The 71597-nt window shown below is 43.2% G+C and overlaps 3 protein-coding genes across 5 annotated transcripts; all 3 read left to right on the forward strand.

Moving 5' to 3' along the window:
• Positions 1 to 4705: 4705 nt before the first annotated feature.
• HMX3 (H6 family homeobox 3) lies at positions 4706 to 6187 on the forward strand (the record flags this gene model as incomplete). Its single annotated transcript, XM_080347421.1, has 2 exons — positions 4706 to 5021; positions 5206 to 6187. The coding sequence occupies 2 exons, from the start codon at positions 4706 to 4708 to the stop codon at positions 5811 to 5813; spliced, it is 924 nt and encodes a 307-aa protein (XP_080203547.1). The 3' UTR covers positions 5814 to 6187.
• An 8293-nt stretch (positions 6188 to 14480) lies between these two features.
• Positions 14481 to 16658, forward strand: HMX2 (H6 family homeobox 2; the record flags this gene model as incomplete). The annotated part of the gene is made up of 2 exons (XM_080347658.1): positions 14481 to 14757; positions 15474 to 16658. 2 exons carry the CDS (start codon positions 14481 to 14483, stop codon positions 16016 to 16018), a joined length of 822 nt encoding a protein of 273 aa, XP_080203784.1. The 3' UTR covers positions 16019 to 16658.
• Positions 16659 to 17447: 789 nt separating this feature from the next.
• Positions 17448 to 31736, forward strand: BUB3 (BUB3 mitotic checkpoint protein; the record flags this gene model as incomplete). 3 transcript variants are annotated; one of them, XR_013922376.1, is made up of 10 exons in its annotated part: positions 17448 to 17518; positions 17814 to 17939; positions 20158 to 20352; positions 21470 to 21539; positions 22825 to 22976; positions 26072 to 26230; positions 27637 to 27814; positions 28160 to 28376; positions 30369 to 30446; positions 31432 to 31736. XR_013922376.1 is itself a non-coding variant. In XM_080348059.1 (9 exons), exons 2-9 carry the CDS (start codon positions 17931 to 17933, stop codon positions 30376 to 30378), a joined length of 990 nt encoding a protein of 329 aa, XP_080204185.1. In that variant the 5' UTR covers positions 17448 to 17518; positions 17814 to 17930. The 3 variants fall into 3 exon arrangements, 2 of the variants coding, with proteins under 2 accessions (XP_080204185.1, XP_080204186.1); XM_080348059.1 differs by lacking the exon at positions 31432 to 31736 and having other exon boundaries at positions 30369 to 31407; XM_080348060.1 differs by lacking the exons at positions 30369 to 30446; positions 31432 to 31736 and having other exon boundaries at positions 28160 to 28380.
• Between the last annotated feature and the right edge of the window lie 39861 nt (positions 31737 to 71597).

Below are 71597 nucleotides of genomic sequence, written 5' to 3' on the forward strand. Positions count from 1 at the left end.
TGAAAGTGATAAATTGTGCCCGCTTGACTAATATCAACACAAAGATGATAAGACTTCCTAGAAACTAGACTAGTGGGCAAGTCACAATAACAAAAGCAAAGGACACATTGTGTGAGTTTGTGATCGCTTCAGAGCGTCACATCACGTTATATAGAGCACAGGTGTAGTGCTGTATGAGATGAAGACTGTACTTAGACCACATCATTTGCCCATCAGTTCTGTCCCCGTGGATTTATTTCAGATTACAGGGTATTTGCAACAGCACTTGTTTCACAAAAATGTCACAACCTAGAAATTTTTCCTCTTTCCTGTAAAAATGATATCTTTGTGAGTCAGACAGGGCTGTGATCAGCCTCAGAAATAAAAGTCTCATAAATTAAACAACCTGCTTTCTTGCAGTGCTACAAGGCTCTAATATTTGTCAGGGAAGACTCTCAGCTCACCAGGAAACTGCTGGAAAACAGAGACTTACAAAGCCTTCCATTTAAAGATACAAAAATGCCATTGTAAGGCATAATAAGGGAACAACTTTAACTGTTCCAAAATCCCTCCCCACCCACACACATCACATACACCCTGCTATACTCAACCAAGTGAAACCTGAGATAGGTTACAAAGCATAACCCGCTTGTAGTTTTTCTAGTCTTGAATAAAACATCCCTATCAAATACATCCTGCAACAGACATTCCTTTTGATGAAAAAAAATAGCATCCTTTTTCTGGATAACCTCTGTTGTTTCCTGTCATGTGTTTCAGAAGAAGCAATTGAAAGAATAACAGAGAAATGCGATGTTTCTGAATAACTCAGAATTTACAAAGGCCCTGATAGTATGTAATGGTTTGCAGTAGGAAGGGGAGAGCCATTGACAGTGGCTCAAACTCTACAGCAGTTAATCTTTGACATTCACAAAATTGTCTATAGCTGCCTGGACAGCGTAACAGCAGCTCTAAAATCTGATGGTGGAAGAACTAATTTCAATTTCCTGGGAAATAAGTGTTTCTGAGTGTTTTCTGTGTTCTCATCCCTTCTCTCTTCTCTCTCTGAACACCTAAATCCTTACGCACAGTGGTATTTCAGCACTTCCCTGTGGAAGAAAGTTTGAAGTTAGCCATGTAATTAAGCAGTGCCTTGATGAATTACTCTTTCCTTATAAGTGCTGCAAACATCTACAGGAGAGCACAGGGCTGGTCTAAAAGAGAGACATTTGGCTGGCCAGTGCCTTCTTTTGCAAAGGGATGGCTGGCTGAGCAAGAGGGGATCCTACCATGGCCAAAAACCTTCTGTCACAGCAGACACGGATACAAACTTCACCGCTTCTGCTCCGCAAGTCGTGGCTGCGGTCCTGCACAGCTGGAAAATCAAAGGAGCAGGGGAACAGAGCACTGTGCTTTCCTCAGCCCCATCAGGATGGAAAAGAGGAAACCGAACCCAGAGTGACAGGTGTTTGTCACCTGTGGTACAGTGGGAGACTCGGGGATGACAGCTATAAAGATGGTAGAAGAATCTGTGTGAAATATGGTTGCAGTGGGGAACTTCTGCCAGGCGAACAGGGCTGTCGGGGCAGGGTTCTGTGAGCGTGGAGCATCTGCAGGCTGTAAGATAGGGCTTTTGGGAGATAATATAAGCAGGACATCACAGAATCACACAGCACAGATTCGTGCTTCAGCTTAGCAAGAGCTCTTTAGAAAAATAATGAAAAAGAAGAGGCAGTGCTGAGACGGGATAAATAAGGAGATAAATCACTTTGCAATAGAATGCAAGCCAAAACCTGAAAATAAACAATTACTTTAAATCATATCAAGCACCTATCACAAACATCACATTTATACAATTGATCCACGTGTAAATTAGCCAATTAATTCTGAATTGGAACGCTAATGAAACAATAATTATCTGTTTACAATGGAATGGTATGAGTGCGGGTCTAGAAACAGAAATGAAAGCAAGATTGCAACAAAACCCACTCAGCTCCATCATCGCTGGTGGTCAGAGTGGTCAATACCAGTCTCTAATGTCCAGATATTGCTGAGGGGGGGCATAAATAAAATACATAAATATATGAGAAACCCATGGGCTGCAAATGACAGATGTAGAAAGGCTCTTTTAGAACATTGACTTATTATTTTTTTAATAAAGAATTGAAAAGTGGAAATTTAACATCTTCAGAAGCTGGCTTGGGTTTTGGTCCCTGCTTGGCTTTCTACCGTGAATAGTTGTTTATGCTGAGGGACTACAAGGGGATTAGGACTCCATTAGGATTGGTTATGAAAGCAGTGAAAGATGGATGGAAAAGGGTGTGGGTTTCAATACAGAATGATTTTGGTGACTCATATCTAAATAAAAATCTTTGGCGAGATGGAAAAATGCACTGGGGTCTTCTGTAAGAACTCTGCACCCTTGACTTTTCATGTAAGAGCTACAAACAGATAAAAAAGAGCTTTAGCCCAGATCCTCGTATGATAAGCAAGAGTCCTAGACTATCCTAGACTGTCAGCTCTTTTCTGCATAGAAACTGTTTTCCATCTCTCAATTTTTCTGTACATTTTGCCCCAGAGTTGAGGAGTATTTCCCCTGAAATAGCATTTGTTTGAAAAATTCCCGATGAGCTTTACTTTGCTAACAGTTGTTAACAAGAGCAGGATATTTCTGTAAACTCCTATAAATTGCTGAGACCCTATTCCTGAGATGCGCTTTGCTGATTTTTCATTTCTGCACTTCTCTGTTTATCTAAACTACTCTTTGCAATGACACCAACAGTCTAGACATGGTCACATAGGAGATGGTGCTCTGAAAAAACGTCATGTACACTGAAGGTACATAAATATCATGCCTGTTGCAGCCAAAAATATAACATGATTGGGTCTGTGTAAATTTTCCCTGGATTTATGACCCCAAATGTTTGGGGGGAAGCAGAACTACTGAGGATAGCATTGAGAAGTTTGATTCCGATAAAATATGTCTTATTTCATATTGCCAGGTGGGTGTCTTTAAAAGGGAATAGCGAGAGAAACCAGTTATATTTGATCAGGGAATCAAACTATTTAAATGTGGAGATTGTTGCCTCGCTATACACATGCGCACACCTCCGAGTCTACGGCTCTGTGTGTGCCAGGAGAGATTTTTGCAGTGCATGCTCACGTGTATTTCAGATGTTTAGAAGCACGCCAGAACCGAGAGGCTGGTATGCCCTCTTCTCCATCTTTCCTCCTTCCTTTCTTTCTTTCTTTTTCTTCTTTCCTTTTCTCTCTCTGATTTCCCCTTTCCCTTTTACCTTTCCTTTCCTTTCCTTTCCTTTCCTTTCCTTTCCTTTCCTTTCCTTTCCTTTCCTTTCCTTTCCTTTCCTTTCCTTTCCTTTCCTTTCCTTTCCCCATCACGATGCTGATCTCCGTTACCCATTCAGCGCCAAACCGGAGTCACACCTGCCCGTTCAAGTGCCGCCGGCCCAGCGGCTGTACCCGCGGGCAACACGCGGGATTACAGCTGTACCGGAGGTCATGTCCCGGCCCTACCGCCGCCTTCCCAGGGATTCGCTGTGCGGTGTGAAGGGATGACTCTCCGTTACCGTGCCCCGTGCCCGCCCGTCCCGGGCCGCGCTGCGCTCCCGAGGGGGCGGCGGGCCCAGCAGAGGGCGCCCTGTGCCCGGACCCCGGGAGCGGCGCGGGGGTGCGAGCTGGGCCGTGCCCCGGAGCCCCCGCCGAGGCCGGGAAGTGGCCGCCCCGCCCCGCCGCCCCTCTGCCGCCGGCTCGACGTGTCCCGCTGCCCCCGCTCCGGCGCGGCCCGGGAGGCAAAGGGGCTCCGTGGGGAGACCCGGGGCGGGGAGGACACGGGTGGACCCCGGGGTGAGCCCTCCTGCCGCCCCGCAGCCCGCCGAACCGGGGCCTTGCGCAAAGTCGTTGCTGCCCCAAAGCAGAGTCCGGCGAGGTCCGGGCTGGTGGAGAGCGGCGGACGGTGCCGCCGGTTCCGAGGCCTGGTAGCCCGGCTCAGCGCGGCTCGGCCCGCTGCCCGCCGGCACCCGCGGCTTTTGTTACCGCCGGTGCGGGGCGGGGGGTGGAGGGGGAGGCGGCGCGGCGGGGCGAGGGGAGGTTTTGTGGCAGGAGCGGCGTGGTCCGTGCCATTCGCCTCCCGCCGCTCGCGTGGTGCTTCAGCCGACCCGGGATCCCTTTGTGCTAATAGCCCCGTCCTCATTTGCTGCCTAATTGGACTATATAAAGCCAATAACGGGCGGGCTCTCGTAGCCTCCAGCCACAGCAGCACGTCGCAGGGGGGGCCGGGGCCGCTGCGGCTGCGGGCAGGGGCTGCGCGGAGCCTTCTCCTCCCGGCTGCCTCCCCGCCTAATCCCATTTGCCATTGTGCGTGCCCAATCGCCGTGTGCTCCCCGCGTTTAACTTGGATGACATTTTGATTTCATCATTAGCATTCGGCGCCGGGTTGACGCAGCAGCAGCGGCGGCGGGAGGCGGCGGCGGCAGCGACGACCCCGGCTCTCCGCCTGCCCGCAGCAGCCCCCTGGTGCCGCGGGCTGCGTGGGTCCCCTCGGCCTCCCGCCCTGCCGCCCCCTCATGCGAGGGGCCCCCGGCCGGCCCCGCCGCCGCGCTCCCACGCCGCCCCGCCGCGCCTCTCTCCCGCGCCGCCGGGAGCCGCCACCTGCGCGCCGGGCGCGGGCTGCGGGGCCAGCGGCGGACAGGAGCCGGGCGGGCACCGGAGGATGCCGGAGACCGGGCAGGAGCCGCCCAGCGCCCCGCCGCCGCCTCCCAAGGAGTCCTTCTACATCAAGAACCTTCTCAACGGCGACCCCCCCAAGGCGTCCCCCAAGCAGCCGCGGGCGCTGTTCGCCCCCTCGGGCAAGGCGGCGGTGGATGGCGCCGGCTTCGCCCTCTCGCAGGTGGGCGACCTCGCCTTTCCCCGCTTCGAGATCCCGGCGCCGCGCTTCGCCCTGAGCGCCCACTGCCTGGAGCGCGCCCAGACCTGGTGGTACCCCTACGCCCTGACCCCGGCCGGAGCCCACCTGCCCCGCACCGAAGGTACCGCTCCCCCCTCCCTCCTTCCCTCCTTCCCCGACGGGGTGACGGGGGGAGGCCGGCGGTGGGGCTATGCGGATGTCCGGCTGGTTCGCCCCGCTGCCCGCGACGGGACGCGGGAGACCGGGTGGTGAAGGTGTCTCTTTGTGTCCCTTATCCCCCCTCCTCCCTCGCCCTTCCCCTCCAGCCGCCGAGAAATCCCTGCTGAGGGATTCATCCCCCGCCTCGGGCACCGACCGGGACTCCCCGGAGCCGCTGCTGAAGGCGGAGGTGGAGCAGAAGGAGCTGGACTCCAAGAGCCCCGACGAGATCGTCCTGGAGGAAAGCGACTCGGAGGAGGCGAAGAAAGAAGGCGGCTCAGAGGACTGGAAGAAGCGGGAGGAGAGCCCGGAGAAGAAGCCCTGCCGCAAGAAGAAGACGCGCACGGTGTTCAGCCGCAGCCAGGTCTTCCAGCTGGAATCCACCTTCGACATGAAGCGCTACCTGAGCAGCTCGGAACGGGCCGGCCTGGCCGCTTCCCTCCACCTGACAGAAACCCAGGTGAAGATTTGGTTCCAAAATCGTCGCAACAAGTGGAAGAGGCAGCTGGCAGCCGAGCTGGAGGCGGCCAACCTCAGCCACGCCGCCGCGCAGCGCATCGTCCGCGTCCCCATCCTCTATCACGAGAACTCGGGCGGGGAGGGGGGCGCGGGCGGCGGCGGAGCCCCCGGTACCCAACCTCTGCTCACCTTCCCTCACCCCGTCTACTATTCCCACCCCGTGGTGACCTCCGTGCCGCTCCTGCGGCCCGTCTGAGCCCGTCCGCCGCTGAGCGGAGGGCCGCGGAGAGGCGCGCAAGTCACCGGCCCGCTTGTAAGTACTGCAGCCACTCGTGCGGTTTCACCCGGAGTGGGGTGGGCGAGGGGTGCGGGGTGGGGGGATCCTCTCAGCGGGTGGTGCTAGGAGGAAAGTCACGAAAAATTTAGGGGGAAAAATAAAAGACAGAACAAAATGGGGGGGAGGGAAAGAAAAATAAGGAAAATGAAAGCGGGAACTTGTAGAGAACCCTGGAGCTGTCACACCTTTTGTAAACGTGGACGAAAACCGCGGTGGTCTGTGTGGCTTTAGTTTTATTTTTGTAAAAAAAAAAAAAAAAAAAGAAAAAAAAAATTAAAAAAAAAAATATATAATAATTAAAAGGGAAAAAAAAAAGCTCCCAGGCCACTCCTCGAGATTTGCCAAATGCTAACGGGAAGCTGAATTTCTGTTGCTTTCGGACCTCTCCTGCCTCAAAATTGTTCAGGCTCCTGATCCTATCGTGACTCAAACTTCATCGACTGCGGCTTTTCATTTGAGCAGAGCTCGGTACCGATTTGCCTCTTTGCTTTCCCACATTTTCTACCTTTGGGTTTCTGTCATGGAACTTTATAACAAGCAAGAAATACAGCCTCAAAGTGAACGGTTAAACACACCCGCACGCTTTGAGTGACCTTATTTATTATCGTTTACTTAGCTATTTTAAATTCTTGTTTATAATTCTTGTTTTCCTAGTTGTCGGGTTGATTTTTTTTTTCCTTGTAAAGTTATTTCGGCATTTTTGGGAAAAAGAAATCTATACCCTTTTGCTTTCTTTTGTAATACTATTATTATTATTCTTGTACTTTTGAACTGTGCAATATTATACGATGATTCTTAAAGCACTGCTTTTATTTGAATGGTGAGGAAAGGGTTTTTTAGCATTGTATAATTACCTTCGTTCATGTTGTACAAATAACAAAATATTAAAAGTGAAGGAAAGTGAGAAGAGAGGAGCAGGGCACGGGAATAAGCATCAGCCTGGCTTATGTGAATAAATAAGGGAGATGCCGTGAGCTGGGCGCTTTAAGTGAAGGACAATCAACTTTAGGGTGATTTTAATTTATTTGGTATGATGTACAGTTTTCTTCTAAAGTCCATCGAGTATGTGGATTTTAATAGGCAGAAATCAAGTGAGGAGTGGACACCTCTAGTCTCTCTCTGTCTTAGTGTCTACTCACCTGTTGTCTGACAATTGTTTGCTGTCTTCCCAAGGGTTTGTGTTGGTTTCTTTTCTTCATTTTATTTTAGAATCTTTTTCCCCCTTTCGGTTGTAGTCTCTGCCCTCTCGTTTTCTTTAGGGATCGGTCCTATTTTTAAAACAGCCTATATTGTTATAAACTTAATGTTGTGGTGGATAAAAACAAACAAAAAAAAATCAATAAAACCCGTTCCTTATAATTTTTGAAGTGTGGCTTCATAGGGAAAAAGAAAAAAAATGAGGTACATAAAGCAAGCGTTGTCGTGGACGCTGCCGCTCTGCTCAGCCGGGGTGCGGGGCGGCGGGCACGGAGCGGCCCCCACGGGGGTCCCTGGGAGCGAGTCTCCGGACACCCCTTCAAATAGTGAGCGGATCGACGCGGGGGGGCCCTTTCCCTTCGCAACCGGGAGCACCGAATCTGGGTAACCCCGAGCGAGGGGTCCCAGGCCCCCAGGGGCCCCCTCTGGAGGGTGGGCTGGGAGGGGGTTCCCAATTCCCACCCTACGGCCGCCTCCCAGGGGGCTTCCCCTGAACTTCTGGCCGCCCCTTCCTGTACCCCAGCCGGCTGCCCTTTCCCTTCTCCCCCCTTCTCCGGGGGGTCTGCCACAGGGGGCTTATCCAAAGGCACCCCAGGGTGTCCCCCCCTCCACGGGCTGCGCCCTCTGCCCGCGGCCGGAGCCGCCACTCGTGTTAATACAGCCAGTCAGGTTATTTCGAGATAGAATCGCTCTCCGCTTCCTGAAGATTGGCCCAAATCGACGTGTTTATAGAGCCGAGGGCAGGATTTCGGGCCAAAGAAATCAAAATAAAACTCAGCGTTGCGAAAAAATAATCCAGCGTTTTCTTTTCGTTTGGGATAAAAACGCTGGCAATGGGTCGTAAATGAAAAATAAACAGAGTTTCGGAGTCAAAATACACTGCTCGTTGTGTTACCTACAAACAGAGTGATGCCTTTTGTGTTTGCAGTACTAACTTTGGGACAAGTCGCTTGCGGCTCATTAAAAATATTGTTGTAATAGCAAATACATCTTTCCATTTTACAGCGCGGTAGCACGATGTTATCAAACGGCAAGGAAAAAAAAAAAGCCCCAATATATTTATTTGTAGTGGGTGCCCAGAAAAAGATTCCGGACCGTCCCAGCCCTTCCCCAGCAGTCGCCCCCCGCCTGCCCGGCCCCGTCCCCCCAGGGCGGCCCTTACGCGGGTGCGGAAGCGCCGGGCCCGACGCGGGCACCGGCTCCTCCCGGCGTGTCAAGGGCATTTCCCAGGGGAGATTTGATTTTGGTGGGATGCGATGGGGTTCGGGTGGGCTCCTTTTTTAATTAAGAAAAAAAAATATAGGGAAAAAAAAAAAAGACAAAACAGAGTCCAGGTTTTCTGCTTCTTGCTGCCCGCGCAAACCGCGGAATCGACAGCAGACAACAGGCCGTGAAGTCGGACACGGGGGGTGGGCTGGGGGCGTGTCACCCCAATTCGTTGCCCCCTGACCCGCATCCCTCCTGGAGCGGTGCCTGGGCCGGGCTTTTCCTCCCTCCCCGACCGGGAAGGAGCCCTGGGAGCAGGATACTCGTTTCTTGGCCGCATCCACAGCGAGCCAGCTTTGGGGCTGAGGCTTTTCTCAAGCCCTCAAAAAGTGTCCCCAAACTCCATCCTCCCCGCAAATGTCCCGGAGACGCAGAAAGCGAGCGGTTTGATTTCTCCTTTCTCGGGAGGAGGTGACATTTGGCAGTGGGTGCCCAGTGAGTGAGGGCTCTGCAGCAGCCCCGGCTGAGCTCAGCTGCTCCCGGACGGGCTGCCAAGGTAAACACCCCCCACCCACCCCGCACCTCCAGTCCTGCCTAAAGTTTCTGGAGAACCCGCATCAATTGCGGATGGAGTGACAGCAATCGCTTTGAGTGATGGGAAAAAAACACCCTCTTTACAGAGGTTAAAACTGTTTGGCAAAGAGGTTGGTGCAATTAAAAAAAAAAAAGTTGCTTCATTCCTCCGAGCTGTTAGTAACTCCGCGGCCACTTGTGTTTACTGCTGCAGCCCCGCTCGGCAAATCTCTGCCTTTGTTTGCAATTCAGGAGATAACACAGTTCTTCTCGGCCACTGTTTTGAGCTTGACTGAACAGAACTAGCTCCCCTGTTTGTGGTCGAAACATATATGTATTTCTTTTATTTGGTGGTAAATAGAGGCTTGCTGTGTACAGCAAACAGCGCGGGGAAAGATATAAACTTCCCGGACACCAGATTTGGGGATTCAGAAGAGTTTTGTCTCCCGAAGGGCTGCGCGGTTCGGCCCCTCCAGCGGCCGCACACTCCCGGGGAAGGAGTTTGGGAGGTTAGTATTTATTACTACTACTACTACTACTACTACTACTACTACTATTATTATTATTATTATTATTATTATTATTATTATTATTATTATTATTATTATTATTATTATTAATTTTCTGCATCCGAAGATTTGCACATTTTCTGGTGCAGGTTGGTGAGAAATGTTTGATTCTGCTGGCAGGGGCTGCAACGTGCAGGACGGGCGGCAGAGATGGGGACACAATGTGGGGACACAAGATGGGGACACAATGTGGGGACACAAGATGGGGACATACGGAGCCGCTCCGCGCTCCAGGGGAATAATACCGCTTTAAAACAGTGGTGGAAATACGTGTTGATTTTTTTCCCCCCCAAATATGCTGCAAGTGTCTCTGTAATAATCACTTTACTCTATCGACTTGGTATAGTGTGCTAACGGAATGAGAAGACCATTAAGAGCATTAACAGATTGGTACAGCATAATGCTTCAGTTCATATTGATCGCGAAACGTCTGTAAAATATTGTTTCAAATGAATCTATTGTTCCTGAGCTCTTTCGGCGGTGTTGATGACCTTGGTTTGTTCTCGCACATCCAAATTATCCTCTCGCCGCTCCTATTTGATTTGGAACCAGGCAGTGGGACCCGCCGTCCTCGTCCCTCCAGGCCGCCCCCGTGGACCCGCGCCCACCCGAAAATGTAGTCTGAGGGATCAGAACCACCCCGAAAATGTGGGGGGAAACAAAAAAAAATAGGCAAAGGGAACTGGCCCAGTGTTTGTGCCCTTGCGTGCGGGGAGAGGCTCGACTAAGCATCCCTGCTCCCCGCACCAAGCGCGGATGCCGAGGTTGAGCGCTTGGAGCAGCTAAAACCGTCTCCCCGCGATCTCATCCACGGGTTACGCTTGTAAAGTTGCCCAACGGAAAGGTCTAAACTTGCTCACATCAATATCTAATCAAAGCGGGGGCAGATCCTACAGCCTTTCCCCAAGTACCCCCACCCCACCCCACGCACCCCGGGGCCGGTCGGGGAAAGGGGGTAGCGGGGAGGGGAGCCCAGCCCGGACCCGTCGTGACTCTCCCGAGCTGGTTGTACGTATTTTACAGTCCAAATCAGCCAATCCCTCTCCATCAGCGCGATGTCTCCGATCTAAAACCCCCTCGCCCCACTCCCTGCGCGCTGGAAGGGGCCGTGGGACCCCTTGGGGGACACGCGTGTCGCCCGAGCGGCGTGTGGGGTGGGAATCAAACGGGAATCAAACCTCTCCTTCCTTCAGGTTTGGTCACCTGGTCTGGGCTCTCCTGAGCTCCGATATTTTAAATAAATATAAAGAATCTCTTGCTCTCCTCAGCTCTATTCGCCTTCATGATGGAGTGGAACCATCAGATTTTCATCAAAGTTCTATTAAGTGAAACATAGGTTGCAGGGCACCCTCTGATTGAAACAGTTTAAATTTTAATTGTGTTTTTAATTTGACATATAGTTGCAGAAAGGAATGACACTACAACGCCAAGGGGCGGTCGATTTTCTTAATTTCTCCCAGAGGAATTGATGAGTCTATCAGGCCACTAGATTGGAAACACATTAAAGCTCTCTGGTTAGGTTGTTAATTGGAACTTGATGGATAGGGGGCCTTGGATAGGCTATGCTGATCCAATCTTCATGACTTTCTGTTTTCCAATAAATTACACGATTCATTTTCCAGCCACAGATTACATAAATTGTACACCTCTAGGGCTCTCTTTTTCAAATAGGGAGCCCTTTTCCCAAAAAGCCTATTGCGAGATGTCATTTGCACCAAAAAACGAGCAGCAGAGGCTCTTGAATGAAAATCGAAACATAATCAACGTTTATACTTAGAAAATTTATTGAGATCATTTTCTCTGGTATTTCCTTATTTTAAAGTTTGGACGCGCCATATATCATAATCCACACGTGTAAAGGGGACTGTGTTTAATATTTATCGAAGCTTGATTCCAAGATCAAACTTGTTTATGACTTCATCTGTCATTTCAGAGGGAACCTTCTCCCGATATTACGGCCGCTCAACAAGCCTATTTTCCGAGAGCTGCAAAAGCAGCGAAGATCAATTTTTATTAGGCTCCCTTTGAAAGCTTGCTCAGGGCCACTTTAATATCGAGCATTGTAATAATCTGGAGATCTAAACTTTAAGCGTTCGCTCTGTCTTTCAAAGTTTATCTTCGCCGCGGCGTTTGATCATCTGTGCCCCGACGGGACGGGCTGCGGGGACGGGAGGCGGGGGGAGCGGCCAGCGCCGCGTTTCCCCCACGCAAAACCCTGAACGTGGCCACCAGTCCCTGCCCTGATTAATATTTGATCAGATGGTAATGAGCTCATGGTGAGGCTGCTCCCCCCGCAAGCGGAAAAGGCGCCGCCGGTCCTCCCCCCCGATAGTCAACATCGCGCCTTGGCTTCCCCCTCTCCCGAGCGGAGCAGTTTTCTAAGTTTCACCTGAAATACTAATTTCAGGGAAATCTGGTGGCTTTCTCGCTGCAGCCCGGACAGAGTTCACGCCTTCCCGCGGCGCTTGTGCATCCCGGCCCGGCCAGCATCCATCTCCCCGGCCCGGGCCGGGAGCATAGCCCCCGATCCGGCCGCAGCTCCCACGTAGCTTCCGTCCTCCGTGGGAACGAAAGGACACCGTCAATGGTTCTGCTTGGTGGGCTTTGAAGGAAAGGAAAGGTGCGCGGCAGCTGGAGGCCAGTGGTGTCACTGCGGTGTCACGTCGGGGGTTGCTCCTCGGTCGCTCTCCCTCCCTGCTCTGGGCACGTCCCCGCGAAGGAAGGGCTGGCAGCCCCCAGGGGGTCTCCCCAGGCAGGGCTGGTCCCCTCGACGGCTTTTGCCCGGAGCCCCTTTGCCCCTCTCCCCGCCCGCGGGAGGAGCGCTGGGCTCTGGGTGCGGGGCCAACCGGGACGGGAGAGCGGGATGAAGGACGATTCCTTAAATTGTATTTCAGTGCGGGGTCTTTCCGGGTTAATGAGCTGACATCATGATTAAAGCTGACCATTTGTAATGTGTCGCGACCCTGTTGAAAAGCACTGAAAAGGTTAATGTGGTAAAACAGGACAGCACCTGCCCCTCACAGGGAGAGGAGGAGCTGGAACACTTTTCCTAATCAATTAGTCCATTAATGAGTCTATCAAGTAGTTAAGTAGTTAAAGATTATGCCGCTGGTCTGGGTAACAGTCGTCATCTCGCTATAGCTAATTATATTATAAGTACTTTATTCAATATACCAGACATAATATGGTGACTCGGAGTTAATGAAAATGTCATTTTAAAACGTCTTGACATTTGTCTCTATTGATTTGTATATTTCCATCTCATTCTTTGCTTTCCCCGATTTGATTTTTTGGGGAGGGGAGGAGGGACAATGATTTGGAGCGGGAGAACGACCGCACAGGGCTTGGGGGAGGAATCAACAGCCGGAGCCGACGGGAACCCCCGCCCCACGCCACTCGGGCAACCGGGGGTTAAAAACCCGCTGTCGGGTCCCTGCCAAGGCCAGGGGTTTTGCACCTGGACACGAATGCGATCAAAACCACTGTGATTTCCGAGCCGGGGTAGCGCTTGCCAGTCGCTCCTCTCCGCGGGATGCGTCCCCAGCCGTACTTAGGGCCTGCAGAACCCGCCACCCCGTGTTGTTGTCACGGAGCTGTTGTCCCCTGGCCCGCGGGATGGGGGGCACCTGCCCAAATAGACGCAAAACTAGTCTCGTCTTCATTAATCAACGATATTTCCAGGTGCGGGTGGCGGGGAAGGCTGCGGGCTCGGGTGCAGCCCCCACCCACGGACACGAGTGGCCCCAGCGAGAAGGAGGAGGGCCAAGGGAGGGGGTACATCCCTTTAAAGTGGCGGCAGAGGGGAGATGGAGGCGGAGCGGGCGGCTCTGCTGGGGGGCAGGGGAAGCGTGGGGCGAGTGTCATGCGGTACCCAGGGCAGCAGTGCCCAGGCTGACGGCAGCTCCACCGGCCCCTTATCGGGGATCATTTCGGCGGCTTGCCGGGGGAAGGGGGCGTAAGCAGGAGTAGCCCCAGGCAGCCCTCGGGGCTCGGCCTCCGATCTCGCATCCCCGGGGATGAGAGACCCAGACCCGAGCAAAATCGGGGCTGGGGGGGCCCTCGGGCCCAGCCGCGGCTCCGTGCGCTCCCAGGAAGTTGGGGACCCCGGTGGGGTCCCTGCCCTCAGCCTCTCGCTCCCCGTTCCCTTGCGGGGCAGGTGTTGCCAGCAGATTTTCCCTTCTAAAGGAAGGAGTGGAAGGCAAAGAGCTGTGATCGCTGCGATTTATTTTTCCCAAGAGGAAGAGCCCCAGACTCTTGGCAAAGTTTATTTGGAAATGCAGGAGGGCATCCCCTCCCTCTCTGCTTCCCCGGGATTGCAGACCTTGGGAGGAAACGCAGGAGGAATTTCGTGAGACATTTGTTACGGGCTGCGGCGCAGCGAAAACCCCGATTTCTCGAAGGAGGTTTTCCCGAGCAAGCAGCGCACCGTAACAGTTTGGGTTTTGTCGTTTTGTTTGTTTCCTTCTCTCTAATTACCAAGAAGGGTAAAGATTCCTGGATATGCACAAGATCCAAACACACACCCCCCGGCCGGCATAAGACATTCAGCCCACGTCCCTCTCACCCACTCGAGGCGGAGCGCGAGGCGGCATGGCGGGAGCTCAGCATCCCTCCCCCAGGGGCACAGGGTCAGATGAGCCCCTGGAGCCCCGGGAACCGCAGTGAAGACCCCGCGGGGGTCCCTCCCGGTCCCGGTACCTGCCGTCCGCGGCGGCCCTGCCCCCCTCCCAACTCTGGACCCCGTGGGTTTCCAAACTTTCCGTGGCCGCCGCCGCCGTGATTGGCGCGGTGGAGGCCACCTCCATGCAAATGAAGCCCCGCCGCCCGCCGCCCGCAGATCAATAGGGACGCGGGGGAAGGAGCATGCAGTCCGCCTGGGCAGGCGCGGGGAGAGCCGGCAGCGACACGCCGAAAGCACCCCCCGAAACAAAACCCCCGCCGGCTCACCGCAGGCTGCCGGCCCCCCTCCTCCCGCACACCTCAGCCCCCCGAGCCCTTCTAAAGCGAGAGCTTCCCTCCTCTGCTTTCTTATGAACCCAGGATGAGCAGCAAAGAAGACCCGAGCAAGTGCTGTCCGGCGGCTGCTCCCATCTCCAGTTTCACCATCCAGTCCATACTGGGCAGCGGCAGCTCCGAGCATTCCCGGGAGGCAGGGGGCAGGGCGGCCGCCTGGCCCCCCCGCGGCCGGACCCTCTCCCTCTCCTCGGAGGACGAGGAGCCGGAGGAAAGCTGGAAACACCGCGGCTGCTTCTGTACAGAAGCTCACGGCCCCATCGAGACGTGCCACAAACACCAGCCCCTCAGCTTCACCTGTCTCGGTGAGTACCGGGACGGGATGGGACGGGACGGACGGGGCCCGCCCGGGAAGGGCTGTGGAGGGCTCGGCCCCGGCCTGGCCCCCGCTTGGGGGGAGGGGTACACGTTCGCATCCTTCCTGCTTTCGGGGTAAAGCGATTTTGAGCCGTTCGTGGCTGAAGCGGAGAGAAAGAAACTCAGTAAAAAAAAATAGGGTGCCTTCCCCTCCTCCCCACCCTCCCCCGCGGGGTTGGTTTCCCCGAATTGGAGCGATGCGATGGATAACTTTCGTTTTCTTAGATTCTGCTTATTTACAGCGCTCTGGCAAGGGGAAGATACACACATATATATATATATTTATATTTATATATACTATTTTAGTATTAATCCCGACTAAACGGTCTGTGAAATGCAATGCTATAAAGTAAAATCTGCCGGCTCGTGTCGGGTAGGAAAGCATCCCTAGGCTGGTACTCGGCTGCCTTCACTGAGGCATGTACAGCCACCTGTCCGTCTGTCCGTCCATCCGTGTGGTGAAGGGACGGGGATAGCTGAGAAGGGTATGACTTCCCCGGGCGTCGGTGGTGTCTTCCACCGGGAGCGGAGGCGGTGGGTGTCTGCCTGGGGGTTCTCATCGGTGTTGCCCCCAGCCGGGACAGGACGGGGCGAGGGGGAGCTCAGCCGTCGGGGGTGCCGGTACCGGCCGCCGTGCGACCCCCACGCTGTCGCTCTGTTGCAGGCAGCGCCAAGGGGAGCGGAGCGGCGGCGGACAGCGGGGAGAGGGGACCCTTCCTCTCGCCCCCCCAGCAGGACTGTAAGGAGGAGAAGGAGAAGCCGCTGGGACCCTCTTCACCCTCCTGCGGGGACCGACAACGCGACGGCGGGGACCGGCAGGCCGGTGCCGCCAAGAAGAAGACGCGCACGGTGTTCAGCCGCAGCCAGGTCTACCAGCTGGAATCCACCTTCGATATGAAGCGCTACCTGAGCAGCTCGGAGCGGGCCTGCCTGGCCTCCAGCCTGCAGCTCACCGAGACCCAGGTGAAAACCTGGTTCCAGAACCGGAGGAACAAGTGGAAACGACAGCTCTCAGCCGAGCTGGAGGCGGCCAACATGGCCCACGCCTCGGCGCAGACTCTGGTGGGGATGCCGCTGGTGTTCAGAGACAATTCCCTCCTCCGGGTGCCGGTGCCCCGGTCCATCGCCTTCCCCGCCCCTCTCTACTACCCCGGCAGCAACCTCTCGGCCTTACCGCTCTACAACCTTTACAACAAGATCGACTACTGAGCCGCCGCATCCCCCTCCCCGCGGCCGCCCCGTCGGGACCGGGGCCGCCCCGGGGGCTCCGTGCGGGGTCTCGACCGCGGCGGGGACAGAGAAACGAAACTGATGGGAGGGACAGGCAAACGGAGAGAGACTGGGGCGCCGGGGGCACCCCCCGTTCCCCTCCCGCTATCCTGCCACTTGAAAAAAAAAAAAAAAGCGTTATTTCAGATCTGTAAATATTTTTAAAGAAAGACAGAGAAAAAAAAAAAATAAAACATTTTAAGCGTCGTTTGTAAATTTGCCAGCTCGGTCGCGTGTTCCCTACCCGAAGGGGTACCCCGGGGGATCGGGGGGTGCCCCGGGGACCGGGCCAGGCACGGCGCTGCGGGAAGGACCCGCGGAGCCGGGGACCGATGCACGGGAGAGCGAAAACGACATATAACGCCGAGGGTTTATATTTTTCCTGTCTCCTACTCGTTATCTCGTTTCCTGCAGGAATCCCGGGCGGCTCTATCCGTACCCCTGCCCGTGGGACCGGCGGGGGCTCGATTCCCTGTGCTTGGCTGGAAGATGAAGGGCCTTCCTCAAACGCTCAGAAGCGGTTTTGGAAACGGGGACCGTTTTTTATTTCTGGTTTGTGGAGTATTTTGCTAAGAGCCGAGGTGAGAGGCAGCGGGCTCGCAGCTCCCGCTGACCGACCCCGGCGATCGGCGTTCCCTGCCAGGGCACCGGCGGCTGCCCGCCCACGGGGGACAGAGCAAATCGTTCGCACTCAAAAATAAGTAAATACTGCAGCATTTAACCCGCGTTCACCGGTTCCGCGGGTACCGCCGGTACCGAGTGCGAGGGATATCCACAGCAGCAATAACGGGGCTGCCTTCACGGGGTAAGGAAGCAAAAAAAAAGGAGTGAAATAAAAGATCCGAAGGGATAAATAAGGCGATTTTCAATGGGAACGGGAACGGGAGGGCTCTCCCGGTGCTTCACAACCGGGATTTTAAGCCGCAGAGCCTGATTTGCCGCCCGGTGCCGGCAGTAGGGAAGGGGCGGGGTGAGCTCAGCCCCGCTACCGGGGCCGCCATCGGCAGCCGGGTGCCCGTGTCGTCCCTCCGCTTTTCGGTTTCTTTTTTTTAGGGGGAATAATCCGTATTTCGGGTTTCCGCCTTAACGTTATTACAGCCCAGGAGTGCCTGTTCCTACCCCCACAGCTGGGCTGTGGCGATGCTAACGGGAAAGCCCGCCCTGGAGCTCCGGTCAGCAGCCGGTGGTGGCACCGGGAGACACGTGGAGCGGCGGGTCCCGCTCCCGCGCCTCGCCGGGCCCGGCGGACTGCAGATCCCAGCATTCCCCGCGGCGGGCACGTCGAGGAGCGGCGTGCGCGCGGGGCACGCCGGGACGCACCATTCCGCCCTTTCGAACCGGCCAATCGCGGGGCGGCGTGGCTGGGTGGGGCGAGCGGGACTGTACGTACGTGCGTGTGACGGTTGCTGGAGGGCTCGAGGCCGCGGTCGGAGCGCTGAGGTGAGGCCAGGAGCGGACCCGCGACCCTGGGCTTGGAGTCGGGACCGCGGAGTCACACTTCGGGCTGGGGGGTGCGGAGACCGGGGGGTCGGGGGGTAGCTGTGTGGCGGAGAGGGCGGCTCGGCCTGGGAACGGCCTCCCCGCCTCCTGACTGGCGGCCGCTTCTCCTCAGCGGCCTCTCCCGCCGCCCCCCGCTCTGCGCGTCCGTTCCCCGGTGGGGCCGCGGGTGTCACAGATTCTCGGCCTCTTCTCGGTTCTCGGGCGTTTCTCTCACTCTGTTCCCTTCCCGCCGCAGCATCTCCCGCATCTCGACGTGCATCTCCGGTGCCTCAGCGCTCCCTGACCCGCCGCTGCTGCACCGAGAAGGGTTTTCATTGGCGCTGCGTGAAGCAGGGAGAGGAACTCGTCTAATATGAAAACGGTACTTTTAACACTTTCTTAATAAAAGTACAGAGTGGTTGATCTGAAGGGTTTTGTCCTGGGAAACGCTTATGGTCTAGCAAAATGATAGTGTGTTGAAAGGAGCTATAAAAGCACTGATTTCTTACCTGTTACGTGAAAATGAGCTTTTGGGAATGACGGAGGTGCAAAGGTACACCTCTTAGTTAAATCAATATTGCATTTTCAGCAGCACGCAGCTTCACTATAACGTCTTTTTTATGAATTATCTCTGATCATTTTTACCAGTACTTTGTTATTTGAGGTGGGTGTGACAATTACTGTTTTTGGCAGTCACGGTTGTAGAGTAGTTTATTTGTGAGAATGTGCAGAGCATTTTATGTGTTTTTTTGTTTGTTTGTTTGGTTGGTTTTGGTTTTTTTTTTGTAACATAGTGAAAGCCATCATATAGTTAAATTATGACATTTTATGTTTTTCTCTGGATTAAAAATACCTTTGGGAGATCCTTTCTGGTTTCTGATGTAAGTAACTCTGCTTCCTGGAGTGCTGCTCGTTGGTTGCTTTGGGTTTGTTTGTAACTGTTGTACCAGGTGCCTCAGATCCTCATGATGGAGCTTTCTGCCACAAGTAGGCAAGGAGATTAGCATGTCCAGTCTAATTCTTGTAGTCGTTCTGAATTCCTTTAGGTTTTGTGTCTTTGTACATCCATCTGAAATTGTCACTGACGTACATTTCACTATTTTAAAGCGCAGTGATGGTGCTGCTGCATTCTTTATAGTAGTCACGTAGAAATATGTGTGACAAGCATATTTGTCTCAAGTATTCCCAAAACAAAACTGAAAAAGGGGTTCAAGAAATTAGTTATTTCATTTTCATAAAACTTTTTTTTTTTCTCACTTCACAAAGTGCTATTTCTGCTATATAAACATGTTTACATCATGGTTGTGTGTATGTAGTGTGTTGTTTCTTTTTGTTTTGCCTTTTTTTAAGGATGTCTTGCAGAACACCTACCAAAGCTCCCACTTGGGAAATCTTACCAGTGTAAGAGTGTGTAGTGCTCACGGTATTATACAACCTGATGATTGTTCAGTTACTCATAAGTGCTGCACTAGAATAATTGTGCACTAGATTTGAACCTTGTTCTAGTTCATCTGCTTGTTCTCTCTTGATTTATTCTCAGAGATCTAATCTTAATCTCTGCAATTGTACATACAAATTCAGGAGTTATAGTGTTATATAAAATCTTAGCTAATTTACCTCTCTGTACTTTTAGCACAAGGGAAATGTGATATTAAGGCTCTCTGAAGCCTTAGAAGAAGTTTTGGGTGGTTTTCTTGGAATATGTATATAAAATTAAGAATTTCTTTTTTTCAGAGTGTAAGGTCTGTACTGTTTTTCCAGCTGAAATTTGCTGTTCATAACCTTTACTTTCTTTTGAATTTTTATATATACAGCTAACTAATCCTATGGAGCAAGTGCTGCAGTTACCTTCAGTCTCATTATTCTGTTGTTTAATTGTCTTTTTTTTCCCCATTACATGACATTTATATGTTTACTCTACATTTCAGTACTGCATAAAGTATAACTTCCCCATCTTATCTGACCCTCTTTAGAGTCTTAAGGGGGGGAATAAAAAATCTTAACGTGTTTCATTTGAAACACTTTGTAATGCTTATGGAAGTCTAAGGATTGGAAAGTTGCAGAGAGTGCAAAGCTATTTCAAAGATGATCCAGTTGCAGTACCAAGTCTGAAACAGATTTTATTGGAGTTTTCAAATCAGATTCTGTTCTGCCTGCTTGTGTTTTGTTTTGTTTTTTTCTTTTAAAGTAACTTCTTGATGCTCACAGTAGTTTATAAATATTTACTTTTGAAAATACAGCTGCATACACAGTAGAGTGGGGGAAAATGAATTTTTAAAGTAACAATATCTAAGCTTATATATGATAATAATAAAAATAAACTTTTATACTGTTCATTCCATGCTATATTTGATATTTAGATTTAAAAGCTCACTCTGTGGGGGTAGGAATTTATAGAGGTCTTGGACAGTGATCAACATCTTGGATTTTAGAGAGTCTGTCACAAATCTGGGTGTTCTGAACTTCCGTGTAAAAGCTGGTAAACTTTACAGGTCTACTTTAAGTTACCTTTAAGATGGATCAGTTGACTAATTAACTTGCTAGACTTAGGTTCTTGTTATTACTAAAATTGTATCTGTGTGTTATTGTCTCTTCTTCAGATGACGGGATCAAACGAATTCAAACTAAATCAAACTCCAGATGATGGTATTTCATCAGTGAAGTTTAGTCCAAATACATCTCAGTTCCTGCTTGTTTCATCGTGGGACACAACTGTCCGACTCTATGATGTTCCTGCCAACACCATGAGACTCAAATATCAACATTCAGGAGCTGTCCTTGACTGTGCTTTTTATGTAAGTGTGTGAAATGCTTTTTTTAAAAAAGTGTTATTTTACATATAGTGCCCAAGACACATGAGAAATTGTCAGTCCTTGAAACTAAAGGGATAATGAAATCCTACATGAGTTCTAGGTTTTAAAAAATAGCTTACTTCTACTGATTATTCTTCTTCTAATTATTGTTGTTGTAGTCCTAAGTGTAGGTATTTCCCATGACAGGTGCAGGCACACAAGTAATTCTGGTAGCAGTGGTAGGCAAAAGTAATTTGAGCTGGTTTGTGTTGTTTCTGCAATGGTATGGTGAATTGTATGTGTATTTATTACAGAGAGTCATACTGGTAGTATCCAGCCAGAAATCTTTATTCACAATAAATGTCTGTAGCCAATTCTTCTTTTCTTTTTAACCTTGTCATCCTGGGCTGTTTTGGAAGCACAGCATTGTTCCAAGTGAGCAATTTACAAGATACTTAATTTCTGTTTTTTTTGGTATACTGGATTTGAAATAGACGTGGTTTTAAGTTTATTTGTGCCACTTTTCTGTTTTGCCTATTTTTTAATAGTTTTCAGTTAGTATCTTTGTTGCATTGTATGCTGCTATGTCCTCTAGTAACTTGATCTCGATGTATTACTGAATGTTTTAAGGATCAGTTTAGATTTTTAGTTTTACTTGTACTTTTTCACAGAACATTTTGTCACATAGCTAATATTGTAGTGTAGATCAACACATAAGTTCTCAAATGGTTTCCAGTTTCTAAATTGGTTTTAGAAGAAATACGCTTAATTTTAGTAGAACTGCCTTAGGTTAGTGCACATTTAAAAAGAAAAGTTATGTGTTTTGCCGTTACAGAAGCAGAAATGATGTGATGTGACCTCTAAATGCTTTTGTTTCTTTTTAGTTTTACTTTTAAATTTAAAAAAATTATTGTATAGCTTGAAGTGCTTTGCTTAAACATTTTGCAAAGCTTCTGTCTCTGCCTGTTTAGATCTGGGCTGGATCTTCACCTTTGTGTCATAATTCCCCTCTTCCCAAAACTTTTGAAAGCAAGTCCTGTGTTATGAGCCTAGGATATTAAATGTGCAGCAGCCAGGGTAACTTAAGGCACGTCATAAGGTGAAATATTTTGCTTTATAGGATCCTACCCACGCCTGGAGTGGAGGATTAGATCAGCAATTGAAAATGCATGATCTGAACACGGACCAAGGTAGGCAGACTGAATTCTCTAAGCTGTCTCTATTGATTTAAGTTGTCAGTGTCAGTGCTCGGTGCTCTCCTTTGCCCTGCAGCCTTTTGTGATCACCGAGGCTTTGGACAAGACACTGCTCCTTACTGGGTAACAGGGGATTGAGCTATAACGCCTTTAACAAAAGGGCTGAATCTGTTGCTGCCAAACTGAGAGTTTAAACTTCTCCTGTGATGAATATTCATTGCTGTATTTTACATGTGCATTTCTTTTTCATTTACTTATTTTAAGGTTAAGATGGAAGGAAAGGAAATATCTATGTACTTGTCACACTGTTGGTTTGAGATTCAAATCTGGCAGAATAACAAGGGACCCTAATAAATTCCACCTAAAAGCATGGAAGTCTTTAGCAGTTTGCAGGAAGTTTGGTAGAAGCTTCTTGTAGGATGCCTTGAATAGGATATCTCATGATGATCCTGCTCTGCCATAGGTTACTGTGGCTTTATTAGGGACAGTTAGACAAGCTGAACTAAAACTGAGCATGCAAATTTTTTTTTTCCCCAAAGATTTGTGGTTTAGACATATTTAGAATGGTCTTTCCCATGTATGATGGAGTGTATATAAAACTTTTGCTTTGTCAATCATCATGGCCTTGTACTACATTTTTTCCTAGCAAAACACTTCTCCAAAGCAACACAGTTCCAGTGCCTCATTAGTGCAAAATATGCAACTAGTTTGACTGTTTCGTGTGTTTCTATGTGTGTTAAATTGAAAAGTGAATCTGAACCTGAGACACATGTCACCAGAACCAACCAAGAGCCAGGGCTCAACAAACTTGTGTGCACAGTAATGTTATGAAAAAGGTCAAATAATTCTGTTACAGGTGACTTTATAGAAGTGTTTATACTAATATTTATATTAGTATGTGATATTAATTATTTTTTGTCACCGTGTTAATATACACCAGCTTAAGTGACTTTCTGTATTAGTGTCTGCGTCACAGGTGCTAATACCATTTGATGCTGAACAGTTCTTTATACGTTAGATCATGTCTCTATGGCTGCCTAGAATTCGTAATTCCTTTCATAATCTCAGAAGACTTAAGTTTAAATTTAACATTCCAGATCTTTGCAAAAGTTGTGCTTGCGAAGACCAGGCAAGTCTTAGCGTATCAATAAACCTGTGAAAAGATCAAAAAAGAGCATTTGTACCTCAGTAGTGTGTCCTTTTTAAAAAATTCTTTATTCAACACATTCTGACTATTTGTAGAGCCAATAAAATTACAATAAGTTGTGTTTTCTTACAGAAAGCCTTGTTGGTGCCCATGATGCTCCTATCAGGTGTGTTGAGTATTGCCCAGAAGTGAATGTCATGGTGACTGGAAGCTGGGATCAAACAGTCAAGCTGTGGGATCCCAGAACTCCTTGTAATGCAGGCACCTTCTCTCAACCTGAAAAGGTATGTCCTGGATGCTGTATTCCAGTTGATACGTTAAATAATAATCCAGTGATGGATTAAACATCATACAGGACATTGTCTTAAACTGAATTGAATTTGAAAAGTTATGTTTAGTGGTTTTTAAGCTGTGAAAATGTTGCATTTTAAAATATTGATATTCAGAATCTATTGCGATTTTGGGTGGAGGCTTTGAGCTTTCATCAATAGGAGAGCATAACTTAATTCCCAGCTTTCCTGATGGACCGAATTCTTGTAATTTAAAACAAACTTGAAGAAGGAAAAACGCTAACAAAACCAGCATGTGAAATTGATTTAATCGTTGATAATCCTTGGCTTAATTGTAGTATGCACTATTTATTTCTTTAAATGGTAAGACTTCTAGATATATCAGATCCTGGCAGTCATAAGGTCTGTTGTTTTGAAATGTGCATAGAGAAATAGTAGGAGGCAAATAATGTTGCCTGAAGTATTTTTGTTTTTCAACTTGTATTAAAAGATTGAACAGAATTGCTTCTATTTTAACTTACCTGTTGTTGTACTAATGTCTAGTAAATTCAGACATTCTCATACTAAAATCCTCTGTGCTAATGAGACACCAAGAGAAATAAGGTAAAATGTGATGTCTTGGGCTTTTTCTAATGGTTATACGGTATGTTAATCTTTATACTGCTTACAGTAGTGTTACTGAAGGAATTATAACCAAAAAATCATGTTTTTTGGTAGAATGCTGAACCCAGGCTGCGTTGTTGGATAATTTTACATTTTTTTTTTTTTTTTGCCTATAGCTTTTTAAAATTTCATTTAGCTATTTTCAAGCCATAATTATGAGCCATCATTACATTCCCTATTGCATCTAAATAGCTATTACTATTGTTACAACATAGCTGAATCTACTTCTGGCAAGACCTTTGTTCGGAATAAAGTAATTGCATTATTTCTAGTTTTGATTTATAGTTGTATGTAGCATGTAAAGAACTGTGATAAATGGCTGACAGAATATCATATAATGGACAGCCACAGTGAATCAAGCTGCTTATTGGTTCAGCAAGGTTCATTATGTCATTTTTTTTAATACTGCCTCTGATAAATGTGTACACCTACTCAACTGCATGACAATGGTTTCAGTTGATTTATGATTGTGTGGTGTAGAAAGAATACTCACTATACAGGTGTGACATCAGTTTGTAAAGAAGATTTAAGCTATTTAATATTTTTTATGCCTTTGTTTCCATACATGTATACAAACACATTTTATATAATGTTTATTAATATTTTTATATCAATTTTTACATCAATAATGAAGGGAGGTTTGAAAAGCTATCTTGTTGAAGTGTGTAACTACTGTTGGCTCAAAGTTTTCTTGCTGTTTTATATATAAGTGGGATTTGGCTGTCGGGATAATTGGAAATTTTATGCAACTCTTATATGAACATTTAAGACGTTTCCCATCTGAAGACCTCAGTCTTAAGAGGAAAGATAAATAATCAGATTTTAGAGCAAGAAGGAATGATGAATGAATGTGGATTGGTTAAAGGAAGTTTTATATACATACAAGTTTTTGTGTGTGTGTATTTATATATGTACACATATCTTCCCACGCACATACGCACCTGTCTGCTTATTTTTTTAATAGAAATTAACTTCTTGAAACCACAGTTTCGCCACAAACGTTTTTAGCAGATGAAGAGAAAAGTTGTTCCGTCTGATTTTTCAGTGCAGTTTTACCAGAACCAAATAGTTTTATTGGGCTTTATCAGAGAAGCAGAAAGTGAAACTCGGTGCTTGAGTGAGATTGTACAAGCATGTGCCAAAAGTAAATTGAATCCTTCTGGCAGGATCCCAGATCTTGTACACTTCTGATTCTTGATCAGAGGTTTATACAAATCTATTTCCTGTTTATTTAGCTGCTTTATGTCACTTTTGAAAAAGGTTGCTCTTCTAGTTTGCTCTTGTTAGCAGCTCAATGGCAGCACAGCTATGGGTAACTGGATTCTGCCTTGTTTGTGTATCAACAACTTGTAATTCTTTTGGTAGCAGAGAGTTTTAGACTGAACCTTTTTTTCCTTTTCCTTTTTTTAACATATTTCTAGATTAACTGCATCCCAAGTAATAGTTGGAAACAGAACCATTTGTGTGCTGAATATTTTCATAAGGACTTTGATAAACAAAAGTTAGAACCTCTGAGCCAATTTTTGGAGTAGAGTTGAAATTCCAAGGCATAATCTATTTTAATGATGTCAAGCACATTGCTTCCTTCAATTTCACTTAGTTTTGTTTAAGTATACAAAGTACTGTGTTGTTTTTTTAATTTATTTATTGGCAATCTATTTTCCTTTATTAACATGAAGCTCAACTTGAAGTATTCTGTAAAACCACATGATTACAAGATGGAAAACGAGAAGAAAATGTGTGGTGTCATATTGTAGGACTGACCTGCAGGATCATGCATTGATATTGGGGAATACAAGCTGTGCACACCAAGCAAAGATAAATTCCAATATCCATGCCCTGTTACTTTTCCTCTTGACTTGAAATATCCAGTAATTTTAATGCTTGAAATAATTTTTGGAGGAAAACTTGCATAGTACTGATTTCCATTTGAGTTATGCATAAATACTTCTGCACAAGGGGAAGCATTTAAAACATGGATGATACCAGCAAAAGGGAGAAAATCTTCCACACAGGAGTTATTTAGATATCACTGAGATCTGGAGACTGGTAACTGAATAAACATGCTCAAAACTTAGAATTGCACAAGTGCCTATGTATATTCATTTAAAAAAGTCTTTTTCAGAATTTGTTACATATGTATTATGGTGCTGTGTTGGGCTCTTTTATTTTTAGCTATGTGGTAGGGTACAGAATTAAGGGTGAGCTGTTGAAATGCTACATCAGTGTCTTATCACTAACCCGCTGCACACTACTGCTGTTCACCCCATATTTGAGTTATAAATTGAAGCAAAGGAGAAATCTGTGGCTATAGACTGTATTGTAGATGTCACCTGATATTGCATATTGCTGACATTTTATTTTGTACAAAGAACAATGGCTATTTGGGCTTATAAGTGTTAAATATTGTAAATTTTTCTTTCAAGGTCTACACGCTTTCTGTGTCTGGAGACAGACTAATTGTGGGGACGGCAGGTCGGAGAGTGCTGGTGTGGGATTTGCGGAACATGGGTTATGTTCAGCAGCGAAGAGAATCAAGTCTGAAATACCAGACCCGCTGTATCAGAGCATTTCCAAATAAACAGGTACGGCAACTATGTCACTAATTGTATTTCTGTTGAGTATTTTTTAGGAGAAATGGTGGTTTATTTTTCAAGTTTTCTTTATCATTTAAATACATTCTGGTCTTCAAAGTTTTGTAGTAAAACTCTAGGAGGGGGGGATAATGATGTTGAGGTTCCAGGTTAACTCTTTTTAATAGTGTAGTTTAGGAATGTTTGCCACTAACTTAGCAGCATATTATGTTTTCATTTTTTTCTCGATTTTGTCTCTATTTGAAAAATAATCCATTTGATGCGTTACAGTGCTGAAATGTAATTAAAAAACAAACAAAAAAACCCCCCACAAAGTTGCAATAGAAGAGAGGAAGACAGAATGGGCAGTTGCTCAGCAGACTTTATGCATTGTAGCCCTGTGTTCTTCAACAGGCTGTGAACGGGGCAGGATTAAAACTATATGAATGTCATTTATATTTCATCTTTCTTTTTTTACTCTGAGTCTGTGTTATGCACTTGAGAACCCATGTTTCGTTATCTAGAGGAAATTGTACAATTTAGATCATCATACGGCTGTTCCATGTAGGTCAATATAGTGTGTCTGTTATATTTCTCTTTCTGAAGTAGAGCAGGAAGATTAGTTTTTTCTGACAAACTAATTTGGAAGGGAATTTTCCTGTGTACATAGTGATAGCGCAGGAATTGGGAGACCTAGTTACTTGTTCTTGAACTGGCATGAACACTTTGTCCATTTTCAGCTCTAGTTATAGTGAAACAAGCTGATCTTCCAGATTGTATTGTATTATGGACTTTAAAGAACCTTGTTATAGCTAGATGTCATTACAGTCCTATTTCTGAAAAGATCTATTGTGGGCTTAACTCAGAAGTTATAATAAAAGCATCTCAGGTTGCTTTAAGTCAGGACTGTAATTAACTGAATAAGTGGAAACCACTTACAAGCAAGTTTCACTGAAAATACTGTTTAAACTTGAGTGTTTAGTTGCCAGTATAAAGTTCTGAACCAGTTTTAATGTAATTCTGAAACTAAATAGTCCCATGAGTACCTCTAATACTTGAGATATTTAGGCCCTGGGGGATAGATGTGCGAATACAAGGTGTTCTTAACTACTAACATTTTTCTCCCCGAATCAACTTGTGTTTGGACCTGCAGGGGTAATTAAAAGCCTCACTGTCAGCTTCAAACTATGGTGCGATGAGAATCTCTCAGAAAGCCTTTTTTCTACATTATTTCTTAAAAGCAGATTTTATTGCTTATGCCATTGATCTATTTTAACAAACAATTTCTAGCTGTACGTGACTTAAGACTTTTAATTTCATTTAGTTGAATTTAGAGGGTTATAAGAGAAACTGTGGTGCGATCTCTTCTCCAGATGTAAACTTCTAAAATGTATATCTCCCAATTTCTTTTTTGGTAGGGTTATGTTTTAAGTTCCATTGAAGGTCGTGTTGCGGTGGAATATTTGGATCCAAGTCCAGAAATCCAGAAGAAGAAATATGCCTTCAAATGTCACCGTTTGAAGGAAAATAACATCGAGCAGATTTATCCAGTTAATGCCATTTCTTTCCATAATGTCCACAACACATTTGCTACAGGTAGAGTAGATACTCAGTTTTTTGTAACATTTGTGTCAGTTCCTTTAATTTTGATTTAAACAGGTCAGCCTTTATTTCTTATGCCCTTATTAAGCATTTAAATAATATTTCTTGCAATAAGCAGAGTCTTTAAATGATTTGATGCAGTGAATTAATTGTTTAAACAGGGATTTTGGGAAATACTCGTGCTCTTTACTGAATGATGCAAATCTGTATAACCCTGTGGTTTTTACTGACAAAGTAATTCCAGATGGTTTTGTGTTTTCCTTTTTTCTGTACTGTATCTTTTCACTCTTACCGTTCTCTCCATTATAATTTACAACATTTTTAAAAATTCACTTCCAGGAGGTTCCGATGGATTTGTAAATATTTGGGATCCATTTAACAAAAAGCGGCTGTGCCAGTTCCATCGGTATCCCACCAGCATAGCATCACTTGCCTTCAGCAACGATGGAACTACCCTTGCAATAGCTTCTTCATATATGTATGAAATGGATGACATTGAACATCCCGAAGATGGTATCTATATTCGCCAAGTGACAGATGCAGAAACAAAACCAAAGTGAGTATGCTTCACCTGTATTTGAGCCTTTCTGAGCATTCATCCCAAGATTTATTAATTTTCCTAAATTCATGAATAGCATTATTGATGCCAGTCGATAGCGCAGCTTGACAGTGGGGTTGGTTTTGATTTTATCTTGTTTGCCCAAGCTTTCAATATCCGTAGGTTGATAGACGTCTGATGGATAAAATTGTACCTAGTTGTTTTGTAGGAGAATAATGTCAAACTCTTATCCTTTTTGAATAGGTGCTATTATATGAAGCTGTGGAGTTATTGCTAGCTCATTGCTTCAAGAATTAAGGGAAGAATTCAAGCATAATTTATTTGAGTAAATGTTACTGTGTTTGGATATTTAAAACTTAGAATTAATGAAATCTTTACATGCCAAGTACGCACCTGGCTGTCAGAGGCGAATCAGAAGGAAGGTTGTGTCAAATCAAGGAAAAGCTTTTTGGAGTTTGCTGCAGCCGTCTGATAACGCTTTTCTATCATTGGTGCTGTCAAAATGGGGCAAACTGATTGATGGAGGCAAAAGATTTCTGTTAAGCTCGCTTTGGCATGAATGTTACATAGAAAAATTGCCATCACAGCACAGAATTGCACTACTCTTCATTAGCCTAGCACAGGAGCTGGTTTTATTTCCAAATTCCTGCAGTTTGCCATCGCTATTTTTTCTTTTCTTCTAGTACTCAAACTGTCTTACACTTCACCTGTTTATCTCCATTATGTAGTATCTAAGTGGCTGTGTAAATAGACACATGTAAATGATCAAAGCTCTTGAGTTTAAAATCTCAAGACCTTTCCCCCCTGCCTTAAGTGACTTGTATATTGGTTCAGAGCAGTCATTTTATCGCTGTGAAGTCGTGAAGGGAAAGTTACAGAAGAATAAATACACCATCTCTCACTTGGAGATGTTTGGTTTAAAATAATTTTGATACTCATGCAAAAATAAACACTGAAATAGTTCAGTGTTTTGTTCTGGTGCTTCCTCAAAAAAAGAAAAATCCAAAGATGAGAATTCAAATTCATTTTTAAAATCAGGTTGTAGTTGTTACATATATTTGGGAGGGATTAAAAAAAAAAAAAGGTGATAAAAGAATACTTGCTGCTGGTCTTGTAGTAGTAAGAGCTGCTTGCAGTTTTATCTGTTCATTGCTAGTTATGGCTGCTAATTCTGTGGATGCTTCATTCTGCCGTATGAGGAGGTTAATCTACAATTAAACAATATTTCCTCTTGGCCCCTCATTATTTTCTGAAACAGATGGTTCATCATTTCCTGGGCTGTTAAACACAGCAAGGTTAAGGTTAGACTCTTGGGAATCAGCTAGTTTTGAATCTTATTAGGCTGTAGAAGGAAAACTAATAAGAATACTCCTTAATATCATTTTGTGACTGTAAACAATTATTTATTAGCAAACAATTGATCCCAGAAGGGCAAATTGTTTGAGTCAGTAATGAGCTGAGAAAAAACAGAGCATATCTGTGTATTTGGAAAATAATTGTAACGTAATTGCAATGCATTTAGACAGGCATCTTTTTGGACCTGTTTCTATCTTTAAATGAATTTCTGAGAACATTAACAAGGTTTATATGCTTTTCTGACATTTACAAGTTGCTTATGCCAACCTTAGGGCACTAAGAATGATGTGTATATTTAATGTTACAGTAGTGTGAGTCATCTCTGGTTTATTCTAAAAATAAGTTACTTAAGACAGAAGACTAATATTTCTTTCATAGTGATCTTTGTACATATTAATTTGAATCACTTAGCATGTCTGCATGATGCGTTCTGAAATGCATCAAGATGGTGCCATATTATATAAAGAAAACTTGGCAAGATCAGCTTTCCGATCACTAAATTATTAATATTGTATCTTAATACAAATGAAAGGGGTCTTTCTACACATTTCTGCTTTTGTAGAGTGTTTTATGTTTTATCTGTTTATAGTTACTCTAAATATTGCTTGCTGAAATACTGTTTATTTGTTTCAGGTCTACTTAGACTTCTGGTGATACTTCTCTGCAAGAGTTGCTCACCTGTTCCTAGCAAGACTAAACTAAACCGTAGAAGTGAGAAGACCAGTCCTTGTCCTGATGTTGTCTTTGACTACGAAATATTTGTTTGTATATTGCAGTATGTCTTAATCTGTCATTACTTGCCTGCTTATAATCTTAACGAAACTGTTTTCTTTATCTGCTGTCTGTAGCTAAATTAGTTCCATCCTGTAGGCAACTTTGCTTACACTTTTGTAAAAACTCACCACGTTTTGTAGTATCTAATTATGAAAACTTTCCGTGGTCTCATAATTGTTCAATAAATATCCATAGTTTTTTTTAAAACAAATACTTTGTGTAACAACCTTTACTATATTTGAAACAAACATTAAGACCAAACCTTTAAGTTGCAAGAATTCTTGAGTTCTAGATCTTCCTGATGGAAAATTTCTGAGCCTTTTGTCTTTTTCCAATGAGATGAACTGAGAAGTTCTTCAGTACCTGAGGATGTTTGCTGATGAACACACAAAGTTGTGTTGTATTAGGTGGGCTTGTTAATTGCAATGACTTGATTATTACTGGAGACCCATGAACTGTTTCTGAAGGGAAGAACCTCAACATGTGGTACTTTGGTTTTCTTTACATACTGCATAAAAGCCTAAAATTAACAATGCTTGGGAAGAACTGAGGGTAGAGGGAAGGAAATGTAGAGTTTCAGCCTATAGCTGAGTGGTCTGTGCCAGGTCTGCAGGTCAGATGTGGTAGCCCAGGGTTTATGGAGTAACATGTACAATGGTAAAACAAAAGAAGTTTGCCCGGGGTGAAAATGTTGTGGTCAAAAAAACTCATGAAAATATGCTGTTTGTCTGAATGTCTCATTTGCCCTCATGCCAGTTGGTAAGAAGTCTAATCTGTAATCAAATTTTTTATCAGCCTCTTGAGGATTTTGGAGTGGGGGGATGTGTGTGAGAAAGTGCTCGAACTTGGACAAATTAAAAATTCCTAGGAAAGTAGTCTTAGAAAAACTATTAGATGCTGTGTGTTTGCTTTTTCTAAACAGGAATGAAGATCAGATGAAGAGACTAAACCTGCAAATCTATCTTCTGCTAAAAAGAATATATTCAATATTGCACATTTGTGACCGGTTTGTAGAAATAACGATAAGAACTTGGTACTAATCAGAAAGCAATCTCATTCAGCTCTGCCTGCGGACCAGACTGTCCGACTACTCTCTTAATAGCAGCTTGTTTCAGGGGTTTGTGAAGTTTGTAATACTAAAGTATCCACTTTGTAGTGAATATTAAGGAGGGATGGAACAAAACTCTTTCTATGAAGCCTATCAAAGGTGATTAAAGTGTGAGTATTTTGGAGTGGTAATTGGATGAATACTTTACTCCCACCTTCTGAGGTATCAGTGCCTGTGTTGCCAGTGGGAGTACTTTACTACCTGTAAGAAAACAAACTTGCTGGTGACAGAAATAGTAACCGATTGTTCCAGAGGAGGTGGTGATGGACTCTGTGTGCGGAAAGGTAACAGACATGAGCTGTAACCAGAGAGAGATAGTAAATGGGTTGAACGTGGAATGCTTTAGAATTTGTCATGGGCTTGATATGGATTCTTTGTTAATATAAACTGGTTTTGCTAGGTCTTAAAAGAAAGATCTTCCTGAATTTAAATATGGATAATGCTGTCACTACAGTAGCATCCAGCCCGTTCTGATCAACGTGCACCATCCTGATTTCTTCCAATTTTAAGTGGCTTTTTTTACATTGAGAGTACCGGTTTCTGTTGGGCACAGGTTGAATTTTTGATGTCAGCCTAGGAAGCGGTGACCCCTTGGTATGTGAATTGGGGCTTTTTGTTTGGTGTGTGGTGTTTTTTGGGTGTTTTTTGGTTTTTTTGTGGTGTGTGGGGCCTAAACCTGGGAACCAAAGGTTTCTGTGAGAACAAGTAGCAAAGAAATGTGAAGCAAAATCTCTAGTTTGAGGGATGGCTGTAAGTTGAGACAGTGGACTTTGTGTTCAGAGCACTGTCAGGCGTTGCAACAGACCACAATGTGTATGTGTCTGCAGGTTTAAACACATATATATTTGCAGAGCAAACATATACAATATCTGTTGTTTATCCATCTAATCTGGGAGAGTGTAATATTACAAAATGTAAACTTGAGCCCACAAAAAGATGGTTTTGTTGTTTCTGAAAAGCACAACAATGGCCCTGCTGGTGGAGAAGAGAGACCTGAAGTGAGGAGGGGTCCAAATAAATGGTGTGTGAAGGCAGAAATGGGCTGGGACTAATGAAAAGGTGCTTTAGTGATGATGTGGAGAAAGGAACATGTGAAATGGAGGGAGGATAGAGTGGGCAGCTCCAGGGGTGTGGAAGTGTGGGGAACAAAGTGAAATAGGAGCTAGAGAAAGTAGGGGAAAATAAAGAAAGAATTGGGGGAATTTCAGATAGTTTGGTTAACAAAGCAGACACATGACATGACCTGGAAATAAGGCTTCCTGTGCAACTTTTCATTGGTAATCAGGGCAAAAAAATGAATGTTTGTACTGAGATCTGCATGCTTCAGTGGACAAAGGTAGTCCCAGATATGTAGGAGGAAACGAATTTACTAACTTATTTTGGCTTAAAAATAGTAGGAATATTCCTTGTGGTGTGTTGGCATTTTATATAAATGCTTGAGCAAGAGTCTGTAGAAAATAACGAGGCAACTGGGCACAACGGAAAAGGGAAGCATTAGTCGGTCAGGTACAAATCTATGCAGTTGGAATACGGGTCTTTCTCTTGCAAGATTAATCTTCCTTTTATTAGCTCTCTTCTAGAAATGCAGGTCAAGGCAGAGGTCCATAAGCTGGAGAAATCATGAAACGACCCTTTTCTGACCTATATAGCAAGCAGCTGCACAAAGAGGAGACACAGGCTCTTGATCAGAGGAATCGAGATCTAAACAAAGCTCCTTAAGTCGTTGCTTTCTGCGTAGTGTTGAGGGCCATCCAGAGAACGTGAAGTCATGGCCGTCATTCTAATAGAGTCATCAATCACCGGTGACTGCTTGTAGGAAAAAATATCACGGGTTGTCTGTCACAAAGAGCCTCATGACACTCTGGCATTAGGAGCCAAGTGGCATCTGTGCCCTGAATGTTACAAAAAACCATTTTGGTAAGTGTATTTTTTATTTATTTATTTTTTCTGCTGGCCAGTACTTCAAGTGTGTGGCTACCACATAGAGGTCTGGAGCTCTGCCTTGGCTCAGACGTGATGTCTTGTGCTGCAACTGCAATGGTAATAAATATATATGAAAAAAAACGTATTTTCCCAAGCAAAACCAGACCCTGCGCTGAGCTCAAAGCTCAACGCTGATCCCCGAACAAGTGGTACAGTTGAGGATGACGTTTCCGAAGCTGTGTAGGTGTTGCTAGCTCCTTCTTCCTTAACTCTTTCACACTTTTGTCAGCACCCGATAATTTTTACTGCCTTGAAAACTAAGTATTTTCTGTAGTTGTAGCCATGCAGTTGCTCAGCTCAGCAGTAATTCGGCTGTTGCATCTGTTATGACAGATGCCCCAAACCTGGGTGTTTCTACTGTTGGATATTCTTGCAAATATTGGCCTAAATGGCACGTCCACCATCAGTGGTCGGTATTAGTGCTCTGGAGCAGAACCTGTTTCTTTTGACTAGCAGACGTCTGTTCTGGTGATTACACCATTAGCTGCTTTTATGTTGTTTAGTATAATCATAACCACAACGCTAGTAATTTTTTAGTCAATATGCAACTGATACAACTTTAGTCCTCCAGCAACGTGGCACTTGCTTTGGAATATGTCAGCCTTCTTTGTTCAAAATAGTATTTAAGTGATACTTTCTAGTACATTTCAGACATGTAGAATTTGGAAATGACAAGTCCAATATGGGACTCTCCCAGATATAATTAATATGCTGAAGGCACTTCCTATGAAATATGTCTTATTTCTTGAGGCTGTATGTGCGGCACTTTTTTACTAAATCATACGTTTTCCTGTAGCATGGAAAGATAGGAATGTGCTAACGCACACCAGCAACACGGGGGATGTAATAGGTCTTCAGAGTCTCCTGTGATTACCTGCAAAGTGGAAGGGAATAAACTGTTCTCCATGTCCACAGGGACAGGGATGAGGCATAATGAGCTTAAATTGCAGCAGAGATTAGTCTGGACATTAGTAAAAACTTTCTAAGTGTAGGGATGCTTAAGCCCAGGAATAAATAGCCTGGAGAAGCTGCAGCATCTCCATCTGTGGAATTTCTCAAGCCCGGTTAGATCAGCGTCTGCTGGGAACAGTGTGGTTTTAACTGGTTCCATCTTCGGGCAGGAAAGATAAGCTGGTCCTGACTGTACCTGTGGTTGTTATGCTGCTGAGTTCAGCTCTGATCAGTCATTCACCTGGCACCTGTTACAGCACACCTTGGAACAGAGGCAGGGATTCCTATTGCCTTGAAGCTTTTAAATCCTTAAACAGGCTTTGATTTTCCACCCCTGTGGCCCACACCACCATTAACAAACTGGTTTCAGCTCTGAATCTGCCCATCCTTACCAGTTCATCCCATCAGTGTGACTTGGCACACCAGAGCCAGTGCGTGCTGGGGACATCTGCCTGGGAGAAAGCTTTGCAGAGTCATCCTCTTAAACAAATTCGATGTATGTATTCATTTTGTAGTCTCTTCTGCATTTGTATAAGGCTAATAAAACAGAGTACCTGATTCTTATTCGCTGTATATTTTGTTTGCATCAGTTTTACAATAATACTAGTTTTAAGCTTACGGCTACACCATCAGCTGCTACGAAACACCTCTTGTACCAGCATAGCACGTAATTGTATATTTACTTAAAGAAAAATGCTATATTCTCTTTTGGTAAAAGCAGAGCAAGGTAGCATCAAGTCAAAACAAAGCTATAATTTATCCACTTACACCAAAGAGTCCCGACTAATCAAATTAAACTAAGCAAGGGTTGCTTTTCCCCGCTTGTATTTTCTGCAAAGCATCGCTGTTCTGCAACAACAATGCAACAAAGACAATCGCCTTATTCACCGCGCTGCACAGACGCATCGTAAGAAATTATCCTGGCTCGAGAATTTGCTCTCTAAATAGATAAGACGGCCAAAGGTTGAGAGAGAAGAAATTTTCTCATTCCACAGATGTCAACAGAGGCTCAGAATAAGGAAGCGAATTTCCTTCTCGCAGAGCAAAAGCAGGACTTGAGCAGATTTCTTGAATCCCAGCTCAAGTAATTGGTTTAATTTTTTGCCTCTGCTGTAGACTTACTGCAGGGAGTTATTTCAGTTAATCTTTTGTTCCTGTGATGTAATTTTTTCGTCAATTGGACAAACAGTGCTTCCGCGTAAAGGTAAATGATACCACATTTTAAAGGAGAGTTAAGATCCTTAGATGAATCTTCTTAAATACAAATTTTTCTTACATGGTGATACAATCTGCACTATTGTGTTGATATATAGTAGTGCTAAATGGCATGAAGAAATTCCAATAGAATACAAAGACTTACCGCTTTATTGAATGATAACTATAACAGGATGAAAGTAGAAAGTACAAGCATTTTTAGAGGTTTTGCCTTTAAAAGTAATAATGTGCCAACGTGTTTCTATGAAGTATTATCTAGGCAGAAAAAAAAAATGTATAATTCACACCCTGCAAATTAAAGACTATTAAGGAGTATTAAATAGAGAATTTGTAATCTGCTTTATAAAGCTTGAGAAAGAATTAAATTGCACAGCTGTAGCCTATGCAGCAGAGAAAAGCATGGAGTCATCAAGAATGTACGTATGTATATTCTACTGTGCTGCACACCCTCCGTTTCTGCTGTTTCTCATTGACAAATTGGTTTTCTTGCCCCACAGAGACATTTCCCATCCAGGGGGACTCGGCTGCAGCTGCTGCGGTTGGTGCTGCACGTGCAGCTTCATCTTAGTGCATCGCAGGGTGCTCGTGACACAGGACCTGCAGGTTTATTTTCCCTATAAACGCACACATGGGGTATTTGTAAGTGGGTCCGAGTCCTGCGGTGGCACGTAACCTATTCTTTGACATTTGCTTTCATACATAGATTCACCGCTTTCAGTTGTTTTTTGCTACTGGGGGTGATCCATACCATCCTCTGCATCATTTAAAGGTGTCAACTGGTAACGTAGACTGTAATAAAATCGTGTCGATATCTTTTGCGTTTGTAAATTATATGTTTTGAGAACACGACTGGCTTTTTTTCTTCTATCTGTATTTTTTTATGTTGAGATGGTTCTTTATGTGTTGGCCTGCAAACAAACAAAGCTGCCGGAGTGGTAAGAGAAGTGCACTGTTTATCTCAGAGTACATTAATTTCTGCTAATGAGAGTTTGGAGGGAAACATTGTGAGAAATACTTAGATAAACTTTTAAATGAGACATCTGGCCTTTTCTTCTAAAACCTCGGTCCTGTACCACAAATTAAATGGCAGGAATATACCCGGGGAAACGTATCTATCTGTTCCTGTTTAAAATTTTTGGTTTTAAGATCATAGTTCTTGGTTTGCAAAACAAAAGAAGTGTTTAAATCCTTGAATTTTCCCCTTGGTTATAATGGATTCACTGTTCTTTCCGTGTCATCTACAATCCTCAAATGCCTTTAATCAAATCCTCAGGATTTAAATTATTAAACATCTTTTTGGGATTCCATTTTTTTTATTCCTAATTATACGCAAAAGATATATATCATGAAATATGCAGCATGTAATTGCAATTAAAGCGTACAGTCTTCCAAAAGATGAGTCTAACTGTTCTATACATCCAAAATTTAATTAGACAGAGAATGAGGTTAGAACTGAGATTTTTAAGGATGGGGTGGGGAAGAAAATTTTTGGAATTATATATATGTATTTTTTATAGAGGTGGAAATCAACATGGGGGCTGCAAATGCAAATCAAGTCATATTTCTTTCTCGATCTCCACTCGTGTCTTCTTTCTTCTTGTGTTGGTCTCGAGACCTTCCATACAAAAACTGGATTTATCCAAATAGGGACCAAGTAATTCAATGAAGTGCAGAACAAAATCTGATTTTTCTACATAGTTGGGTGTTGTGGTTGATCCTTCTTGAACATCTGAGACATCAAGTTTAAACTTGAACTTTTCTCAGGTGAGTTTCCTGGCCCTTCCTTCCTGCACATGTTATTAAAGGCTGTCTCCTCTGCTTGGCTGCCTGATTTCATGAGGGATACAGGAATTCAATATCTGTGAGACCTCCTTCCTCTGTCCTATTCACTTGTAATTGATCAACCAGTTCCAAGGTTATTAGGGGGATGAGAGGAGAAGGGGATGGGCAGATAGACACAGGCAATTTCGTTGCACGCAGCTCATTTCCTTAGGAAACCCGAATAAAAAAAAAATCAATTAAGGTTAAGGCCCTCCAGTACCCACTTTCAATTACTTTCTAAGAACAAAGCCTTTTGCTGAAGTATCCATTATATACAATATCTTGATCAGTCCAGCAGGGGCTGAAGTCTGTTTTGATGGTTTGCAAGTGTTCAAATACAGGATAAAAAACAGGAGCTGAGATTGCGAAGCCTTCGGCAGCGTCAGGATTCACCCGTCACAGGTCGCGTTCGATCGGAAAGGTTCAAAAGGACAAAATTTGCCTTTGTTATCCCCACCGGTAAGCGTAATGCCAGTGTTTTGAACACTTATGTGCTTTAGGGCTGTGTTCTCCATTGCTTTGTTCTTGGTGGCGCTTAAATGTTAACAGAAATTTTGGGTGCTGCTGTTTTGGGATGCACCTGGAATCCTCCTCCTGAGTTTCAGCTGAAGAAGCAGAAGAGAACGATGCACGTCTTGAGGACGCAGGAGCTTTGTGTCAGGGCTGATGCTGCCAGACTGCGAGGGAGAACAAGGTTGGGACATCTCATCACCTCCCTCTTCCAGCCCCAGGAGTTTCCTACAAGCTGCACTGCGCCAAGGGCACCTCGTTCCACCCGCCTTTTGTTTCAGCATCAAATGACCTTACATGCTGTTAATTAACAAGTTCTTTCTCTCTTGTCCTGAGTGGTTATCTTAGTTCTTTCATATTCTCAAAATTTCACTAGTTTCCAAATCTGTTTACCTTCTCTCCCCATGTCACTGCATTTTTTTGTTTGTTTAAATATTTAACATTTCATTAAGCCTCTATTTCTATGATCAGAAATAATTCATATATAACTTCTCAGTGGCAGACATTGAGACATTAAATAAAACCCCAATGTTTTCACAAGCTGTTTTCTGGTGGATATTCTTTTAAATACCCCAAACCCCAAACTAAACCAACAACCCACCCAAACAAACAGTTCTTTTGCTGTTCTGGTTGCAAACGAAGCCCATGTGGGCAGCCTGAAATGTTTGTGATCTCAAAAGCAGCAAAAATCATCCATTTTCTGCTCTTGTGCTTTACCCAGTGGAAATGTCCAGATTCAACACTTTGGGGCTACCGTTCCTTTCCCTTCCTTTGATTTCACTGTTTGTTGTGCTAACATCTTGTTCTGCTCTGGAACTGTTTACAGTAAAGAGAAAGCCACCCTTATTTGCCTTGAATCTCTATGGTGAGGGGTTTTTTTTTGGTGGAGAGAAGGAAATGAAGGATGAAAATGTTAATAGAGGAAGCGTACATGTTTCAGATGATGTATTATATATATCCTCTTATTTCTTGTTTTACTTCTCTGCATTTTTCATTTCTCTAAGGATGTTTTATTATTAAAAAAAGTGATGTTTTCTCTGTGTATCAACTTGAGGACATTTTGGTGGACTTTGTTTTATGTCACTTCAGTTATTTAGTTCCTTGTGGAGTGATGTGGAACCAGGATTCAAACCCCGACCAAAACCTTTTGAACTCAAGGGACATCTTTTCAATGTAGTGACTTGTTTTAAGGCTTGGAGACAATTTCTCTGCCTAAAATCCATGAGGGAAACCTTGTTTCTCTTGGCACGGGATCAATCTCTGCGTTAAAATGGTGGCAAATAATGGTTCCCTTTACAGGCAGATGTGGTATTGCTGAAGTAGACACTGTGGTTTATTTGCATCTAATGCGTTATCGTGGCTGTTATTAATTGCCCTAGTAACTTTTTACTATTAGAAAAAAATTGCATTGCAAGACAGTGAGTGTCTATCAGCAGTTATGCCTTTTTTTCCCCTCTTTTCTTCCTTTTTTGAGCTGGCTTCTAATGCAGCAGCCTTTCATCCCTCTCTATAAGGCTTACCTTTAACCCAGAATCTTTCACCCGTTATCTATAATGCATAATTATAAATACATTGTAGTCTTGAGTAAGTACAATTAAAAAGGGTAATTCATTTCCCTCCCTCTCTCCCATCCTCCCACCCAAGTCCTTAGGTTTAATTTTCATGATTATGTTAGATTATGAGTCATTTTAAATCATGGTATCCAGTAGAGACTACTCCTACTCTGCAGCTCTTTTCAACAGTTGTTTATGGTAGTTTCAGCCTCTTTCTGCCTCTCTGAGGCTCTTTATTTTTAAAGCAAGGCAGACAAGGCCTAAAATTATTCCATTAAAGAGGTGCAATTTTTGTAATGGGACTTAGAGTGCTCTGCAGAAGTGCAGGCAAGTTTCTTCAATATCCTGAGCATTATTCGCTCATTTAGTTAAATGATGTTTCTAATTCCCTGGTAATTACATGTAATGAGGCACTCTTTCTCTTCTTGATGAGACTTTAGCTTAATATGAGATGTCGTATTTTTTTCTTCTTTTTTTTTTCCCTTTTTTTTTTTTTAGGGATAATTACCCTTCCCAGGAAAAGCCGGGGGTTTGTTGTGCACAATATATAGCAAATTATTTTATTTCCTGCCATCTTGACTGCCAGTAAATTATAAAATTAAGTTTCAGTGGAGCATTAGCACCATTTTGGAAAGGCTTGAGATTTTTTTTTCTTTTCTTATTCATGTATTGATGTCCTTTGGGACTGTTGAGCTATTATTCATAGAATAGATGTTTTTCTGGCAGTTCCCAGTATTAGATGGTATTGAAGCAGCAACATAGGTTTAATTTTTGTTCTGGATAATATCCAGTGCAGAATGGTCTTGTTAGTTGCTTTTTATATCAGGTAATTATAAAGTTCTAGTAACACTTCCCCACCCCCCTCCTCAGTGACTAATTTTATTTTTATGCGTGTTGTAATATTAATTGCTGGGGAGCTCTTTGTTTTCAGCTCTTCTTTCTTAAACTTCTTATATTTGTATAATGTTTAGGGTATTGGAATGAATGAAAAGCTGTAGGATTCATAAAACTAACAACAATAATGCAGCATTTAACGGCAGTAAAAATAGAATCATCAGTAATTTCAATTACTCTGATTTCCTACCTTTTGTCAGTGTCATTTCTTCCTGTTATTCTGATAAGGTGATTCTTATCTGCTCTTTTGTTTTTAAATCCAAAAAAGCTATGAATGGAACAGCATCTGAGAACAAATTTCTGTAAGGGCGATCTCTGCATTAGGAGTTGAATTGCCATTTAAAAGAACATTAAATTGTCTAGTTTTTATAGAAAATCTAGGGATGGTGTTATCTCAACTACCTTTAGCTGTCTAAGCCCAAGGGTTTTAGTATAAATGAGGAAGCCACCCAAGCTCCCATATTTCCAGTGTTTGAAGTAATGTAAAATAACACCCGTTTGTGCAAGAAACTTGTATGATGGGTGACGTCTATTGGCCGCAGCATTCCTGCTAATTAATTTTTCTCATTTGCTGTGGCTTAAGATATGATTTACAGCTTTTGCTGCCTGGCACTGAGCAACACCTGGGTGTACCTGGTTTGCAGGTGGACTTTGGGCAAGTCACTTCAGTTTCTCCCCATCGGTCTCCATCAATCATGGATCTAATGACACCTGTCTCCTTTGCAAAGCCCTAGTGAAGCTACTGGCTGAAATTATTATTATAAAATAATTATATTATAAATATATAGCAACCAGACCCAGCTTTGCTATAACTTTTTAACACCTTGGTGACAAATATTACTCCTGGCCGTATGTGCAAGACACAACAAGTGTGTTCACTCACCTTGCAGGAGGAAATGAAATAAAATCAAAGCCTGGCTGTAAGGGGGGAAAAACCTTATTGTGTAGCAGGGGTAGGAACTGGAGAAAGGAAGGCAACCTTTATCAGCAAAATCTTGTGAGGTTTGTCGCTTGTTCTTTGTCTTTGGAGAAGAATTTTTTGCAGTTGGTTGGGAAGACTTGCCCAGTTCATCCTGGTGAGAGCACGAGCACATTGGTAACACGTGGCCATGGAAGAACCTTTCTCACTCTGAAGATATATATTCCTATATGTGAGTATATTGCATTTATACACTTTGAAATCAATGAGACTACCTACCTGCTTTAAAATACATTCATTTAAGGGTTTTGTAGGGTCAGCATCAGAACCAGTAGTGATTGAAGGATTGAGAATGGTGGGCTCCTGTATCAGGAGTGTACTTTTTCTGTCTAAGAAACCATGGTGCCGCAAAGTTCTAAATATAAAGGCACATCTTCATGATAAAACCAAGATTTTGAGAGGCTAAAGTGCAATCAGCGGTAGAAAATAAATGTCATAAATAACTTTTTGATCCCAAATACTGTGACCCCAATTCTATAGAAAGAAGGTGGAAAAATATGACTGCATCTCACTCTTTATTTCATCTTAAGCAATTTGACATCAATCAAATGACTATAGAGGCAAAGGGATGAACGTTTATTTCCCAGCCACAGGATTGCTGTCAAATTGCAATTTTCAAAATTGAAAGAGTTGTTAAGCTAGATTTTCTCCATTTTCTTCCTAGTTCTTTCCCTCAAACTTTCCGAAATGTGCCTTTCAATTTTGCAGTGTGCTATTCCACAATGTGCGAGGAAATTAAGGAAAAAATTCTGTACCACGCAGTGGTAAAATCTCCTTTTCCTGTCTGCAACTCAGTATGGAAAATCGAGAGGAAGACTATGTCAAAGAATAGGGAAGGAATGACATCTGGGGTGAAGATATTGCCCTGGTGAGGCTGACATGTAAAAGAAACAAGTTTGGTACATTTGTGTTAGATGGTTTAAAGCTGTCTGGCTATGACTGGTTATCTCCAGTCTGCTGCAACTCTGAGTGAATACTCAGACTTGCTAAGAAGGAGAATGTGCTACCTGGTGGTTGTACTTTATGTGTTTCAACTTTGAGTAAAACTTACCCTCAATATTACTAGGAAGGCAGGACACGCATTCATTAAATGCTTATTGCGTTTAAACAAATGAGGCAAACACAACCTTAAAATAGAGAGGTTCAGGGAGATACGTTTAAAAACTAAAAAATCAGACTTTACATGTGTTATCCACCTACAGTTGTTTTTGCAACAGAAGAGTTTGGGTGGAGATCAGTGCTCTGTTATCAAGAGGCTATAGAAACCCACCAAGGCAGCACCCACCCAGAAGGATTTATGCTCAAACCAGATGATGCTGGTGATGGGATTTCTTCTCATTCTTAGCGCTCAGTCCCAGAAGCAAAGCTCTGAGAAAGTGCCTTCTCTTTTATTAATGCACTTGTGTTAAGTGGTATTTATGAGGAATGTAACCACTCGCTCAACTCCTGCAGTTCTTTGGGAGGTACCTAAATCTGGCCTGTGCTTTACATTCTCTTAAGTTTCTCTAAGTTTCTGAAAGCCAAAGCTCCCTGATAGACCTGAGCACGTCAACACTTCCCTCATCTTTAAAACCAATGATAATGTTCTGCTCATGCCTTCCAGTTGTCACAGCCTGGTAGTAACTTCAAAGCCTACCTAATATATGCAATTTTCTCTTAAAACAACAACAAAAAGCTTCTAGTGGAGAGAGTGGCTGTCTCAGCTCTGGTGACCCACATTCAGCTGTGAACTCTGTTAGAAGGAATTCCAGCTTCTTTCTACGATGGGGTATGGAGCTGTTTTGAGATAGCAGGTGTGATGCAGGAGATAACGATTGGCACCACAACTGATTCACTCTCACATTTGAATAAGTAAAGATGCTGAGGTTTGTTTTATTACTGTTTCACACTGCTGCAAATAAATCTGCAGGCACTCCCTGTGTTGCCCGATGTGTTTTGAGCTGATCACCCCAGAACAGGAGTCTGTCCACCAGTTCTTCCCAGAGTCCAGAACATCTCCTGACCATGTCAGTAGGTCATGCTCATTGAAAGCTTTCTTAGGTGGCCACAGTCCCCTTGGATATTCTTGGACTGTCACTGACAAAGGAGCCAGTACCCAAACCGAGCTAAGCCAGGCACAGCCCTGAGCCACGAGAGATGGGTCTGTAGTCCCAGAAATTTGGGCACATCCATCATTTTCTGGGAACAGAACAGCTGAAAGAAGATTCTAAGACAGCAGGCTTTCCTGTGCAAGCAGTAATTATCCCATCCTCCTCTGAGAGATTACTGGATTTGTCCAGAACAAAATGATGAACAGCCCGAGGGGAGAGCAAAACCAAAGGGTGCGGTTTTGGCAGAGACTCCTGCCAAGCTCCAAACTGCAGGGACAAGGGTAAGTTCACCATGGGAGTGCTGGCACCGCAGATATCCCTGCACCGGGAACCAAATCCAGAGAATCTGGAAGTTCTGCTGTTTTATTCGCAGTAGAAGTCTGAGGGATTACAACAGCTTCATCGTGTGGCTGGTGCGGATGGGAGCTGAAATCACAGTAACCGCCTGGCAGCGGAGTGCAGGGTGTCTGTGCAACCACCGTAATGCAGCGGGGGGGCAGAAGAGGAGTCAAGGTAAGTCAGGCTGACACAGGAGGCTGGGCTTATTGGTTCCTGATTTTCTATTTTCCAAATGCTGTTTTTCCTGAGGTACAACGTTTGGATTTTCCATTTTCCTCTCCATCTTAGTCTTGCTTTTTATTTTACTCTAGGAATTTCTGTACCTGAGGAAGGAAAAAAAGTAAAAGAGGATGAGAGTGGAGAATAGGAAACCCAGTCTATACCAGTTGCTCATATTGTCCCTTATATGAGGGATAATACCATTGTGGAGGTCTTCAGTATAAAACCCTGAAAAATCATGGTGATTGCGGTTTATTCCAGGGCTTGAATGTTGACAGAGGTTACCAAGTTAAGCTGGTCTTGCTTGCCAGTATTTAGGCATTCAGGCATGTAAAACAAATAGTTGAGACCAGTATAGTGCTGGAGAATTCTTTACTATTCTTGTGTGGAAATGGTGATAAATAGACTAAACCTCCCTTGTTTTGCTTTCTGGCTCCATGAGCAGGCTGCCGGCCTTGTTGCTTTCATGCCTGCCAGATGTGAGACACGGAACAGCTGTTTGGAGAAGGGCCCACCCTCCGTGGCAATGTGAAGAAGCAACAGCACCACTTGAGGGTGAGTCTTTCAGCCTCGCCTTAGCCTGGAAAATTGCAGGTTGCATATAGACTCGGTATTATAAAAGCCTGTTAGTTGTCTGCAAGGCAGGAGGAAGGTGTTTTTTGCTGGTTTTTACTCTCTTGTAGTGTGTGATCCAACAGCCTCAGACCCTACCAGTCATGGTAGCATCAGTCAATACGTGGATACGTGGATACGTATCTTTCAGGACTGGACTAACTCCAACACCCCTTTCACAAGGGCTAATTAGGAGCCATCAGATTAAATTCGCTGTTACTTATTCGAGTAGCTCTAAGCCAATGGCCTCCAGGTGAAAAAACCCCAACCTGTTAGTAAATCAGAGGAGTAACCATTTGTTGTCATTTCTGTCTGTTACCCCCAGACATCAGCCTGTATCCTCATGGTAATGTGGCTCTTCGTCATGTGCGCTTACGCTGCTGCAGATCAGGATGCTCAGTTCAGATTGTTACAAATGCCTTTATCCATTCCCATTGACATTTTAAACAAACGGTGATATATTTAGTACAATAATTACAGTTATTTGATTACCTTTCTTTTAGCCTGAAGTAGAAGGCAACTGACAGATGTGAATACCTCCGAGACCAATACTCTGTAATAAACTAACATTATTTATTACAAGATGCATTTTATTAATAGGAATTGGCAGTAATTAATTCAGTAAAGTTGATGTTACTAATAATTACATGTAATTCATGAAATATTTATGAAAGGAAACTGTGTATAAAAATGACGCAAAGGTCATTTAGCTAATTAGTTAATAAATATCACCAGCATTTCTCGTGAGTCTCTCTAATTCTGAATAGTTTCAGATTTTCCTTAGTGAAATAATTTTTGAAATAGTTTTTCTTCATATGTGGCATCTTGACATGGAAACTAACATTTCTGGTTATTGTTTTGAGACAATGTATGTGCTGTTTCCTTCACTAATTCACTTTGTCCTCTTTCCTTGTTCATAGTGAAAGATCCTAATTAGAGATAACACTAGCTCAATCTAATTTAGTTTATCAGTGAGTTGTGGTGTCTCCCAGTTTAAGGATATATGAATATATCTCTGTCTTTTTAACTTGATTCCACTGGCTTTCCTTGGAATCAAATAATCGTCATCCAAATTAATAGCTAACATCTGATCTGGAAAAATCTTAGCGTCATTTCTGCTTGCATTGAGTTCAATGACAAAGGCATCCATTGACCTTGTGAGATGAAGGATCAGACCCTGGGCTCTTCCACGTTCCTGCCTTGAACAGTAATATTGCATTAGTTTGTAGCAGCCTTTGTCCTAAGATAAGCTGGTGATATTTGTGGAGTAAGGTGCAGAATGAGGTTATCGTATTGATTAGGTCCTCCTGTGTAATACAGACTGTGGAAAATTTCACTTGTTTTGAATTAAGACGAATTCCTTGTGTTTGGTTAATGCCAGTCATTCAGAGATCATCAAATGATTTGGGTTGAATGGACCTTCTAAGCTGATCCAGTGCCCCCCCTGCCATGAGCAGGCACATCTTCACCAGCTCAGGTTGCTCAGAGCCCCGTCCAGCCTGGCCTGGGATGTCTCCAGGGATGGTTCAGCCACCACCTCTCTGGCCAACCTGGGCCAGGCTCTCTCCACTCTCAGTGTCAAAAATTTCTTCCTCATGTCCAGCCCAAGTCTCCCCTCCTTTAGTTTAAAACCATCACCCTTTTTCCTATCGCAACAGGCCCTGCTAAAAAGTCTGTCCCCATCTTTCTTACATGCCCCTTTTTAAGTACAGAAAGGCTGCGATAAGGTCTCCTTGGAGCGCTTTTTTCTCTAGGCTGATGACCCCCAACTCTCTCAGCCTGTTCTCAGAGGAGACATGATCTGAAACATGAAGAGCCAGGGAATCCACCGCATCTTTTTGCTCCACCAGCCAACCAGGCTCACCCTTCAGACCTTGATGGATCTGGCTTCAGTTTCTTGCTGCAAGCCAAACACAAGTTATTAGGCTTGATAAAGGGTTTGCCGGATAAAATTCCATGTTGTCTTCTGAAGAGGGGCAGACTTGGTGATCTAATAATGTTTATTTCCATGAGTCTATGAAAGCCACCTTTGCGCCTCCCTCATTCTGTCATTGCCTTATGCTCAGTCATAAAACAACCTTCAGCACTCAGCCTTTTGGCAGAGAAGAGAATTGCTTAAGGACTTCAGGGATGGGGAGGTGAAGAGAATGTTGTGCTCACAGCCTTAAATCCAGACGTGAGGAGTGGTGACCAAGGGCTGATGTCACATGTACATGCTGCTCTGTGGGTGGGTTACATGGCTCTGCTGTGTCTTTGAGTGGGGAGATGGACACTGGGCTGCCCTAAATCAGGGAGGGGCTGGCCCAAATTCATAAGCTTTCTTGAATAGTTGTTCTCTGGCTCGGCGTTGCTGTACTGACCAGAAACACATTGTGCTTAGATAACCATCACCATGAAGTCCTTAAAAACAAATCTGTGTGCGGAACCATGATTCCTCTTGTTTCATGAATAGGACACCACTGACAGATGAGGAAACCTTGGTCTTCAGTATTGAGGACTTGTGTTTCTCACGTGTGCCATTCACAACAGCAAAATATGCTGGTGAGGGGCCTGGAGCACAAGTCTTATGAGAAGGAGCTAAGGGAACTGGAGCTGTTTAGCATGGAGAACATGAGGCTGAGGGAAGAACTTACTGCTGTCTACGACTACCTGAAAGAAGGTTGTAGCATGGAGGGTTTTGGTCTCTTCTCCCAAGTAGCAAGTGACAGATTGAGAGGAAATGGCCTCAAGTTGTGCCAGGGGAGGTTTAGATTGGATATTGGGAAAAAATTCTTCCCAGAAAGGGCTGTCAGGCATTGGAACAGGCTGCCCAGGGCAGTGGTGGAGTCACCATCCCTGGAGGTGTTTAAAAGGCGTTTAGACAAGGTCCTTGGGGGCACGGTTTAGTGTTAGAGTTAGGTTATGGTTGGACTGGATGATCCTGAGGGTCTCTTTCAACTGAAATGATTCTATGATTCTAAAATACACCCAGGAACTCCCCTTTATTAAGAACCAGTCCACGTGGGACAGTGTGTATGATAATGTCTTTCATGGTTGTCTACCCACTGATACCACAAACCTACATAGATCAAGCTTGTAACTGATGCCTATGATCTGCATATAAACTGAGTTATAGGTCTGTAACTGGTCTGAATCTGAATGGCCTCACCAGTGTCTCATGCCTTATTCAGTTTTTGTGACCCAACTTACTAAAATAAATCTCCTTTGAAGAACAATTTTATTTTACGGTAAGATCTGATACAGAAAATTTTATTACATTATACAATAAAATATATCTGGGTAAGCCATATAGTCTTGAATGGCTAATAAGCATCAATAGAAATTACTCTGGCTGATAAACATTTGTCTTTTACTTAATAGCTGTTATCCTTTTTAAGCACAAATCATGCTCCATTGAAGCTGAAGATGCTCAGACTTAGTTCAACCAGACAGCTCAGATCTTTGTATTTTCTGCCAGCAGAACTGGCTGGTCTTTTGCATAATGTGTTCTGCAGAACTCATTTGTTTCTGTGCAAATACATTTCTGTGCCATTTTTCATGAGGCAGCAGAGGTGGTATCGTGCCTGGTGGGCTGTGTCGATGTGCATGAAATTGGCTTGCAAGAGTTTTCCTTGAACTGGTTAACTTTGAGAAGTACATTTTCTGGAGGAAGAGCTGCTGCTCAAGAGCATTTTTCTGTCTTGTTGTGGGTCAGTGTGGAAACACCTGTGATGGCAGCAGCACAGGAACGTGCTGGCAGGACCCAGCCCCACTTGATGCCCTGCCAGGGATACGGGTGATGTTTGAAGTCTGGATGCTACTGTCTGCTGAGAACCTGATGGAGGAGCCCAGATAAAAGACCTGGAGATGGAAATGACATCAGCTGATATCAGGAATTATTTACTTTGGCTTTGCTTTTTCCAACTCTACTTTTAACAAAATAGTGAATTTATTTTTGGTGAGCCCCCTGGAGCTTTGTGCAGATGGGATGCTGGGCAGAGAAGTTGAGAGAGAAAACAGTAATGGAAAATAGACAGGAAAGGATGGAGGATGCAAGGTCATTCCTGACTTTCAGCTTCGCCACTTCCTGATGGTGAGAAAACTCCTTGGGCTCTGCTGGCTGGTGCTATTTGCAGCTCTTCTTCAGCTGCTGAGATGCAGCCTGGAGAGTGAGAGACATGGACTGGCCAGGCTCAGGCGTTTCCAAATGCTTTGTATGCTAATATACCAGTGTATACAGAATAACACACTGATTAGCTCAGCTCTTCTTTCTTTAACATGAGCAAGCATGAGTATATAAATAATATCAGAACAATGAAATGACCTCCATAAGGTATGGATTAGAAAGGAACGATTGAATGAAGGAATGAGAAAGGGGCTCTTAACCCAGTGGTCCCTACTGAGGTGCCCCCATCCTCAGCTGATGGCAGCCCCTGTGCAAATCGTGTGCCACCCTGTGTGGTGGTAAAGAGGATGGGCTGGAGCCATATCAGTCTCTTAGTCTTCTCCTAGTAAATCCATCAGCTCATTAATAAACGACAAGAGTTGCTCTTGCATTATTATATAGCCTAACTGAATAGGGAAACAATTTTCTGAGATTATTTGAATTGCCTTCCCCTGGAAAATAAAAATGAAAAAGCTCTTGTTATTTTTCAACTAATAAACAGACTCTCAGGAAGAAAAAGCTCCAGCAGCAAGCAGAAGAAACAGCAAAACAAGATAAGGGAAATATGCACACGAGGGTCTGTAGCACAGAATATGTACAAATCCAGGGTACCTGTTCCTGCTATGTAAACCATTTTAGCCCTTACTTCAGTTACAAACAGTCTTCCTGATGGGCAATCGCCTGGTAAAAAAATGGAACAATTTTGAATTGCCTCAAATAAGCTTCCTAACAGGCAACTGGTTCTGATAGAACAATTTTAAACTCTCTGTCTCCTTATCTTCTGTCGACATCATTTTTCAGAAGTGGCAACAGGACCAAATTAAATCGTTCTGCTGCAGACAGTCTGTCTGTCTGATCGCATTGCGACTGTTGCCCATTTTGAAGATTTTTCTCTAGCAGCTTAAAACTAAGATGAGAGGCAAGTTCATGTGTACCCGCACAGAGCTGCACACAAACCTGTGCCTCCTCTTACGCTTACTCAATTATGAGATACATTCACAGTGCAAGAAATTCAGAGTCCAGTTTTTCTACCCCATGACCAGCTCAGTCTGGTTGTTAAAATGCTGGAACCCTCTCCCCCTGCTTTTCTTTTTCCCAAAGCCACACAAAGAGCTTCAATGAAAAAAAAATAATGGGAAGATGTATATGAGTTAATTTAACCCAAATACTACTTGTGGAAAGAAGTCTAGGGGAGTGTGTCAGGCAGCACTTGAATCGGATTTGTTGGTTTATGCTAAGGCAGGAGTAAAAGGCTTGATTGTCTTGTGTCTTTGGTATTTCTTATGCCTTCTTCTCATTTCTGAAGCCCGCCTTGTCTGCAGAAAGTTTGATTTTTGACTGAGATGCAGCTGTTAGGGCTGAATAGAAGCAGTGAGCACAGTGGAAGAGAAAAGAAACTGGGAAATGAGATGCGCTGCAGCCAGCAAATGGATTTGGAGATCCTGATTGCTGTATAACAAAAGAAGCCTCTGGGATATATTTTACTTCCTGGCAGAAAGGAGAGAGCTGTGGTCGTGGGACATGTTTCTAAAGCTTGCAATGCACAATCATCGCCTTTGGATTGTGTCCAAGTGCTGCTCAGAATCCCGATGGCTCTTGAGCGGCATTAAATCAAGATGGATGTCACTTTACATCTCATTGCGAATGCGCTACCTGAAGCACGGGCTGGCTTGTAAAATTCCTTTTCAAGCAGAGGCTTCTGCCTCGAGGCAGGTTTGATCTAGCTGGGGAGAAAGGAGGAAACCTTTTTTCCTGCCCCAGTCTGCAAGTCACTCGGTGTATAACCAACTATGGTCCACCAAGCCCTCTTCCTCCAGAGCTTCAGTTCATGTTCAGGTGGTGTAAGTCGACGCTCCGTAGCATCCCTCTGTGCTGAGGACATAAACAGGGAAAGCAGATGAGCTGTGTCTTCAGGCTGGAGTGATTCTCCACTACTATAACAGTTTATTAAGTTATTATTGCGTGTTGGCTCCCGTTTCAGATCACCAACTTCTGTAATTGCTTCATCTCCATTGAGTACAGGGTGATATTCTCCATGCATTCTCCTGAAGGCTTACTTCTTTGTTTCTCATCGTATTAGAAAGTCACAAACTACATGGTGAAATCCTTCCAACTAACTTTACAGGGACCATAGAAGTACCCGTGGAGGGAATATTTCACAATTTCTATGTTGGGATCTGACTTCACAGTTGGCCTAGTATTTTATTTCTATAAACCACAGAAGTTATCAGTAAAAAGCAAACATAAGGCTGGTAACTGTTTTTCTTCGGCAGCCAAGTAACATGTAGAATATATTATTCATATATTATTAAATATGCAGATAAGCAATATATTTTTTAAAAAAGAATTAATTGTTTGTGAAAGGAAGGACAGCACTTTATTAAGAGAGGATCTTCATGATCTCCTCTCTTAATAAAAGATAAAAGATATTTTACCCTTAACCAAGACACCTCTAAACAAAAGTGGAATCTTATTTTATCTGCTCTGGAAGTAAATGTGAAGCAAGAGCTAGGTGGAGGTATATATTAGCAGGACATTCAGTTGCCCAGGCAGGTGTTAATTTCCAGGAACATGTATATCGGTTGTTTTTGCATTGAGTGAGTGTAAATGAGAGGTTGACACCCATTCCTGGTGTTGGGCTTCTATCAGATTACAGAATGACTTAGTTTAGATGAGACCCCAAGTGACTGTGTGGTCCAGACCTTGCTGAAAGCAGAGGGACGTCCTCAGGTGGGCTCTGCTCTCACCAGAATGCTCTGCGAAAGTGTTTCTGGATCAGCATGAAGCCATTTTTACACAGCCAGGCATCTGTTCTGAGACAATATTAAGAAATATCTTAATTTGGAAAAGGAAAATTATTGTAGGTGAGAATTAAAATTAAAAAAGCCAAACAAAACACAACAACCAAAACCAAGAAAACGAAATGATGAGTAGTGGACATATTTTTGGGTCTGAATTCTGGCTGGTTTTACTTTTGGCATCAAATGAAAATAAGTGAACTACTGTGCTCTGCCCTTACAGCCTGTTTCTGATCTTTCCCATATCAGTGGTATGTGAAAGCAGCATTTTATTTGAATTAGATGGCTATTCAATAGGGTGGAGTCATTTTGGTGTTGAACTAGTGGATGCTGGTGGGTCTAAGAAAAATACCTGGAATCCCAGCACAGGCACGTTCTGTAGTTCACAAAGTCAATTTGTTCTTATGAGCTGCAAAGCAGGGCCCTTCCTTTCCATTTCTACTCATGGCAGAAGTTGCTGGAGCTAGAAGCAGCAGCCTGGCCCCAAGTTTTGACCTTGGCTACCTACACCTTTAGTGCTAGAGTTAGGTTAGGTTATGGTTGGACTTAATGATCCTGAGGGTCTCTTCCAACTGAAATGATTCTATGTGTCACACAGCAAGCTGGCGCCTGAGGCACATGGGGAGGGTCCTGGTACCCTCATCCCACTTGACCCTCTCACCACTGGTTCCTCAGCTGGGGCTCCACACCAGCCCAGACACCATTTTGTTCTCCATAAGGATCCAGCCCCATTTCCGTGGGATTGTCCCTTGTTGCCTCACGTCTGCTCTGTTGCGCTCACAACTCTGAAAATTCACCAGAAACAAAGACAGGGTGAAATGAAAAAGAGTCTGTGAAGGAAGCAGACAGGAAAACAAACCCGTGCTTTCCTCTAGGAGCCCTTCGTAGAAACCCTAGGAGGTGTAAAACTGATTCAATCCTCACCGTGTTTTATTTGGCCACCGCTTGCAAAATGCTGTTGTTGATTTTGGCGTAAGAAATGAATGATACCATTTCAGCCAGTGTTTCTAAATGTAATCTTGAACAGGGATGTTCTTAGAGACGCTTTTTTAAAAAAAAAAGCTGCTTAAAAAAGACAAAAGCTCTCCCATGCAGCAGAATGGAAGATTTTTCTAAAGCCCTTTCCCCTCCATCCTTCTTCTTGAAAACACATTTGTAACCATTAGTTTGGTGTCATGTTTTGTGATGGGGGAATTTTTGCCCTTTGCATCCCGCCGTGGTGGGGTGAGGGCTGTGGGAGGGTGGCTGGTGCTTCTCCACCCCTGCAGATCATGAATCATGTCAGTCCAGAGGGGAATGTGAGTTGGTTTCCAGCTCAACAAGGGCTCCAGGCTTTGCAACTGCCTTTCGATGAACATTTTTGGGAAGAGGTTTTTGGGCTTAGGAAGCATCCCTTCGTTAATGGCACCATTACATCAGAAACTAATTAAAACTAGAGGTCATTTGTCATATTTTATACAAAACCCATTTTCTTTTGTCAGCCTTGAAATGCTGTAACGTAATAAGGAATAGTCCTAAATTCGTTCAAAAAGTAGAAGCCCAACAAGCCAAGTAGCTATAGCAGAATAGATACTTTCTATTAATATGTCCTGTTGATACAAGTTCAATGTAAGTTATGAAACTGGAAATTTTATTGATTCTCTTTTAAATGTGTAAGTTCTGTGTATAGTAAGTTTCTTATTTAAGGCTGCTTAATGGAAAAAAAAAAAAAAAAAGATTAAAATTTGAAATAAACAAAAATATTTTCCCCAGAAAACAAATTCCTGTTGGAATCACTAACTTTGATAGTGAAATGTTCTGTCTCATAGAACACAATAAATAAAAGATGAACAGCATTTAGTTAGGAATTAGAAGAAAGAACAAGATCAGAAAGGCAATGAGTTGTGGATATTGTCTTTTCTGTAGTGGCAGTCCAATAGTTTACAGAGATTTTTCTTTTCTTAATTCCCATTTTCTTTCCAGGAGCCTGATTCTATGCACAGTTACGTGCACGTGTGTTCCCAAAGTGATGCCACGTGTGCCAGGAGCTCTTTGTTTGAATAAGGTTCGATGGCAGTGCCACCTGCATTTGTATTTCATTTTGCTGCTATTTTACTTCCAAGATGTTTAAGTAAAAGTAAGATTTTCTATGAAAATATGGCTGGCTATACACAGATCTTATTTGTCAAATTTCCAGAGCACTAGGATCCTACCTGCTTCTAAGCAATTAAGTGTTTACATTTTTCTTACCGCTTGCTTACATATTTATTATGTAGCCTAACTGAATAGAAAAACAATTTTCTGAGATTATTTGAATCACAGAATGGACTGGGTTGGAAAAGACCTCAGAGATCATCCAGTCCAACCCTCGGTCCAACTCCAGTCCATTGACTAGATCATGGCACTAAGTGCCATGTCCAATCTCAGTTTAAAAACCTCCAGGGACAGTGAGTCCAGCACCTCCCTGGGCAGCCATTCCAATGCCTGACCACTCTCTGCACAGAATTGCTTTCTAATCTCCAGCCTCAATTTCCCCTGGCAGAGTTGAAGCCCATGGCCCCTTGTCCTATTGCTGATGCCTGGGAGAAGAGCCCAATCCCCACCTGGCTAGAACTGCCCTTCAGGTAGTTCTAGAGAGTGCTGAGCTCACCTCTAAGCCTCCTCTTCTCCAGACTAAACAAGCCCAGCTCCCTCAGCCTCTCCCCATAGGTCTTGTGTTCAAGTCCCTTCACCAGTCTTGTTGCTCTTCTCTGGACCGGCTCCAGCACTTCAATCTTTTTCCTGAACTGAGGGGCCCAGAACTGAACACAATACTCCAGGTGTGGCCTCCCCAAAGCAGAGTACAGGGGAAGGACCCTTGTCCTGCTGACCACGCTATTTTTGATACAGGAGTATCAAAACTCCTGCCTTGGCATCTCCTCCTCAAGAACTACAAAATACTAAAACTTAGTTTTAGTTAACAAAAGCTCTCTTGCAGTTGTTAAAGGTTTTGTTGCTAAAATATCTGGTGATAATTAATTTTTCTTGGTCTTTGAGTGACATATACCCTTCATTTTGAGCAGTTGGGATGCACATTCATTGTCCTCTTGCTGTACTTCCCCAAATTTGCTTGCACTATTTTTTAATGCTCATCACTTCTACACAACAATAATCCAATTCCATGCTCACATTAAGAACAAACCAAGCTTTTTGATGATTCTCTTCCTTCAGAGGCAGATGGGTCAGCAAAGAAGAGCTGCACAGCCAGCAGTGGCCCTTGGAAAATTACAACATAGAGGTTATTTCTTAACCCCAGTTCACAGGAGGGTCTTGAAGATGTTAGTAAATTATGAAGAATATTTTAGTGCCTTGAGTAGCTGCTAAATCTACAGTGAGATCCTGTGATTAGGAAGCTGTATAGGGTTTTAAACATCGATGGCATTCTCAGTGTTTTCTGTACCATTCACTTATGGCCCATTTCTAGCGACTGGTACTGGGCATTCCAGGCTATTTCCAAATGCAAAGTTGAAATTGCAGGTTTTTAGCATCACTATTGATTGTGTATTGTATTGCATAGTTGTGTTTGTTTGTTTGTTTAACACATGCAATTCAATATAAGATGTGTTTTCACAGACAATTCTGTGTATGCATTCAAATAGCTTTTCCCATGCCTTGCATTTGTCAATATTGGCTGCCACTGCTGTCATGTAGTTAATTTATCTGCTTACAAGGTTTCTCTGATATTTCTCTGAGCTTGATCAGTGCAAAGTACTTTCTAATCCATGGTAATATTTCACTTCTCACCTCTCACTGCCTTTTATAGCAACCTCTTCTGAGTGGTTTGAGAAAAGTTTGTCAAAAGCCTTATGCTGAGTTTCTGTTTTGCTTTCTTCAAGGTCTTAATATTACATAGAAATAGCAATAATAACCAGCCTCTGTAAAGTAACATTTTTGGTCGGTGCTCTATTTTTTTTTTCGATATTAGAAGATCTTTCCCTGATGGCAGCATCACTACTGACCTACTCTACAGTGCATGGCCGTGTTTTGTTGTGGTTTGTCATTTTGTTCCCCTCCTCTAATTAAAGAAGCATTTTACCTATTGGTATGAAGTCAGATTAACCTTGGGAGGGGAGAAATTGGAGGGGGGCACTATTTTAACTATTTTCCTGATCAAGCCTATAAGTAATCACTCAGCATATCCCGCATCTCTCACAAGTAGTTAGGGTTGCACAGTAGGGCTGAACAACAACTTCTGTGTGCTTTACCAAATGAAGCCAATTTACTTTCAGATGCAAATCTGCTCCTCATGTAAATCTACAAGGATTTGCAAGATTGTCTTTCTAAAGTAAAGAAAATTTCAACACACTCCTAAGTGAAAAAAAAACATGAACAACCTTCCTCTTTATCTGGATTAATTTATATGAATTATTAGGTTGGGGAAAGACATAATAGGGCTTGTAATGAAACCGGACTTCAGAATTCCTAGTGGCACCCCCATGGTAAAGATTTTTAGGTAAATTGCTATGGCTTTTGGTGCAGTATATGATTTCCACGTTGCTTGACTTGTTTTCACTTGACAACAGATTAGCCAGCAGGTTAAATATTGTGGTTTCAAAGTGTTAATTTAGCATATTTGCAAATTAGAATTTTAACATATTTGGAATTTTGATGAGACTAGAAGCCAAATTGTAATGTTTAAGAGCAGCTGATTTTAGGTGCAGTTCAGCAATTAAATTAATTTCCAGCTTTCTGATGCTGAGGAGGACACTCGGTGCTGATAATAGCTTATTTTCTCAGACGCGTATTGGGGAGCAGACTGCAAACTTTCAAATGAACATGTGTGCTTGATTTGTCTATTTGTATTCAAGTTTACCTTTTTTGGTTGTCAGTAACACTACCCCACCTGCCCTATACAGCTTGTAGTGCTTGAACCTATTCGGAAAATCAAGTGAATAGGGATTTGCATCATTACAATTTCCTTTCCATTTAGGAAGCATCTGCTATATCTTTAAAAGTAACAGGTTTGAAGAGGCCACGGGCTGTGAAACAGACTAAACCATTATTAAAATGAAACAAAAACTTAAATAAAAAGCTGGCTGGACCTAATTCAACAGTAGTTTCAGCGTTTTTTTTCCTCTTTTTACCTTGAAAAGGTTAAAAGCATTTGGGTCCTTGTGGAAAATGTAATTGCATTTCGGTCTTGTTTATGTGTGAATCTAAAGAACATTGATAATCTGCCATGTGAAAAAGTTCTGTTCTTCTGCTAACAGGCAATCCTTCTTGTTCCTAACAGGTCTTTCTATTAAGTAAACAGTTAAGGCCTAATTGGAGCTTTTATCTGTACCATGTCACACTAACTGATCAAACATTGCTAGCAGTCATATAAATGTCATTTTAAGTACTTCAATTGTACAGATCCAAGTACTACAAGGAACGAGGAAAAGCCTCAGATACAATTTTTCTTAATAACAAATAAAAAGCAAAGTTCTATGAAGATGCGTTTGAGCAGGTTAAGTTAACAATATTATCCTGCTAACCTTCATGCATATCATTTCCATGGGCAGCTGGATGTTTTGTCAGGGGAATCAACTTATCCGAGGACATTTCTTTCTCTAATTAGATTTTCTGTTCTTTTGAAGGTGGGCAGCGCCATCACCGTGTGCTTTTCAGTTTGCTGTTTATCTCATAGGAAAGCTCTCACACCAAGTATTTCTGCCAAACTTGGTCTGTTAATCCGCCTACATGATCACCAAGGGCCCTACACAAGAAAAGCTCTGATTTTCATTATTTTCCTGGAGTGGGATACACACTCTCCTCCCAAACTTCTCCCATCCTCTCTGTGTTTCTGCCCAAGCACCAGCTTGGCAGCAAAAGAAAATAACCCCCCTTTTAGAATTGTTTTAGACAAGTAGGATGTTTGGTTTGTTTATGTGTTTGTTTGCTTTACTTCCTGGCCATTGCCTGAAACTCTGGCTTTGGCTTCTCCTGAGTCCCATTGCACACGTCCCAAATGGAAAGAAAAAATACAGCTTCGCTTTCCAAAAGCACTCAGCCTTGGTTTGTTCTTGCTTTCGGTGGGAACAGGGTTTAGCCAGGGCACAGTGAGTCCCATCCCAATCTATGTTAGAAAACAAGGTCCGGAGAATGCATGCATTGCTTTTGAAAAATTACATATTGGTTTTCCACGCACAGTTCTTCTGATTATTTTTACTTGTCTCTATACATCCCCTCACCCAGAAACAGAAGCTGCTTTTCCTTTTTCCTGCTAGTATTGCCGTTCTGTATTTGTTGGTGAGCATCTCAAAGTTGCTATCAATAGGATTACTATGAAACTCATTACAAAACTGTAAAAGTGTTTCACGTGTTTCGAACATATTTGTAAGTCCTGTAGTTTTGAATGCTGGACTTGTGAGAAGAATCTAACTTTGAAACTATGATAGCAACTCTCTCTTTGAACATCAAGCCTTTCAAAATTGTCTCCCATCTGGCACTGGAGCTCTAAGATATAGGTCATTGAGCTCATTTCTTAAGACAGAACTGAATGTATCTGAGTCCTTTGTTAGAATGGAAGATGAATGCTGTCTTATTAAGGTCCACCTTGCCCTCTATCTCCATCTTCAGCAGCAGCTCGTAGTGAGCAGTGTACAATAGTGCAAGGACACAGCCAATCCCCACTCCAAACACCCCTTCACACCCCCACAGTTCACTGCTCAGAGGTTTCGTGATCTGAGGTGGTATCCTCAAGTCTGAAAGCAGATTCACCTTCCTTCCCTCTCCCCAGCCCAGGGCTCTGGACTGCCAAGTTATCGTAGGGTTTGGATTTTACATCCGTCCTGCCCATGTGAAGCATGCAGAGCCCTTCATGGGTTCGATATGGTGACATCTAAAGACTTCAAGGTGCATGATGCAGCTGCCAACCAGATTGTGCAGCTTGAAAGGGAGAGTGTTTTCACTTGGGTTACCAAGCAAAGAACATCCATTTCTGCTCTTGACACAGAAAGTCTCTAAAAAAGGCACTCGAGAGCAGGTACTAAACACGGGTGTCTCACCTGCCATTAGGAGAATGGCATAAACCAAGACCAGCTTTGGCATGTGTTGGTCTTGAAGGCAAACCTGTGATAAAGTGAGCAAACAGGACCTGGTGGCCATCCCTGTAGGTCTTTGCATCACTCATCCTATTTGCTGTACTGTAAACTGAGAGAACAGTTTTTGTTTGCTGGCTCCTTATTTTTCTAGGTTTTCTCTACCTTTGCCTCACATATTTCTTGCAAATCCCCTTGAGAATTTAATATTCACCTCCTCTTTCCACCTCTAGTGTGGTGTCACACCATCTCTCACAGCTGGCTTTCAGTGTTGGCATTCAGATCCTGCTTACAGGTGGCCATCCCTGCCAGGGCTCCTTGGCTTTGTCCTGGAGAAGGGGTCTCTTGAGGGTCCAAAGCAAGCTGAGGTGGGAACAAACTGTTTGGAAAAGGCTGACCTTGGGCTAGCTGAAGCCAGCAGAGAAACAAACCTGGAAGTCCAGATTTGGGGAGCTCTGGGCAAGAGGAGCAGGCAGAAGCATTAGAAGCAATTGGTGCAGACCTTGCACCCACAGATCTGGCCCTATTTAGAAGACATTGGGCTGGTAGAACATGGTGTTGTAGCTTTGGTGTTCATTTGGCCTGGTGGTGTTGTTTTGGTTGTATTACATTGGTGGCAATGCTGACCTGTGACTCAGTTTCCATCAGGCACTCATGTAAATTTGGACTCTGCTGCTGTGGCCAAAGCTCTGTTTCAGTATTGCCCCCTGCGGTGGGGATACCCCTGTGTATCACCTTCCCAACACACAAGAAAACAGTGAGACATGGTGGAAAGGCCACTGAGCTCTTGATGAACCAAGAGAAATAGCTGGAGTGGTTCATCCCTCACATCAGCAAAGGAACGAGGATACTTGGCTGGGGCCCGCTGTGTTTTGTGCAGTCAAACTGAATAATAAAAGTGTTTTATGCAATGCGGGAATACAGAGATACGTGGAAAAGTAGAAATACACACACGTGAAAATCTTCATTACTCACTCTTTCCTTTCCAAGGCTGCTTTGATAAGGAGATTTCTTTTTATCCTCCAGTTTTGTTAAGGTTTGGGAGGTATCTCCTTTCAGAGAGGTTGTTGTCTGCAGTACCATGATGAAACTTCGGTGCCTGTTGATTCAGCTTCTGCCCTCCGGCCCTGAGCAGATTGTTCTTCCTGCAATTAGTATTCACGGTTAGCTGAGCAGAACTTCTACAACACATCTTCACTGCTTTGAAGGTCATGTTACATGGTTTCAGAGTGGCCAGAGGAAAGATTCCTGTATGAAGAAGGTATATGGGAATATCCATTGTCTTCTTGTGTATTTAATACTTGAATTTCAGGTAGTGTTTCCTTGCTATTTATTTAGTGCTCTCTAATTTAATACATAGTAAAGCAGGACAGCCAGTAGGAGCACAGTGGTTTTAGAATTTTCCATTGAATTTTGCCCTAGTTTTCCAGACTTCTTATTGGATTTGGGCGAAGAGGTGGTATTTTTATTTCTTCAGAAAATATGCATGTGTTGTTCTTAAAGTTTTTGCAGTTTTGCAAATACAACCTCCTGTGCTGAAGGTCAGTGCTGCAGTTGCTTTTGAAAGAGAGCCATAAGCAAAAAAATAAACCCTTTGGTAAATGAGTGATGGTACCGCCCGGATTTAGCAGCCCTTATCCCTGAGATACAGTGATGGCTGCAAGATAAACATCACATTTTGTTTTGGAATTTCTTTGGCTTAGCCTGTGGCATTGAGAAACAAAATAAAAAATATTTTAAATATTACTTGTATATGAACAATTCTATTAATGCATACACCGGAGTAGATACAATAGAACTACAGAAACCTGCTAACATGATTAGTGTGTCTATAGAAAACACTTTGTTCCATGTTTATTCTAGGTTATATTCACATGATCTTTACTGTCATATTTTTTTCATTTTAAATGATGTGTATAGTCGATTGCGAACAGGATTTTTTATGAGAAACATAGGGAAAAGTTGGGCTGAACAAAAAATTTTCTGAATGATGATGACATGGCCAACATGTTGCATAAATGCCTTGTCTGCTAAAAATATCTCCAGGGCAAAACTTCTGCTTGAGTAAAATGGTGTAAGAATGCGGAGTCTGTCAGAGCCTGGAGACATGAGCACTTGGGCAAAGATTTGCTTAGATGCAGATGAAATTCCTGGATGAGCCCAGGTCTGGGAGCCCAGCTTTGCTGGGTCTGGCTTGAGGAACAGTGAATGCTGAACTTGAATTTTACATCCAGTACTAAAAGGCATTGATTTTTTCATTTCAGATGTATTTGTTTTCCCTTATTACTCCAAGTTTATTGTGAGCAATTTATTTATCAGACTCTCTGGACTTTAGACAACATTTATGCCAGACTTAGACTGATGTCCAGCTCCTGCATTAGCAGAGACGCGCTCTCTGCTTCGGACTCTTGGCTTGACAGTTCCTCTGGAATTTTTTCCATATACAAGTAGCTTGTGAATTGCCTGGTGAATGTTGTTTGGTGTGACGTGCATCTGTGTTGGTCTCTACAAATATCAGGCAAATGTTAAGAAATGCTTCATTCCTGGAGAGGGTGGCTGTAACCGAGGGCAGTGGGTGGGAGAACAGGTCTCTGCAGGAACGTCAAGTTAAATCTTGCTGTGATACCACAAGCTAAACAACTTCTCTTTCATTACTGGTTTGCAGTAATTCACTGGTTGCTTTTACCCCACTATTCTAGAAATAACCGCTTTTCAATAATATAACTTTTATTACAGTATCTCTTCTAGGAATAACTGCTTTTCAAGAACATCACTATCATTATAACATCTGATACTGGACTTCTTATTCAAGCAACAGTTGAAATAGACACTTATGGATTTGTCCTAATAAATACCGGGTGATTTGGGTGTTCGTTGGGCTGAAGAGCAATAAGCATTGCTGGCAACGCAGCCTCTTGATTGTAGTTGCTGGGCTTGGGAAAGGGTCTTCAACAGTAAAACATTTGCTTCTGTGCTTGAAATGATCTGTAAAATAAATAGTTTTAATGGATGGAATTATTGGGATGTTTAATTTTGGCTGTGGCCCGATGGTGTGTAAATGGCCCTTGAGAAAAGTTTGTTCTTTTAACAGATAAACCTCAAAAATGAGATTATTCTATTAGCCTGTGTGGTAAAGGCAAAAGTATAGTTTACCTGGCAGGTTTTAAAAGGACAGTTATGAGTTCACTGTGACCAAAATATCGGTGAAAGTGGATCACAGGTGATCACTTTTTCTAGTGTAAATCATTTAACATTGGTAATTTTCCTCTGTTGCCAATGCCATTAGTTATTTCAGAGGTAAAAAAAAAAGGATGTTTTACTTTTTTTTTTTTTTTCATTTTACTAGGTACCCATAGCTTAACTTAATGATTTGTATAAGTGATAGTAATTGCTGAAACTACAGTTGAGTATTATTAGCTATAAAATGAACATGGTTATACGTCCAACACAACTAGCAAGGAACAGAAATGCAGTTGTATCCAAGAGAAAATAATTACAGCAATAATCAGTGTAATTCATGATAATGGCTGAATTGAATTTCACACCATAGCTCCAAGCACTTACATTTAATGAATGTAGTTTGTGCTTGTTTACTAAAAAGGTTTTTAGCAGAAAATCGATAATGTAACTTCAGTGTTTCTAATTGCAAATGCAATTTTTTTTAAAAGTAGTGGTTCAATAAGGATTTTGTAGGGAAAATTAAGGTATGTAAGTGCAGCGAATGCTGTTGCTTTAATTAGGCTACCTGTACATTAGTGGTATAGTTCCTTAATATTTATTTATTACTGTATATTGATCAAAATTGGTTTGTATTCCATTTTTAAGACTAGCTAATGTAATGAACATTGAAACTTTTCAGTAAGTGCTGGCTGTGACTAAGTATATCACTTTATAATGGGACTGTCCTCACAAAGAGGTGTTTTTACCTTAAAAGCATTATTACAAGAGCGAGGGAATATAGGCTGGTCTGCAAAGCTGCTTTGTACATGATGAATACAAAAGAGTTGCTGGTCCTTTAACTGGAATAGCAAAATAAATAAAGTGCTTGGCAGTTGGTGGTATAATTATAATTGCTTAATTGACCCAAGCATATTCTTGGCCTCATTTCCTATGAGGAAAACTGTCAATTTTTAAAATGACAACGAAGCTGAGGAATGTAATACCAAAATGAAGATTTCCCTTCCTTAGCTTTGCGATCTCCACTGTGATCTAGAGCTTTAGGGTAATCAGATTGGCTTTGGTACATAGAGGTTATTAAGATATACAACTCCAATGAGAATAACCATAAATAAACCCAGAGGCTGGTATATAGGAGGAAAAACCCCGTAGTCCTGCCTTTACTGAAGTCAACAGCAAATATTTAAGTGTCGTAACTGGTGGAGCATGGTGGCTGATGCACGTCTGAGGGTGGGGAATATCAAGAGGTAGGAGCGAAGGTAGAGCACTTAGAAGAAAGAAATGGAGATGGAGCCCTCACAGGTGGGTTTTCTGGAGCTCAGCAATGTGCAAATAGAAGTTGCTTTCACTTCTTTTGCTCTTGGAGACACAGGCCCAAGTGCTACACCGATGGAGAGTCTGACTGTTCTTGTACAAGCAACTGAACCACCTTTATAGTCTGCAGGGACAGTCCTTTGTGTCTTAAAAATCATGGGTAGTCTTAAAATCATAGGATTGGAAGGAATCTTTGAAGGTCATCTGGTCCAACCCCCCTGCAATGGGCATCTTCACATTGATGAGAAGTCACCAATCCCTGGATCTTACAGAACCCAAGCTGATGTTCCAGCAGAAAGGACATCACTGCCCAACCAACTGCAATAACATGGTAACCACACTTAAAATGTGGCAGCAAATTAAGTGAAATTCATTGGGAAAATATTAAGACATATGGAAGGGTTTAAAAAATAAACTTGGATCACTCAGGATTTGTGCTCTGATTATTTTCTGTGGCTACCTGCCCTCACCACTAGAACCAGAGTTGCATTTTCTGCTGGGTTCAGTAAGGCATTTTGCTCTACAAAAACAACTAGCTCCTTTCCAACCAATGATTACTTGTAATTATGCTTTCCCCTGCTATTATTCTAATAGACTGTCATGCTGCACAGAGGCGGCGTTTGGAGGCTGCTTTTATGGATGGACTGTTGGAACACTTAATATAGCTCTATTTTTGAATTATCAGGTTCTATCCTTTTGAAGTCTGTGTTAGTGGAACTCCTATTTATGAAATGTGCTGTGCTTAAAGGTTTGCTATTGATGAAGAGGTCCAACAGAGGCCTTTATCGTAAGTACTGTAGCATTCTCCCTGAGAAATAAATAGCCTAGCTAAAAGGTATGTTGTGTACCAAGGTTGCAAATTATTAGCCAAGCACCTTATAACTGTATACTTCAAAAATACCTTTCTGCTTTCTGTTTGTTCTCCTTTTCCACAACATGAGCGGTGTTTTTAAAAACACGTAAGGAAAAAAAACCCTACCCAATCTATAGCTCTTTAATTGGACAGCGCGTTCTCAATGTAACTCTTTAATATACATATATATCTTTGCAGAAGGTGCTTTTTGCAGGCATGTCATTCTCTGCATTAAGTACTGAGAGTTTTCAGCTGCCATGCAGTGAGTGATTCAAATCACTGATTTATTGCAGAATTCCTTCACTGTAGCAGCCACACCAATGCCTCCAAAGCTGTGAGCTGAGGGTTACTACCCAATTATTTAGGAAATGGTATGGAGAACAATGTCATACATACAGAAAAGAAGAAAAAAAATGTATTTTCAGTCAATGTGTACAGTCGAAGACCAGGCAGGAGGGATCTTTGAGCTTTGTTTCCCTTTCGTGTTGAAATTACTGGGAGCTCAGTTGTGCAAGGTGCTGCCTCCTCTTCCTCCCTTTTGAAATCAGCTCCCAAACTCTCTCTTTAATTCTCTTATTTGCCACTGCTCCATACCTGGAGTTCTTTGGACCTAACGATAAAGTGCCCTGTTGATGCGATATATGTTGATTTCTCTCTTTGCCGCTGAGTCGTACCCTGGTTTAAGACTAGAATAAATCAGAAGAACGCTATGTCAATAGAGTTTATTTCAAAAATTAAAAGGAAATATTAATTTTTCATTATTTACTGAGTGGGCTGACCCTGAGAGGACAAGGTGTGGGGAACTGGGGCAACACTGAGGAAAGGAGTGGGAGTGTGAAAATGCAGATGTAGCAGATGCTGCCTCATGGACGCGCGTTACATTTAACACAACAAATAATGCAAGTCGTGCTCTAAAGTGTTTATCCAGAGTTTTTCATTTGGAACCGTAATGTATCAGAACCTTGACTTCCTACTCCCTAATTCATCTTTACTTATGTATTTTACTATTACCAATAGCTTTCCCCTTAAGCCTGTCTATTTGCTAGTAGATTTGACAGATGACAGCTACTCTTTGGGATGTTAGATGGCGTTTGTGCGGCTATGATGCCAGGAGCGTTCTGAGCGCTGGTGTTGCATATTTATTGATCTCCATATTCCCAATAATCTGATGCACGTCACATTTGACAACATTATGTGGAGAGGTCAGCTGTATGGGGCTAATGAAACTGTTTCAAAGATGGATGTTGTTTTCCACAACATTAACCTTGCAAATAGCTGTCACTAGTGCATTTCACTATGGGGCTTGGCGTTTGAGAACCTCCCTTTTTTTATTGTTGATGTTAACATTAAACAAAACCTGGAGCCATTAAATCTCAGTATTTATATACGATAGAAAACATGGACGACATGGCATCACTCCAAATGAAAATCTTATTAACAGCATACGGTGCTTGTGGCAAAGTCCCGAACAATCTGAAAATTGGTTTGGCTGTCTGAAATGTTTGACAGATTAGCTAAGGATGATGTAAAAGGACCGAACAGGGAACAGCTGAATTCTAAGGATTAAAGTGGCAAATAGAAAACCCTGATGTAATCAAAAAGCACATTGCACTTTCATATTTTACTGCAGTATTACTGTTCTCACCAGGAGCTTATTACATCCAGGGCAATATAAAATTTAGATTACCCTTTTATTTTAAAATTATTTCACCAGCATGTGTAATGTAAAGAGGAAGGATTCAATTTCTAAAGAGGTCTTTTGAAGTTCTTTTTCCTTGAAAAATACTGTTATGGTGATTTAAATATTTAATTGTAGGTTTTCTGCTGTTGTACTGAGGCACTTCAAAATGGGAGTCCTAAGGGCGATAAAAATAATCCTTGGAGGCCCCTTTTCCACATTACAGTATTTTAGAACAGTTGTAGTCGCTCTTTTTTTGATGTCATACTGCATCTTTCGTAATGTAAATTTTGCACATACTTACAGAGCACAATTCCAAATATGATTTTGATAGGCAAGCAATTTAGAAAATGCTTATGTTGGCTATCTGAGCTCTGGAGTGCCACATATTTTTACAGTGTCTTCTGGGACTTCAGTGCTTTTTGAAGCAAGAAGGAAAAAAAATCCCAACCTTCGTCCTGATCTGGAAACCCATGACTGCATTTTAATATTTTGAAGTGCAGTCAGTAAATGTTAATACAAAGCCCATTCACAAAGGGTGAGATTCTGACCCATGCACCGAGGCTGTTAGGAGGAAAGGGCAGGTGACCATGATAAGGGCAACTAAACGTGGCCTCATGAGGTCTTTAAGGTGATGTGAGTTGGAGTTGTTGCAACGTCTCTGTGGAGCAATAGCTACTAAGGCTGCTCAGCAGCTTGCCAATGGACCAGCAGTTGGTGCAGCCCTTAAACACTGGGCAAGAGTTTTTTTCATTTAAACTTGCTTTAATAGAGCCATGAACATTCACCGAGCCATGTTCCAGGCTCTGCTTGCAGGTGGGACTTGCCCCTGAGCAAGGTGGTGGTGGGTGTTTGGACCATGAGCTTATAAAGGCACCAGAAGGGCATCTCCCAGTTGAGCTTCATGAGCTTCAGATAATGCCCTCCCATGAATACCCCAAATTAAAGTATTAAAAATGTCAGCTGAGAAGGAAAAGACTTAAGGCAACACTTTAAAAAACGCTGTCTAGGATGAGCTTATAATAGGTTGTGACTCATCTCACTTATTGTTAAACTGTCCAAAAGTTAAATGTTGTCTCTAACCTGGTCACCCTGACTGTCTGAGCACTTGGAGGGGAAAGATTAAGCTTTGGAGGGCAGCACATGGGTCAGGATTGGAGGAGCTGTTGTCTGCAGTCATCTTGTGATTACATGTCGAAAGTGGCTTAGGCAGATGCTTAATTTTTAGACTAAAAAGCCAATGAGGTGTCAACCACCTCAGTAAACTACAAGAATATTTGTTTCTATAGAAACTTCCAGACAACATGTTCTTCAGGCTCATTTCGAGAATTTACTTAAGACATGGTCAGAAAGGACAAGGAATGTACTTTTTATTTCATATTTATTTTATAGCACATGTTCTAATATGCAATTTGTTTCTTAAAAGTTTGTTAAGAATGCAAATATTCACAAGTCATAAAAATAAGGTCTCTTCCCTCAATTTCTGGCAGTTTCTTTGGTGTCTGCGTTATTTATTTAGTGACTTGGTTTAGGGTCATGTAGAGTTTCTCCAGAAGTAGAATCTAATGCCAAGCGAGTGTTGTAAGGGGAGTTAAAGCGGATGATTTATATTTCTAACATCACTTAGTAATGCTTAACATTGTTAATTGGAAAAACATCTTCGTGTAATAATTCTCAGGTTGCATGGTATCATTATCATACGAGGCTGTGCAAAAATGTAATACGCTTCTATAACATGATTTCTGATATTCCTAAGCTCACATGTTATAAAGTATTAAGTGCTAACTAAAAAATGAATCAATGGAAAAAAACACTTTTTACTCCCAAAGCTAATGAACTATGATTTCTTTTTATTTGTCTTTTGGGTTTAAACCCCCCAGACCTCATTTTCGAGCTCTTTTCTGAATCCAGGAGAATGAATTTGTTTTCTAAAGAAACCAAAGCGAGGTCAGCAGAGCCTCTTACAAATACAAAGGCTCCAGGAGCCTGGGCTTTGAGATTTCAAGCGATTATGTCACAAACAGCTTGAGCACTGTCACCAATACTTTATGATTTTTTTTAAATAGATAATCTCTTTAAATATGTTAACATAATGGATAAGTCTCCTTGCTGTAGAAATACACATTTCTGTACTTGGAGGCATGGTGCTACCACAATGATGAATCTGTTGACTATCTAATGCTCCCAGTCTATCCTGGGATTTAGATCAAGGATGACATTTTTTTTTTTGCTTGGTTTCGCCATTATGACCTGGGATCTATTTTTTCTTTCCCCTCTTATTTTCCATGAAGTAGAAATTCCACAATTAGCAGCTGGAGCCTGGATGAACAGGGTTTGGGCAAGATGGTTGTGTTGCCCATAGCACATGAATTTAGGGCATGGCCAGAACTGCTGCTCAGATACCTGGTGTGAATGATCAGGTATCTGTTTTCAGATGGGTCATTTGGCCTTGTCTGCCATTCGGAGCAGGGCTAAGAGTTATATCTCTCTTTCTATAATAAGGTGCTGAAATGCTCTGCCACTACATCCTTAAAGACCGAGAAACACCTGACCTTAATATCACTAATGACTTCAAAATAATGCTTAAGTGGGGCTTCAGGGGTGGAATAAGTCTAGTTCTGGACCTCTGGATAGAATCAAATTTAATCCTTAGGGAACCTCATCTCTGCCTCAGAACTGCAAAGTGCTGTGCACTCTACCCTGATTGTTCAGTAACTTGCAGAAATGAGCCCATATAAAGCATTAAAGAACTTCAGGGCCCTGCGTTTGATTGCGTGGGGTTAGAGAGAGAGGAGAGAGGCGAATAGCAGTCACAGGAGCCAGGCCACACACCTGAATTAATGGGGATTTCTGAGCAGAAGCTCCTACCTGCTGGGAGAAGTGGAGTTGCTGCTGGGGTGAGGATTGCAGGATTTGTACCAGAGTCCTTGAGATGCAGAAAAACTAATTGTTCATAAAGGTGGGACTCATTAGTTGCTTGTCTGAAAAAAAATATGCGAACTGCTATTTGTGGTCGAGCGTGAGAGCACAACTGTGAATCCTGCACTTTGCAATTTCTCCTTAGCATCATCTCAAGGATACACACCTGATGTCCACCCAGGGATGATCAGATCTGCTGGGTGCTTTGCTCCTGAGCCCTGGCTCAGGGATCAGGACCTGGCAGTTGGGTGAGCGCACAGGCTGATCCCGTCTCTGACACAAAAGGCTATTCTGGATTTATGTGTGTGTCAGAGATGCTTTTCATCTGAGAAAGAGGATTTAAGGAGGCCATATGTGTGTGTGCTTGTATGACATCAACACAAATTCCACCGAATTTTAAATTAAAAATATTATTTTTTTAAAGTTTGGAAATGTGACTTAAAATATTATGTGAGCTTCGAGTGGGTTGTGTATTTTTAGCCCAGTTTTCTGGAAAATTGAAGCTTGTTCTCCAAGGGTACTGTGGGACAAAGAATTGAGGAGATGCAGGTGTGCTGGGAAACATGTTGGGAAAGCTTATACTAAGGAAAATTTTGGGATGTAAGGACACAAGTCATTTATCTGCATGGCCTCAGTTTTTCTTGTTCTGCTGTTAGTGACAAGCGTGTTAGTATTTCATAACATTTTATATCTCAGTAATAATAGTTGAATCTAACATGCTATGCTGCAATATGACATTGTGTTACAACTACAACATAGCTGTAATAGTCCATTAATTTAATATGTATATATTCAAATCCTCAAAGGCTAACTAGGAATGCTTGAAACATTACTCTTTTGCAAATTAAAGTGTCTCCTGTTTGTTTTACAGTGAAATGCCATACAGTCTCATTCCCTTCAGAATTACATGTTCTGGGAAGAAAATGCGTAATGTGAAATGAAGATGCTGGCTTTGGCTGTCTGATTCAGAGGAAAGTATGAAGAGTCCATAGATGGGAAATAATCTGCCTACCAGGTATTTCCTCCCATAGTCCCTAAGACTTAGAGATCAAATGAAATCCTGTGAATCAGGACTGGATATCACCTACCTCAGAAATTTTTGTTACTGATGGGTGAGGGCAGCAAATTTTAAGCAGTCTTTTAGTAGAAAAGAAATGCTCTGAGATTCCAGAGTGTGACAGCAAAAGAGCTGTTGTAGCCATTGGGACATCTGCACTGCCTGTGCCACGCTCAGAGCCTGGAATCATAGAATCATGTTGGTTGGAAGAGACCCTTAATATCATCAAGTCCAATCATAACCTAAATCTAGCACTAAACCATGTCCCCTAGAGCCTCATCTAAGTGTCTTTTAAACCCCTCTAAGGATGGTGACTCCACGACTTCCCTGGGCAGCCTGTTCCAATGCCTGACAACCCTAAATCAAGGGCAGTTCACTAGCCAGGAGTAAAGCCATGGAAGGAGGAAAAAGAGAAGATAAAGACAGGAAACTGTGGGAGATCTTCACACATCTCCTTCCAGGGAGCTTGGTTTTAGAAACTGAGCCCCTGTCACGAGGACAATATAATGCAAAGAATTACAGCACTGGCTTTTTGTTGGTGCAGGATGGAACTGGTGCCCCAGGGATGGAGGAAGACCAGGGCTTAATGACCTGCCTTCCAATGTGGAAATGCAAAATATTCGTGCATTATTGTTTTTTTGTTGTTGTTTGGGGCTTTTTTTGATATTTTTTCTTCCTTGCAGCCTGTTTATAGTTAACAATTGCATTGAACTGGCACTTAAATGCAGGTTAAAAGCCTTGATGAAATACAGAACGCCTCAAAAAGACAACCTACATTTTTTGCCATTTTAAACTTTGCATGGCTGCCGTGCTAAAACAGCCACCCAGGTTAATGAGCTGTGAGTTTAAATAGCAATTGAAGAAGTTGGTTATAAATATAGAGCAGTTTGCTTTTTGCCTTCCTGTTGCTTTCCTGGGCTTCTGAAGGCCTTCCAATGATGGAGAGCTTTTAATTTCACATTTTGGCCCCCACCACAGGTGATAAACAAAGGTTTCCCTTTGCTATGACTCGGGTCAGTGCTGTAGCCTTAGCGTCAATCCTGCTGCCTGTAATTACACACAAAAGGTTACTGGGATCCGCAGCTAATTTGCAGCCTCTGTTTAGCAGAATTTAATAGCAGGTATTACTGGTGCAGCAGTAATTAAGGACCTTTGTCAATAAGACGGAATAGATGGCCACACTTTGTTGTAATCAGTGGACTCTTGAGAACCCAGAGGAGTGAAAAGCAGTGAGAGGAGCAATCCATTTTGCGAATAACATGGCTGTCCTTTCACCCCCCCACTCCCTCCCCCCTCCTGAAACCAGCAATGGAATAATAATTCCCCAGGCAATGAAAGTACAGGAATAAAAGTACTTACCCTCCAGCCTGTGATTTTTTTTATTTTTTATTTTTTTTTACTTTTTATTTACTCTACTGTGCTTTTTATTTGCTTCGGGCTGCATTTGATGAAGTATTGTTTAAACAGCGTCGAGCAAAATGGATATAGGGAGATGGAAAATAGAAAGAGGAGGAATTTTAACCAGGTGGATATATGCATTTGCCTTTAAGGTGGTCGGCGTTCGGTTTATCAATTATTTCCTTTGGATTTAAAAAAAGGAAAAAAAGGAGAGAAGAAATGACAAAAACAAGTGGCTTGGTGAAGAGGTGGAGAGAGTCATTTGGAGCTGTCTCTGCACAGAGCCGTTCAGCTGTAAATGGGTCGCAAACAACAAGCGAGAAGTGAACTTGGTGGAGCATTTGTAGCATTGTAGCCCCCTCTTCTTCCCCCTCCCCCTCACCCCCAACTCCATCACTAATGTACCAATGAATGGCCTGGTAGAGGGCTGAGAGCC

Source organism: Nesoenas mayeri (assembly GCF_963082525.1).
Source record: "Nesoenas mayeri genome assembly, chromosome: 7".
Lineage (NCBI taxonomy): Eukaryota > Metazoa > Chordata > Aves > Columbiformes > Columbidae > Nesoenas > Nesoenas mayeri.